The sequence below is a fragment of the Fistularia commersonii genome, chromosome 29 (assembly GCF_037954325.1).
Source record: "Fistularia commersonii isolate RoL2024-O1a breed Wild chromosome 29, RoL_Fcom_v1.0, whole genome shotgun sequence".
Taxonomy (NCBI): Eukaryota; Metazoa; Chordata; class Actinopteri; order Syngnathiformes; family Fistulariidae; genus Fistularia; species Fistularia commersonii.
Genome location: NC_141312.1, coordinates 8531124 through 8603212, shown reverse-complemented (window position 1 = coordinate 8603212; position 72089 = coordinate 8531124). Strand labels below are relative to the sequence as shown.

The following is a 72089-nucleotide window of genomic DNA, read 5'->3' as shown; positions in this document are numbered from 1 at the left end:
AGGTTCACTTTGTTCAGACAGACAAAGTAAGGATAGCAACAACTCATGCCTTTACTTATACACTTTTTTTATTGAACCATCTGCCATGGCCATCAGTCATAACCATTTTCTGTGCGGGGGATCAAAGTATTCCACTGAGATTTACAGAAAAATTGCCTTTGTATTGATTATATTTTGTCATACTCTCAAAAATGAACATTAATACAAGAAACGTTTACAGCTTTTGAAACACACCATTAGATTGGAAACTATTTAGCTTCAATTTAAAAAAATCACCCATGCTTTTGTTATGTTGTACACTGACTTAAGATGTGGCAAACCACACAATATATATCTCTTTCTGCAGAGATCGTAACAGGTATTTTCCCTTCTGGGCTATCAGTATAGTTTGGACTCAACACACTTCTCAAAACAATGAGACAAACATTTTCAGTTAGATTAACATTTTGCTCTGAATAACGGGGAATAACAATTTCTTGATTCACACAGACAAGATTCCTTAAAAATGAATTACCTTTTAACAATGATCCCAAGACAACTGACCCTAACTCATGTCAAATATCTGGACTCAATAATCAATAGTAATTAACTAGAAAAAAAAGCAAATGACAAAAATAGGCAACTCTGCATAAAGAATAGAAGCAAGGAAGAACAAAAAACTCATTATTTTTATCAGTAAATCACATCATCTGTGAACCAAATTTGAAATACAATGTAATAAATCTGACACAGTAGGGATTTTTTTTTGCATGGTAGAAATTTCAACAATCAAATTACCTTTGCAGCTACAACTTCCATAATTTTGAGGGAAAAAAACACAATGGCAAAACACAATGGCACAAGAAGAATAGTGCACCTATACAACATCGTCAGGAATTATATTTTATATTGCTTCACTTCATTCTACTACATCAATTTGTTTTGTTTTATTATTTTAAATACAAATACTTGAAATCACAAAGAATGCAATCATGTGATTCTCTCATTGAGAAAGAGAGAGGGAGTCCAAATGACTAGATAGACATATACCAATCCGATTTCATCAGCTCTAAGTCATTTTAAGTAAAACATTTGCAAAAATTCATATTTTTATGTTATATTTTTGTACATTTATTTGTCTATTTGTTTCTAATTTGCCTTTTTTCACAGTCACAGTTTCTAAAATAGGGTACTAGCTTTAGAAGACAGAGTTAAGAGACAATCTAAAAATATGGCTGAAATACAGAGTGCGCAGCTGAGGAAGAATGTGAAAATTAATGGATGACAATGTATGTATGGAAGAGAGCTTGGTAGAGCGCAGTTACATATATTTGTCTATTTGTTATGGATTTTGGCCTCTCATAGCTATCTATGGGCAAGGTAATGGTATGAAAAATACATGTTTCCACTGTAGAGTTGGTGGTAGAAACTTGTATTTTATTACCTTATTTGTATAATAACCGACTGATTCTTCATACATATATACATTCAGTTTCTGGTAGTGAAAATGTTATATATTGAGCCAGCTAAGACCAATTAGTATGGCTTTTAGTCTTGTGTATGCTAGACTATTTCAATAAAACACTTTTTGCAATGTCTTAATGAAATATTATGGCATGAAAACCATCGCTTTTGTCAGGAATTAAAAGTTGTTTTCATCCCACAGTCTCTAACAAAATACTGCATAAACCTTTTAGCAATATTTTGCCAAAGTGTCCGAACGGGAACAAATGTTTTGGGATTTCAGTGATTAATTTTGGGGGATTTCTGTGATGCACTTTCCAAATGTAATGGTTTACATGCTTATAAATGAAGCTGAATCAATAATTGTAATGTCTGAGTTGTTGGAGGCTTTAGAGTAACTCTTGTGTAAACACTATGTCACTGTGGGTGGATCAACATGATCAAGGTGAAAGTTACATAGAGATAATCACCGCTTTGCTTGAAATATCATTGTATGAGTGAGGCTTGTTTCTATTTACCGCATGACATTTTTCATTTGTGTGTTTAAGGTAATGTTAAGGTATAAAGGGTAAAGTGAAACACAAACAGGTCATAAAAATAACGTTAGGGGGTTTATTCAGAGGAGTACATTAAATCAAAAAAGGAAACAGGCAAGTGAAAAATTGCATTGTGAGTATAGTGAATGAATATTTACATGAATATCATATAAAAATAAACAGGCAGTGGGAAAAAATAATAATAATAATAATAACAACAAGCTTATCCACGATAAGGGATGGCCGGGCTGAAGGAAGATAAGGGATTGCTTGGAGCAACAGATAAATGTTCTTCCAAATGGATGGTTGATAATGGCTGGAAAGGTGGAAAGATGAATTGATAAAGTTTTTTTAAATAAAATATATAGAGTTGCCAGTGAAAATGAATGAAAAAAGTAATATTCGCACATTACTAATTTGCAAAAAAGATAAGTGGAAGTGAAGTGGACATTGAACATCCAATGGAAACAGCAGAAGTGATTACAGTGTTAAAAACATTTTAAGTCAAGATATACTACAAATACTACTCTGGTTCTACTACTACCACTAATAACAACAACAACAACAACAACAATTATAATAACAATAATAATAATAATAATAATAATAATAATAATAATAATAATAATAATAATAATAATAATAATAATATAATTATAGTAACAAAAATAATAATAAAAGCAATATCAGCTGACCATTCTTCACCAGCATGATTGTGGTTAATCCCCCTTCTCTACTGCCACAACCTTGATGGCTAAAATGACCAGAGATGCCTCCATTTTAGTTTTTCTCATTCATCTCCACATTTCACTTTTCTGCTATCAAAGGTTGTTTTCTTTACAGCTCTGTAACAACTGACGAGCCATCATAGGACTACATCAAAAGCCAGATTCCCCTTCCTGCAGTCCACCCTTGACCATCAGCAGGGCTATTTTATTGAATATAGCATCATCTATTCTATTATATTCTCCTTCTTCTTCTATTCTAATTGTGTTGGCTATCCAGGTTGTGCCCATGATGTGTGTGATCTTCGAAACAAAACAATGCTCGTAAGATTTTTGGCAGCTATGCTTAACAGAGCGAAATTATAAAATAAAGGATACCCCTGCCTACCTATTCTTGTACTTTTGATGCCTTTCCATTAGCCTGAATAGATTTCTCTTAAGGCCAAAAACTACAATGGGCACAATTAGCCATAACGCATCGTGGATATTGGACAAGATTAAAAACCTACTGGCGCTTTATCTTTTTAAAGGCCTTTTTAAGGGCCTTAGGGGTACCGAGTCCTGAGGGTCAACTGTGCTTTTACCATGTCGTAATCCCAAGACATCAACAGCTGGTTTTACTGTACAGTGACGTCAGTGAGCCTGTTGATGAAGTGATACATCTGCATTTTGTTATCAGAAACTCAGCTGCAATTTCAGCTTATTGTTCCTACATTGTATGATTTTAACTTACTGTAGATACTGTAAATCTTGTGAATAAAATGTTTTCCAAGTCATAAAGAGTTCCATTAAAGTAAAGTGGCGCACAGTTTATAATATATTTAAGGTACCCTATATTAACATGTGTATGTTGGAAGTGTGTGTGTATGTTCATATCCAAGTTAGAAATTAAAGGCCAAAATGCTGGCTTCAACACTTCTGAAACATAAGCAAAAAACAGAAAAATTGGGACATTTAAAATTCAGGTGGTTCTGCAGAACCCAACGCTCCTTCATGAATAAATAGAATGTATGTAGTAAATATAATGTACCGGTAAGTTAACAGTCTATCAGCATATATGAAAAATGCCAAATTATATTCTTTCAAGTATGGGAGCATTATTCATAATCTTGAGTTACTAACCATTCTAATAGCAGAGTTTCAAATATTACGCTATTAAAAAGTACCACAGAAAGAGCATATTTACCAAAGAGTGAAGTCTTTAGTTACGGGGGATTGCCTTATATACACATTTTCCAAATGTCGTGCACAAAAATGTCATTTTCATTGCCCCCCTTTCTCAAATTAGGAAATCCTTTCAAGATTTTTAATATATTCTGTGGTTTTAACCTCTATATAAGCTGTGTGTGGCTGTGGAGCTAAAACTCAAATCTGCCGTATCAGCAGCTGATACGTTTTCTCCGTCGCAGTGTCATTGAAAGACATTGCACAAATCCCTGATCATCTTGGAGAACTCTGGGTGAGAACATCAACTGCATGCCAGCCTATAAATAATCATGGGAAGCCATGATGCCCATTAATAGAGAGATGGAATGGGCCTTGTTAGTAATAAGGCAGAAAGCTATGAAGACTGAATGGCCTAATTTTAGGACGAAGCCTTTAGGTTGGGATCCACTGCCTCAACTTATTTGCTTAAAGTCCATCCAATATCCTAATATAAATCAAAATACACCTGGTCTAGAACAGTGCTCCATCAATATCAGCTAACACCCACATGTATGTGGTTTTGGTATTTTGTTTTTAAAGTTTCTTTTAATAGACAGTTGATTCCTTTCAATTGGCATAATGGCAGAACTTGTTTTGTGTACTCAAACCCATGTATTTTCATTGTTTTTCACAATTTGTATTTGTAATTGACGGGGGCTCTTTGTGAGAGGATAAGATAAATAAACATAATTTATCCTTTATTTATCGCAATGGGGAATTTCATTCCCTGCAATTAACCCATTATGGATGAACCATGAGCAGAAGGCTGCCACCGTCGACTAGTTAGGGGTTCAGTGTCTTGCTCAATAACACTCATACACAAGGAGGAGCCAGGAATTGAACCAGAAATGCTTGATACCAAAGACCATCGCGCGACCTCTTGCACCATGCCGCCCAAAGATAAATCAAAAGAACATTTTTGGCCACAAACAACAGTCACCTTAAGCCCTTGAATCATTTTTTCGGTCAGTTACTTTTTTAGTAACTGGACTTCTTCAGTCCCTCAAATGAAAAATTTATAGTTGCAGTATATAAACTACTTGACCAGACTAGTAACAGACTTGCTCTTTACAGGGCTTGGTTTGTCATTTTGTGTTACATCACAAAAAAATTGAAACAGTAAACGGGACATCCCTTGGTGAGAGGACACCATCCATAACAAGGAGGGTACAATATTTGTGTGGTTAAATATCAGTCAGATTATCATGTACAATAACCCCAATTTTTTTTTTTTTGTTTGTGTTTTTTTTTGAGCTTACATGCACTGCCATTTAAGGTTTATTTTAGAGTTGTTTTCTGTGTTTCCTCTTTTTTTTTTCTTTCTTACATTTTCAAGTCATTGCTGTCTTTACTGTGGTTTGAGCAAAATTTGTCAAACCAAGAACTTCCACAGAATTCCTTGTGGCATGTGAATTAAAAACCACCATCATTCACAATTGTGAACACCATTTAGAAAGCATCTTAAAATCCTGAAGATCCATGGAAGGTAAGTTTTGCCAGTGAAGGAACCTTTTTTTTTTCCAAAATAGGAGCAACATACTCTTCTGGGATGAAGGACAACAATTTAACAATGAAATTGCAATTAACTTTAATATACATATATATATACATATACAGAAATACACACACACACACATACACACACACACACACACACACGCACATATATTTACATTTATCTATATATTTTTTTTTCCTTTTTTCAGCCAGGAGTTCTTTCAATTACAATTAAATTAATGAAATATCAAATATCACTTTAATGCATTGCAGCCAGTATGTACGGTGCTTACCTACAATCTTACTGTTGTGAAAATTAACTTAATATGTCCTTAAGCTCCAGTGCCCTTCATCAATCATAGCAATCCATCTGTAGATCCTTGTAGGCGTTATGGGAGCAGTGTGAAAAATATATCTAGGACATACTATGTAACCTGAACATTCTCATGAATGAAATCTATTTTCTTGGGTATAATAGATCACATAATGCTGTTGTGCATCCGTTTGTCTCTCATTGTCATTTTCAGGGTCTTATTCATTCATGTATACACACACAAAGAAACACAAATTGTAAATGCTGCTGCCTAGACCAACATCACACCCCTATCAATTTTCATTAAGCTTTTGACCTTGGATGTGACAGTTAAACATGAACGATACCAGCTCCCGCAGAGCTTGTGAGCCACTTGAGACAAGCACAGTTGTTGTCTACATGCATGTGCTGGTGCATGTACCAGATAAGTATGTTTGCAGTTTTTAGGTTACTGCGACAGAATATACCGCGTGACCTTGTGTGCAGGATAATCCTTGTAGAAATGAGTGGATAGATACAAGCGAAAGAGAATATTATATATTTGTATGATGTTTTTAGATTTGGGTTCCCAAAGTCTCTTTGTGGATCTGCAGTAAATCCAATCTGACTCTCCTAAATTTAAATGTACACGTTAAAAGCAATGTTTATTTACACTAAGTATGTCAGAGAAGAAAATTAGTATTGCATCTTTTTTATAAAAGCAATGTTTCTGTTGCTGATGCTTGCAAAATTGGAAATATACATCATCAGTATGAGGGTAACATTATCCCAGTTTGTCAAATTCTGATACTTTGGTCTGCCTTCAGGATCTGATTCTAGCTGTATTCTTGACTGTGAGACACAGCAAATTCAATTTAAAACCCATTGGCTTCAACACAGGACACATGGCATCCATTTCTGCAACTCGTTTGAACATATTAATAACATGCATTTCTCTTACCCAAAGTACTATTACAGGATAAAATTGTCCCATTGGTCCCAAGGACTAGTATACAGTGCGAGCCCTTTTACCATCAAAACTGCAGTAATTCTTAGACCCCACAAGGTACTAGAAATCTTCAGAAAATTTGATGTGATAGTATCACACTGTAGCTGCATGTTCCATGGGTATAAGTCCAAGATGTTGATCTCGTAATGCCTCATATCACACAGGTGATCTAATGGAATGATATCTGGCCACATTGTTGTGCAAGAAACCGGATAGAGGTGAACTGGGCAAGATGGAGCGCTGTGGTTCTAGAGGGTTGGAGGAGGTATTGAGAGATGCTCAGGAGAACTGTGGTGTTTAAATGATGCTTATTTAGGACACTCTGACACGACCTTCACCGCACTGAAAAAACGTCACAAGGCAAGGCGGAGCAAGATTTTGTTGTGGTTTGAACCAAATACTGACCAAAATATTGAAATGGGGGTCGCAGAAATTGTGGATTCTATCCTCAGGCAATCTAAGAGGAGTGGCACTCACTGTGTTTTGTCCGCTGTGTCCAGACAGCGGACACAGCGGACAATGTCCACTATGAATAGAAATCATAGTAGTTTTGAAGTTCCTGAAATATTCAGGCTGCCTTGAAGGCTCCAAAACCATGGCAACTCAGACACTTTTTTTCTGAAACCACCACAAATACTTGGTCATTTTGATCATGTCTATATACCCATCAGTTTTTGCAGTGGCAATGTACATTAACAAGCAGCTGAACCACTGACAAAGTGGACAGTAAGTGCATTTTAGAGAAATAACAACTAATCGTAATATGTAAGTATCTAACTATATCTAATGACTGGGATGCAACTATAAAAACAAAACCACTGTATTTCTCTAATCCTAAACTTGCCTTAACTTACCACTTCAGGGGACACTACCTTGGACAAGCTCATGTATGTTTTCGGTGAGTCACAGAAAAATTATCCATCTTCCTCTTTATGCGTGGGAGGACTGTTTGTTGGTAACATTAATGCATAAAAAAATACTCTCAAATATACAATAAACATGTCTACGCTTCCCATTAGGCTTGAAATTGGATATGAAATTGCTCTGGTGGGTGGGCTTAATAATCCATTTTGTTTATTTCTTGCTATGTCCTAATCTATTTCAAAATCTCATGTCGATGTAGACTGTGTCTCAAAATATTGAATTAAAGTTGTTGTTGTTGTTGTTCTTGTTCTTCTTATTAATATTGTTAGTATTATTATTAGTATTAGTATTATTAGTCTTACTATCATTAGTATTATTAGTCCTGTCACTGTTATTGGGTAATGTCCATAGAGGAGCCTTATTTATCTTCAAAGATCAAGAGGCTCTTGCATGGATTGACACTAAAGTTAGCAGGGATATAATTCTGAGAGACAGTGATATTTTTTTTGAGAAATATTAATTGACAGACCTTTTTTTTTTTTTAAATATAGCCATTTAGCATCCCCTCTTGCGTCATATGTCACTCATACAGTAAGTTACCAGCTGCTTTTCATTATATAGAAATTATGTAACACAGTGTTTCCAGTCATTTCATTTGAAGTGAAGGTCTCTGAAATACTATTGTATCCTGTATCTCATCCTTATAACATGCATTTGTACATGATAATAACCGGAGGAGGGACTCCGTGATTGTTTCAAAGCCACTTAGCACAGCAACATGATCTTTTGAAAAAAAATACAAAAACATACCAAGATGGATATCTTTGTCCTGTGTGCCTTTGTGTTTTGATTGCCAGTATATCGTTTAGTATTGTTCAGCATATCTTGCCATTTGGCATGTTGAGATGTGGTAACAATAAATCAATGGGAATAAATCATATTGGTATCAGCCTAAAAGTGTTCCCAGTTTTAGTTGAATGATGGGAATTTAAGAACAACTTTTCATGACTGCAGCCCAGAATAGTACTTTCAGACAAATTCACAATTTTGTTGAATGACTGAGGGATGGACTCAAATGTAGTGGGAGATATGTGAAAATTCTCTCTCCCTTTAACTCTTGGCCATTTTTCGTTAATTTTTTCTCTCTCTATCTCTCGTTCACACACAGACACCCCCACACACACACATACACACACAAACACACACGCACACATAACAAATACTCCTACTCTTCCAGAAATAGGCAGCAACAGTCTCACTGAATCTCTCAGCCCACATGTTGATGTCACCTCTTCAATGTTTCAACATTCACAATCAAAGTACGCATCTCTTTCTTCTTCATTGTGCTCCCTCTGTCACACTCTGTCTTCATTTTGAAATTAGTGGGACATTTTTTGTGGAACCGTCATTCCATATAGGAGTCACAGTTAATGACGCTCCCCTGCAGTTGCAGAATTACATCTGAGCAGAAAGTTTATGATCCATAAATATAATTTCCAAAGTTTGTGAACTTCATCCAGAGGAGAACACTGGACAGAAAGACATCGGTATGACAGTGGGGTCAATGAAAATGTCAAAGCTTCCCATATTGTAACATTCACATGATCTTTATAATCCAAATTCAAAATAACTAAAGCATAGCTCAGTTCAGAAGGGAGTACTGGGGCAAATATGTAGGGTGACTCATCTTAAAAAGGAGGTAACAGTCTTTCAGCAAAGGTATCACAAATTAATATTTGTAGTTGAAAAATCATTAAAAAAATTTGTGTCAGCACCAAAATATGTTTTTCATTTAAAAATCTGTATTATTGTGATTCTGAATTATGAGATGTATTTGCAAACTTCAAAATGAAAACATTTACCAACACTACTACCGCTTAATGTCACACACTCTGTCAGACGGATTCAGTTAATCTGGAGAGAAAATTGGGCATATGCGCACACACACACACACACACACACATACACACACACACGCACACACACACACAAACAAACAAACACAAACACACACATACACATGAATACACGCATTCAATCCTTTAAAGTTTAGCCTTCTTATTACACGGGATATTCATGATCTTAGAGGCCGTTACAGCAACGGTACCATTTGCACAGCATTAAAACACAGTTGTATTTAAAAAAGAGACAATATAATCCAGGGAAACAGCAAATCTAAAAGATATTTGAAATTAATAGTTTTTCTCTCTTGGACATCAATAAAGCTAATGCAGTTTCATCAGGTAGAATCAGCGTTCATGAAAAATATTTGAAGGAAAGCAACTAAGCAGTTGAACAGATGGTCAGTGAGATTTTAATGCCCCAGCCAACCTAAACTGTTGCGCATTGGTTGGCTGAATCTCAGGGTTATAATCAGTGTTATGTAAACTGACAAGTGAGAGCGCTACTGCTGCTGCTGTGAGATCTGCCTCCGCTCCACAGCCCTGCTCGTTTGCTTCCGTGGAGCCTCTGTATGCTCACATACATTCGCTTGAGTGAAGCTTGAGACTGGTGAAAAGATAGATGAGGGTCAGCATGAGGAGATACTAGAAAAAGCAAAAATAATGCAACATAGTGCCATGGGATTTGTGTGAGCATCCACGCTGGAATCCAAAATCAAGAAGTGGATGAAATTCCCAGATGTGTCCACCACTGGCCACTAGAGGCTGCCTGAATGGAACTGCATTAAAAGTAGCAGTAAAACAAACAAAAATGATATTTGTTTCCTGGAAAGTATCATAATTTACTTGAGAGTTGATGCAGTCTACATACGGAGGAGATCTATTCATCTTATTGAGAATGCTTTTAGTATTCTCAATAAGATTGCCATTAAGATCATTTTTTGGCCACGAAATCATGTAATTTCATTTCAGTAGAAAAGAGTAACCCTTCTCAGTACTACGTATTATATTCAACATTGTTTGTAAATGTGAAGTAGTTACTGGAAATAGATTTCCTCATGATATGATCATTATGCTAACCTATTAATGTTATTTTTTTTGCTCTGACCGAGCCATTTGACCGCATATTCCATGAGAGAAGACCATCAGAGTTTTAGGGGCTAATTTTTTCTAGTCCAAACCAACATCCTACAAATTAGTAACATCATAGCTTGACATAACCGCTAATCTTCTTTCAAATTAACTTGTCATATCCAATGACACACATAATTAAACCAAAATTAAAATCCCTGTTTAAACATTTAAGAGGATGGTTGTTGTACTGACTTTAATTATCAGTACAATCAATTTCATCACCAGGATCTGCAGAAGAATAATCGCCTGTGTTTTGTATTGATTAGCATTGGTTTTCTGTGGGGTTGATTGCTGGCACACATGAGAGGGACAACAAGTCAAAGTAAATTCCCAATAAGCCTTAAATGTTGAGAAACTTGAAAATGTAATGTCTTCGTTAGATGATGTTTTAACAGTTCTCAGATCCCTTTATACTTGTTGCGTCAACCCCCCTTACACACACACACACACACACACACACACACACAATGATGATAGAAGCTGTCATGCAAAGTGCCAACCAGCTAATTGGAGGTAATGAGGGGTTTCATTAGTTACTTGCTCAAGGTCACATCAGAAAAGTCTCTGAGTATCAGGCTGATGTGCATATGTTTTGTTACCTGTGCCGTAGCAGTATGCAATAAATATGACGGTTCTGTTTTTTGTGTGTCTATTTTCAGTGGGAGGAGCCAAAAGATGTCACACATACAGAAAGCATTAGAGTACATCTCTCTAGTCATAAAATGTCATTTTTGATTTTGTTCAAACGGTTGAAAAAAAATGGATGTTCAGATTCTTCTTTAAATATAGCTACATTATTTTCTTTAATTGTTATTCACCATCTTTCATCACCACTTTCAAAGAGGCAACAACATTAATTTCACTGATTGGTCTTTGTGAGCTGAGCTTAAGCCATCATTGTGACAGGAGCAGTTTATAAGTACCTGTCAAATTACTGTGAGCACATTAGAAAAAGAGAATGCTTCTTCCTTCCTTGATGTCATTTTTTTATTTGCATTCATGTTGGAGTTTTACCAAAATCCATTGTGCAGTACAATCAAAAATGCACACATTAAAATTTGTATCTCAGTATGAATGCTAAAGTGGCCAAATTTGTATTGATATGCATAGAATTGATAACGTCTTTGCACAAAGATGTGACAGGGATGTCATTTTATCTTGTACATCACTTAACTACCTTTATGTATTAAAATTGCAGTATAAGTTCCTTGATATTAATTTACATAGAATGTGTGGGTCATTGTATTACAGTGGCAATTTATGTGTAAAAAGATGAACTGGTCACATAATATAGTTGCCCGCAGACATTTGCAGAGTGTATTTTGTGATGGATCTTTGCCCTAATTGTGTTCCTCCATCAGTATGAGCAAATGCTTTGCTTTTACAAAATATTTCTCACAGGATCACCCAAGAACTAAGATGAGATTTTCAAAACTTGGCAGACTGTAGCAGAGTGGAGGTCACAGTTCTTAAGATGACCACATTTGAAAATGTGTTCTTTTTAAGTACATTAATATAGTTTCATCATGCGGTACTCTGCAACACTCCTGCTTCTGGGGTTCATCTTATTATCATAGAAAGTGTCGACCTTGTGTATCAAGACACTGACGCTCATGTTTAACACTTAAAAACTGATGAATCGGTGAAACAGTTAGTCATGGTTTATGCATGTTCATTACAAATAAAAGTATAACATGGACATCAACACTTTTCTAAGGAGACATTCTATGAACTATGGCTATGGTAGGCACTATTCAACTATATGTTGTATACCTATGTCCCACATTATAATCATGGAGTTTTAGTGGGCCGCAGTTTGATTCTCACAGGGGGCTTATGGGGCCAGTGTGGAGCTTGCATGTTCTCCCTGCTTTCTGCATGGATTTCCTCAGGGTTCTCCGGCTTCCTCCCACAGCCCAAAAATATATGGTAAGCTGATCATACTATAAATTGGCCAGACGTAAACGAGAAACTGGTTGGTTGTTTGTCTCTATATGTGCCCCTCTGTGATCAACTTGCGACCAGTCATGACTGCACTCTGCAACCCTGAGTGCAGGATAAATGGTATAGGTGATGAATAAATTGTATACCAGGACAGACAAAATAAGTATGTTAATGTACCTTATTCAGTCTTTATAAAGCCTGTACTTACCCAAACACATGGAAGTTTCTATTACATGATAAAAATAAATAAATGAGGAAAAAAAACATCAAAATACAAAATTGGAGGCTATTGATATTCTCAGGAGTTATAATTATTTATTTATTGTCTGATTGATTCATTTGTTTTCTTTGTTTATTTTTAAACATCAAAAAAGTTAAAAGTTGTGAATGATATTTGCTGGCAGCAATGGCAGACAACAATAATGCATTTTTGCCAAATATTTACTGAACTCTCTGGAAATCCAATATCTAATAGAAGTAACAGTTGCAAACCATTTCCATCTTGACTAATATAAGACAAGAAACACATACATAAGTGATAAAGTCTGCCCCTGGTTTGATTAGTTCTTAAATATATTATGAATATTTAGCGTTCCATATGACTCCAGAAACTTTCAAAGTCATCCCGTCATATTTTTTCTGTGGGCATGTTTGTGATGTCACAGTTGTTGTTTTTTTTTTGGGGGGGGGATGTTTTCATCCAATTTTAAGCTGAGAAAAGTAAGATAATATAGCTGGGACTGCAAAAAATAAGTTGGCTTTGTGGGCAGGACACAACTTGTGTCAAGCAAGGACAGCTAATATCAATGTGAGGTCCCTGTGGCAACATTTCTCTGTTTTGAATTTTGCACAATATAATTTCTGTCATCCAGTTAGATGTCAAGGCAAGGGTCAATAGAACTCAACGTAAAACATTGTTGATGCAAAAAGTAATCAGAGGAGTTTTTATCTTGGTGCTTGGTGCTTCTCTGGACATCTGGTTGATTGATCGCAGTCATCCTGACTTCTTGGACCGCAACTGATATGAGAATTAATCTGGAAAAAAAAAGGCTAAGTCGTAATTTTTGCAAAAGTGTCCATATCTATGATGGTTGATTCCTTCATTCACAATATTTGGACGAGCCCATTGGGGTACCTTTGATTTATTTCGAAAGATTCTCATCTTTCTCATGTTACGAGTGGTTAACCTCAGACTGAAAATATTACCGCCGATCCATCCATGCCTCTTTAAAACCTCAATTAACCCGCCATATCCGGACGGAATTGATGAGAGATGCAACACGAAGAGATTGGCAGGAGGGGAATTGGACCCGGTGCCGCAGCTGAGTCAAGAGCATGAAAAGTAGCCCAATTTGAACCCCCCAGTGCTGTAAAACCGTCAAGCCCATTGGGGAAAAACGTGTGTTTGCAAATGAAGGTTCACCGTGGTGCTGAAGTGCAAGACTCAGGGTTAATCTAGGTCTCTTTGGCTACACCTTCAGGTGGAGACACCCAGAGGGAAATACCACTGTTAACTAGCAAAGACAAAGATTCTTTTTGAGCGATGTCTTCATCACAAAAAAGCCCTGACCTAACCTGAGCTGGAACATGCCGCTGGCTAGAAAAGCCCATGAGCAAAGAGCCTCCTGGAGACATCCCCGATCAAAATGACATAACATAACAAATTAGGACATCCGTCCCTGGTGAAGAGCACACCACACTCCCAAAAAAAAAAAGGAAAGAAAGAAAAGCTAAAAAGGCACTCTCTCTGTGGCCCAAGGTTGAGACTCTTTTTTTAAAACACATTGCAATGTGTTTTAGCAAATTGATCTGGAGACTCTATCTGAACTGCAAAAAAAAAAAAAAATGTGCGTTGAGGATGTATGTTCATCGTACTCAAGTGCTTAGATGTCCATGCTTCTTTTGAAAAAGTCCAAATATCGCTGCTGGAATTGTGCAGAGCAAAGGCACAATTCAGTGAATGGTTTCACAAAAACTGATATTCCAACGCTGTTTTCACAACTTATACATAGCGCCTTCACACTTTGCGGTTTCAAAGCCTTACACTAGAAAGCATCCACCCATTCACACTCACACACCGATGGCGGAGGAGCTGCCATGCGAGGCGCTAACTGGGCCATCGGGAGCAACCGTGGAGTTCAGTGTCTCGCCCAGCGACGCGTCAACAGCAGGATCCCGGGATCGAACCACAAACTTTCATATCGGAGAGACGCCCAAGCACGACAGGGTGAGAGTGCATGTACAACCTTGTATGAAACATCATGAGACACAGACACACACACAATTATACAAACAACTGCTACTTAAAGTGCCCTGGGGAGGCCTGGAGTTCACACAACCCTTTTGCCTGTCTATTTACCAGTTTTGTATCCCCCTGAAACGAAACAATCGTCTCCACAACACGGCACTTGTGATGGATGTACAAACAAGGAGGGTTGACGGGTGTAGCTCCACGGTCACCCTTTTTCTTTAAAATTCAAAATCACGCCTCACAACTGGTGATCATTCCCCGCCATAACCCGCATATATCTCGGTTAAATTACCCCATCCATCTCCCTGGGTTTAGACCCCGCATGTGCGTGTGCTACACTTCAACACCCCTGCAATTACCTGTGTGTGTGTATGCGGGGTGGGTTGGGGGGGATACTTGGTTCGCAATGTTATTTTGATAACCAACGTCACTGGAAAATTCGGTAAATAATCACTTGCAGACTTTTTTTCTGTTTTTTTCCCTGACAGCGGAAAAAAGAAAGTCCTCTTTTTCGGCTGCAGGGATTAAACCCCGTGACGGAGCACACACACACACACACACACACACATACACACACAGAGAGAGAGAGAGAGAGAGAGAGAGAGAGCGAGCATGAGTGAGAGAGAAAGAAAGACAGTCACACTTTTTCTTTTTGCCACTTTCCACAATCAGCGTCAAGCGTGCGCGGCAACGTAAGACGCACACGGGCACGTGTTGGACAGGAATGCCCGCACGTGCACGCGCTCACAGGCAAAATCGAGTCACATGCAGCGGCGGCGTCTGGCATGGAGATAAGGGTAACAGCTTGAAATGAATCAACACCGGCGATGCAGTGGTATAAAATTTACTATTCAGAAGCTGGTAGAGTAGGTTTTTATGATGATGATGATGATTATTATTGTTATTATTATTATTATTATTATTATTATTATTATTATTATTATTATTATTGTTATTATTGTTATTAGAGTACGCTCCAACACATTTACAGAAGCTGTCAGGAGAAAATGAGAATTTTAGGAAGGTTTGTGGACCCTGATAATGGTGGATCAAACTTGCCAGATAGATAGATAGATAGATAGATAGATAGATAGATAGATAGATAGATAGATAGATAGATAGATAGTTACCAAAATACATACATACATACATACATACATACATGCATACATTCAGAGACATACATTTATACATACATACATACATACATACATACACGCATGCATGAGTGCAAACAAATAAATATACAATTGTGCATTATCCAAGGACAAACTGACAGGTTGATTGATAAGCTGATTGACAAAGCTGAATAGTTGGGCGTACAAACCCATGATGCTCCTCATAACTAATCAAGCGCACGTACTACTTTAACGAGAAGTGCAAGCACACACACAAACACACACACTTGCAAGAAAGGAAAAAACACACACAAAAAAAAAACGTTGCACTGCAGCCTAGACTGACGTGACTACACTGCCCGCTCATGCTGCCCACCGTGATGGAATATAAGCCCCCCATTCAAAATTGAGGGCGACAAATCTGCCCCCCCATCCCCCTTCACCCCTAGTTATACGCAATGTAAATCCTCCACCCGAGATCAAAGATGGCTCACACGCCCATGAAGGGTATCTTAAACGAAATACAACGGAGATGCGCCCCTGCTCTCCTCCTATGCCTCCCACCATAGTCCCCGATGATGCCAACATCTCCCAGTGTATAGTTTTAACTTGAAATACGCAGACGACCGCGAATACACACGCTCGGCTCCCCCAGCCCGTTCTCTTTCTGTTTTTTTTTTTTTTTTTTTTTTTTCTTTCCCTCCCTTGCAGATGCACGCAGCTCTGCGCTCCGAGCCGCTCTCTGCTCAGTCTGGAGCTGCGCGGCTGTGAGCGGCAGGATATTCGGTTGTAAACGTTAACGGCGCTCTCGTCTTCAACGCGGAACCTTCCGGGTTTTTTTTTTTTTTGAGAGCGGACGTCGATTCGGGGTGGATTTTTTTTTTTATTTTATAAATTTTATTTATTATTTTTTGTTGTTGCTGAGGCTCGTCTCGCCGTTGCAAGCTGGTGAGAGAGGACGACCCCCCCCCCTTAAACATTTGGGAAGTGCCCTCCCCCCACTCTTTTGCTCTCTTACCCGAGCGTCCAAATCTTCTTTTTTTTTTTTTTTATTTATTTTTTTTAAATGGTTTCTTCCTATACCGTAAGTATATTTCATCGCTATCATTTAACCACAGGCACACAATCCACCCCCACCCCTGCTAGAGAAGCTTTCGGTTAATGTCAATGTGATCTCTCCGGTATATATCACACCGGTGTCCGGCACGGAAAACCCGGTTATGGCGGAGAAATCCCACGCAAAAATGTGAGCAGGAACTGAGAGGGAGAGATTAGGACGACGGCAGTGGAAGTTACATTTGTGCTGCATGTAAAATGGGCGGGCTAGTCTTTTAATCTATTCAGACTGTTGTCCCGGTTTTTTTGCGTGCACTTTATTTTACGTGGGGGGTGGGAGGGTGGGAACGCACAGTCGAATCATTGACCGTGAAATTATGAAATTGTAAATAATCTTTTTTTTTTTTTTTTTCCTGTGATGGATCTCGGTAAACCTACCAAATTTGTTAAGTTTAGCGCCCCCCCACCTCATTTTTTTTTTCGTCGTTGCTGACAGACGGAGTTCAACTCACTGTAGCATCGCCAATGTGCGTGGAGAGAGACCTGCGCACATCGTCAGCAGCAGCAGTCGCTCTTCCAGCCTCCAGCTAAAAAAAAAAAAAAAAAAAAAAATTTCGTCACATCTGAGATCACAGAGGATTTTTTTTTTCATTCAGTCTCGGCTGGGGGGAAAAAGATATTCACAAAAGTTTAAGGATATAGGCAGCCGACCTATCTGCTGTAAGTACCCCCCCCCTTACACACACACACACACACACACACACACACACACACACACACACTCACACACTCACACACACAGCACTGTCTTCCTCGCCTTTTTTTAGCAGGCAGAAGAAGGCAGAGAAGGGAGTCACACTCAGATTTAGAAAGGGACGCTTAACGCCGCTGGACGCCGCCGGAAACCGGAGACGACTTTCGCTGGTGACTAGAGAGAGAAAGAGAGAGAGAGAGAGAGAGAGAGAGAGAGAGAGAGAGTTCGCGTCGAAATTATACCATTTATATGTCATTTTTCAAATTATTTTTTGTTTTTTTTTTGTTTGTTTTTTTTCCCCCACTGCTATACGAGATCCGCTTGACGCGTTAAGCAACAGCCCGGTTTCAGCACCACGGACAGCGCTCCGCATTTTTTTTTTTTTTTTTTTTTTGTTTCATTACACCGCCAAGCGCGGAGTGGCACATCGTGGATGGATTTAGAGCGGTGATGCCAACCGCATTGCTAAAAAAAAAAAAAGAAAAAAAAAGAAAAAATCTCCGAATATGTGCTTTATGTGGCGGGGGTGGGGGCTGAGGTTGACATTCTCCTCTGGATAACTTGGAAAGTGAGCGTGTGTCGGATCACTCTCTCACTCTCTCCCTCCCTCTCCTCTCTATCTCTATCTCCTCTCCCTCTCTTTCCTTCTCTCTCCGTTTGTTAATCTGCATCATCCGCGATTCATCATATCCAACCAAAGGATTTTTTTTTTTCTTTTTGTTGTTGTTTTTCATTTCATTTTGGCAGACCCCTTCTGCGTGAGTCCTCTCCACCCGCATCCCCCGCATCCCAGTCGTCCGCGGTGCACGCCGTGGCATTGTCTGTGTGATTCGAATGTGAGTGACGGGATTTTGTAGCCGTTTTTTGGGGGGGGGGAGAGGGAGGAAACGACGGATTGGGGAACATTGCGTGAAGTAGTTGGTCTTCCGGCTCGAATTGGACCGCAACTCCGAGCTTGGCGTCTTCCACGCAGAATAGGCTATTGCTTACATACATTATGACCCGGCTGACATCATAGCTTAATGATTTGGTTGCGGGGGGGTGCGGGATGGAGGATGGAGAATAGAGGGGAGGCAATGCTCTTATTTTAGAGGGGGATTTGGTTTGATATTGCGGTACCGCAGCACTTCATATTGCAGGGTATTAGAGGAGGCTGTGTACAGGTGCTACAAGCACACACAGCGTGGTCTGTGGGTGATGATGATGATGATGATGATGATGATGATGATGGTGATGATGATGGTGATGATGATGATGTGTCACCTTGTTCGTGCCTCTCAATTGTCACGCGTTACAAACACGACCAATTTTTTGTCTGTTGGTCTAGGTTGTTCTCTTATCATTGAAAAGCCAAGCAGAAATGACAGATTACCTCATCCATGTGGGTTCTACCATATGTCTTAATTTGACGTGTGATTCCGAATGGCGTTGTGAAATCTTGAAAAGAGATTTGTGTGTCAGGTGTCACACCTGGCCCTCCTCGATGTCTGACCAGAGCTGGGTCATTTGGTTTGATAAACACTCTGTGTTATCAGCGAATCAGTAACTTATGCTGAGAAACAGAACCCGAAACTTAACATTAATCATGCTTGTAGGAGTATATATCAACCTCATCGCCTCCAGACCCATGCTGAATGACATTGTGTTGAGCATCTACATGATTGTTGACAAGTGACGTGATAAAAAAAAAGGGTGTGATGGTGAGAAACCGCCTAACCATGCAGCGATGTTCATACTTTGTCTTGCTCTCTGGCCCCCAGCAGTGAAAGGTCCTCATATTGCAACAATGTGTGGACGGAGCGGGACGGCCTATCTGTGTCTTTGGGCTTGCTTGCTTGCTGCCAACTGTGTACTTGGTGGGAAAAGGTAGGAACAATTATCCACTTATACTCTGATGTTTTCTTTTTTTGCAGTGAATGACAACATTTTGGTCAGAAACCCAAGGATAAGGTGTAAGACAGATCGTGTCAATTGCTGTAATATGTGCGCATGACTGAGAGATCTCCACACTAATACTGTGGAAAATAAAATAACCCTTATCATGACAACATCCTACTGGGACATAATAGCTGCACCCAATGAAGTCTGGAAGGCACCATGCAAAGTCGTGAATGTAGTTATGATTAAAAGGATGATTTCCTTTTATGCTGGTCTCAGCTGGTCTACCGGCCATTAAACATATGAGTAAACGAGTCAACCAGCTAAAGGGGCAACTAGTTGCTGGCCAAGCATATTGCTTGATTTAAATTGCACATTCTCAGAGCATATTAACTCTGGTTGTAACTGGAGGATTCCCACAGGACACCTCCAAGCTTATAATTGCATCAAGGTAATAAGATGTGCAAAATGGAGTTACTAAATAAAGAACTTGAATAACCATTTGCTACGTTTCTATATTGTAGCTTTTTTTAAATATAACCTTATCCATGTATTTAGGTATATATATATATATACCGTATATATATATATATATATATATATGGGCAATAAAGCATGTTACATGACGTACAAATGACATTTTTTGGTGTTGACCATGAGGCGTAACATGTCACCAGAGTGGAGAGAAAAAGAGCTGGAAAGCTGATTGAGAATAAACAGAAATATCATTCACCCATTCATTCAGTTTCCATATGGTTAAAATGACAGGTTAAATTTCCCATCAAACATCATAAAATTCCTGTAATTTGAGTCTACTCAAAATGCCTCTACCAAGAATTTCTGTTGCGGCTGCAAACAAAATGTACCAAAATAATTTGTCAGAAGTTGCCACTTCAGGTGCTCACATGAACACTCAACTCACTATGGTCTGCGTTAGAGTCCCACAAAAATTAAGTGATTCGCCATTTTGCTGAGCTAGTAATTCTTGGAATGATCCAGCTTGCTTTTCTCTGTAGCCACATCTAGACAGAAACAAAAAAAGAGAAACAAATGCATTGATGGAACCGCACAATCAAAATGCTAGGGTACATGGACAGAAAACACAGAAATCGATGCATTCAACGCTTCAATACACAGTCAAAATAACAAGGATACAGATTTAATGTAACCACGGCTGTAAATAAATTGCAAGATGTATTGATGAGTAATTGAGGCTTCTAATTTACTGGCTGGGATGTGTTATATGCTAAACACATAAAAAAAAATAAAAAAAAAAATAAAAAAACTTAAGTTACTGATTACTCTCCTTTGGGACAGCCAATGCTAAGTGCAAAGCACTTATCTCCCTTAGATTTACAGTGTTATCCAATTCCCATTTTGAAAGGAAAGGCAGAATCGTACACAGAAACTCACATGCACATCCACATAATATCGTCTCGGCAAATAATCAAGAGGTCCCTGCTTAAATGCGTTATTAACGGAAGAATTTTGCTTTTGTTCGCCATTTGGGCATAATGGGAGAGAAATATACAGTAAAAGAAGCGGAGATAGACAGACAGAGAAAGAAGATGGGAAAGAGAGTTAAAGAGAATGAGGGATATAGAGAGGGGGGACAGACAGTGAACAGCACTGTTGCTGTTCAGATGACCTGTAGATGGGGATGGTGTACAGTGTTTTATGAGGCAGTGGCCCCTGGCTGATAAACATGTGTATTCTCACATAGTGTTTTATTCTTTTTCATTCTGTCCTTTTCCCTGACATTAGAGCAACCCTCCAACTCACCACCACCTGTGTATATGTCACCCATGTACAACATAAATGGCTAGGGCATGGTTTTTTTGTGTGTGTGTGTAATGCGTACATGTTATTTTCCTGCTGAGGCTAAAATAACAACATTCCCTGGTCATTATCTTAACAGACGATAAAATAAGGGGCTGTTGAGCCCGCAACATTTAATAAAAGTCAAGGTCAAAAAGGGTAGTCATTGTTCCTTTCTATGAATATGGATTATAATTAACAGGACTAGTGGAGTAGCCTGACCGTATTCCTGTCTGTTTTTGTAAATCGTTGTCACTTGAAAAGACCAAGGCTTGTTCCCCAGCTTGGTTGGGAATATATTAAGACGTATTGCTGAGACATGGCAGAAAATGTTGTGTTCTGACTCAACACACTTAAATACCTTAACATTGTGAAAATCAGGGATATAAGATGGGCAAGTAAGAGGGGATTTAGTTTCACCTCAGACGACTTTTCCTTCCTTTATAAAACGGATGGAAGAAATCAGCGCAAATTGATTACATAATATCCAAATCATTATTTTTAAGATTGTTGCAAAATAACATTGTTAATCACAGTTTGTGCAATAATGAGCCCCACATTTATATATAGATATACATGAAGGAAAAAAATAGCTCCACGGAGATGCACATTAAGCCTTTAATACGTATCCATGTGTGACATGGATTGGGGATCTTTATTTAGAAAGCAAAATGTTCACCAGCTCACTCTCAATCTGCCTCAATCCCATAGCTTTGAATATAAGCTCTCTCTCGTTCTCTCTAATTCTCTCTCCCGCTCTCTCTCTTGCTCTCTCTTTCTTTTTCTCACTCAGAAATTCACCTTTGCATACTCAGTCCACTGTAAAAGCAACATTTATCCATCTTCCATCTTTCTATGTCTTCTAGATCATTCATACAAGGGTTTTCTCACATTTTCCATATGATAATTTCTTTCCCGTCATTCCTTGTACTTTCCCCTCCATCCTGTTGAAGATTCCTGCTAACCAGTCTTGACCTTCCCTTCTCTCCTTGGAAGTGCTCAGCTTGTTTTCAAACATGCCCTGTTTATTTAGAGCGTAATCAAACCAGTAAGGTTCATTATCGGCATAACAAGAGGCGTAGAATAATTGCTTGGCGTCATGCATATTGCTTGAGACTTTCATCTTGTTAGTTTCAACCCTAAACACTCATGCAAACATACAGATGGAATGTCTAAACCAGCTTGAATATATGCACAGACACCAAATTTGCAGTCCATATATGATTTGCCTCTGGTGTGCAAATAAACACATGTGCATGCATTCTAACCATCCTTGCCGCGTCCTGCTTTTATGATAGAGTGCAATTGGAGGCTATATTTCTGGTAATGTCTGTGTATGTTGAAATATTTATTTACAGTCGCTGATTGTGGGTGTTTGTTTTTTTCTTTTTTTTTTAATTTTTTGGGCATCTGCTCTGAACATTTTTTTTCTGTTGTTCAAAGACCATTTCAATAATACGTTTGTGGTCTAAAATGCCTCATTATGGAATAAATAGTGTACTGTTTCTCCACTATTCAACTCCCTCTAAGATATTGCTTATGTGCTGGTGTGTAAGCACCATTTAATATTCAGCCACAATTTTATACACCACCGACTGGAAATACATGCTGACGGTACAAATTTTTCTATTATTATGGACAGCCTCAGAATTGACAACACATGGTATACTAGTTTTGTTGCACAGCTTCCTTTTCAAGACCAGCTCTGAACGATCATTTCAATTTCATAACAACATGATCTATAACCTCACAGTGTGAGTTACTGGCAATAATACAGAAATGTGTCATGAGCGATTTGACAGCTGTGTTTTTTGTTTTGCCGTTTTTTTTTTCTTTTTTCTCCCAGTGTGAGTCTCATTGTAATGTGCACTGCCATTTAACTTCTAAAAGATATATCCTTCTACGTGGCCTTTTGATATATGATTATTTTTATATTTCTATTTATTGGCAGTTTTGACTGCAGTCTCGGACTCTCACCGTGACTTCAAATACTTTCTTTTCTCAGCTCTGGGCAGAATGGCATGACAGATGAGCAGAAAGATAACACTACAGTGTTCACCAAGATCTTAGACAGCCTTCTGGATGGCTATGACAATCGCCTCAGGCCAGGACTTGGAGGTCAGTGAACCCAACTCATCACTTGTATTTTCTTTCTCATGTTTGAAGCTTGAATCATCGGCTTGTTAGTAATATACCCAACTTATACCGCAAGTAACATAAACAATCCACCATGATTCCTCTTTGGAATTTTCATGTAACTAATTCTTCCAGGAGTGGATTTGCTTTCACTTCCCATTTGCATGTGAGTTTTTAAAAGAAAGAATAGCGGTCCCATTCTTTACTTGATGCTTTTGTAAATCTGTGAATTGTCATAAAACTAGCACTTGTAGTATTGCACAGTGGGCTCCTTTGAATTACGGGAATTCCTATTCCTTCCATTGTAAGCGGTCCATTATCAGTGAGAGAACCAAAATGGCAGGGAGGGTGAGTAATGACTCCAGCAAATGGAGAATGAAAGACAGATAAAGAACTTGAAAGCGAAGAGAGGGTATGATTTTGCCAGAATTGAAGGACACCAAGGATTGCATGTGGTGATTATCGTACCGGAGGGAGAGTAAAAATTTGTCTTGTGGTACATTCAGCTATAAATCCGATCCATGATGTGTATCGTACGTGCAGCATGCTGGTACATTTCATTTTTTGAGTTAATATGAAGAAATCATATACACACACCCACATACACAGCCACACACAGACACACACAACCTTTCCTAAATTAATCCGTAACTGTCCCTGTTGTCTCACTATTACGAGACCCGAGTGCCATATTTTCTGTAATAGAGCTATGTGCAAATTTATTAAGACACTGCGACACTGTCACGGTATTGGAGCTGATACTGAAACCAATAACACCAAAGATTGCAATCTTAAATGGGCTTTTTTTTTTTTTTCTTCACCGTGTGCGCACGTGTCATATATGTGGATGGGTCCGTCTATGTGTGTACATGTTTATCAAATAACATTGACCAGACTGAATGGATCATAGGCTCTAGCTAGATGGTCTTGTATTAACAGGTAGTTAGTGGAAAATGAATGCAACTGATAGTCACTCACTCAGGCAATTTCCTGCTTCAACAGAGCGTGTAACTGAAGTCAAGACTGACATTTTCGTGACTAGTATCGGGCCAGTTTCAGACCATGACATGGTAAGACTTTCCCACTCTATAAATGTCACTAGTTTTCCCACATCTCCACCTCCTACCTACCTCAGCAACATCACTGTTTCTCAAACTATGTGGATAAAGTCGTCTCTAAGCTGTAAGATATGTATTTATTTCGCGATTCAGTCCATTAACCCCTGATGTGGTAATAAAAGTGTCACGTGTGATATACAAGCTGATCTAGTGCTACCGATTCCACTAGATAGATCCCCTTGCTTATAAATGTGAACGCACGGGACTTCAATGCACTCCGGCCAGAGTCCCATTCATGGCTAATGTGTTTTTTGGAATATCGAAAGACTGCTGTAAATATTCAATTTTGTTGGCTTGCAGGTAGCCTATCATGTTTCAGTCAACTCTATATATTTATGTAATTTTCTTAAAGCTTATAGAAAGGGAGTTCGATTGCTTTAATAAACAAAAATGGTATTTGCTGGTTTTTCAGGAATTTAAGTGCAGATTTAATGGTCTTCCTAAGGTAGCCAGGAGGTACATGCATTCTCACAATTTCAGGTATTTAGAAGATCACAGTGTCTGCAAATCCAACTTTAAATTATTTATACAGTGGAACCATATCTTAAAAAAAATAATATTGAGCTACATTCACTCGAATCCTGTTTTTTTCATGGCAATTTAATTTCTTGAAGAACCACTGATCCATTTTTATATTTTGAACTATATTGTGAAGTAATACATTAAAGTATGATAAGTAAGAATAAAGCTTAGAAGATCATATACAGAATTTCATTGCAGCGAATAGTCGAATGGCTTAAATCAAACAGTTACGTCTACAATATTATATTGATTTGTAATTTATAGTCTTCTTTTTGATAAAAGATCAGATGAACACACACCTACACGCATTGGATCCCTATATGTTTACCCCAAATCTTAAGTATCAAAAGAATTCACTGTTTGGGGATCTCGCCGGGATTTAAATGGGGAATATATCTAGAACTATTGGAGGAAAACCCTAAAAAAAACTAACAGAGAGGGAAGAAAAGTGTTGGGGGCAACAGAATAAGAGTGAAGAGGGAGAATTTTTTTTTTTTTTTTCACCAAGCAATCAGCAGTTAAATGTCTAAATAAAACAACAACCGGATTGGCATCCTCTGGCCTTACTGAGACCCCGATGTCTCACAATCTTTCTGCAGGAGTACACCATTGATGTCTTCTTCAGACAGAGCTGGAAAGACGAAAGACTGAAGTTCAAGGGTCCAATGGCTGTGCTGCGTCTCAACAACCTAATGGCCAGTAAAATTTGGACCCCGGATACATTTTTTCACAATGGCAAGAAGTCAGTGGCTCATAACATGACCATGCCAAACAAGTTGCTGCGGATCACAGAGGAAGGAACGCTGCTATACACAATGAGGTAAGTTGGAAATTTAACATACACCATATCAGAAAAGCATAGTGTCCTCAGTAGGACATGGACCCGTATGTATACAATTGATTTGCTTTAGAATTTCAATCATATCACATGTAATTGAGGTAATGCTTTGGTTTCACTATTATTTCAGTTTAGATTGTACTTAATCCCTTTATAATATCCCTGTGACAACTGAAAGCTAACAATGGCTTCCTCCGTGATCCAAATTGTTTTTTTTTTTTTTTTTGACTAATTGAAAACATTAAATGCAACATACATAACCTACACATGATATAAAAGTTTTTAAATGGGAACTGATAATGATCTTTTTTAAATGATATTTTCTTTCTATTAATAAATTTATTTTTTGATGTTCTGATAGTTTTGTCTCCATTAAGTTGAAGATTTCATTCTGAATCCTCTAAATGTCCGAATTTAATTTACTACAGTACTAAAAATGTGTTTCATTCAAATGTTTATCTTTAATTTTTAGAGTATGGTCAGCAGTGGCAATGAATAGTACATAAATATATAAACATTTGCAATAAATCACTTGTATTTTCCATTTACAAAATAAAACATTCTTACCATGTTATGTTTTTGATTTATGGTGGGCGGTACCTGATAGCTCCGTCTCAAATAGCTGCGTTGTAGCTATCTGCAGCTTTATAAAACCCTTTAAGACAGGAGCAACCTCCATGAACTACCACAGCTCTTTTAATGCGAGATGTCTAATGCAAGGATTGTAAGACATTCATTTTAGTGTGTTTACAAATAGGGGGAGGGGTAAAGGCGGAGCTCATATTGCTGTCACAGATGAGCGAGATGAGGGATGGATCAGAGATTAGTGTGTCACGGGTGGCCTGACATGCTGTTTTTCACCAACTTGTCAGAAAATACAAACCAGCAGCTCAGGGAAGTGAAGCTTTTCTGATGGGTTTCGAGTAGTTGCTGCAGTTTGATGGTTTTTATTACTGGGAGAGTGAAAATAAACAGTGTTAGTGTTGTAATTGTTAGTGTTGATTCAGTATAAGAGTTCTTCTCTGTTATGCCTTGAATTATTCTGTCCCCTCAATCACTTCGCCATTTGTTCTATCAACTTTTTTTTTTCCATCTTACTGGGCAATATGCTCTCCTTACCTTGGGTCTTTCCTGTTGTTTATGTGAATTTGTTGTCCGTGTCTTTTTCAATCAAATCAAGGCTTACCGTGAGAGCAGAATGCCCCATGCACCTTGAAGACTTCCCTATGGATGCTCATGCATGTCCTCTCAAGTTTGGCAGCTGTAAGTAGCCTTTGTTGTCTCATGTCTCATTAGTTGTCAGCATTACATACATATAACATAAATGCAGATGGACACACTGCAGCGACACAAGCCCTAGCTTCCCTGACACACTGTCACTACCTCATCCAGCTGGAAGTGCAACACCCGCACCAGTACCAAGATAAAGGATGACAGTTTGGTAACAGCTGGTTTCCCAGAGGAAGTGTGTGCTAAGGCGCCTCTGGCCTCCAAATTCAATCCTGCCAGAAACTGCAAGACCCTGCAATACATTTGTAGGCATGATACATTGAGACCTGTGTTTATCCAAAGCAGCACTCTGTAACATTTCCAGAGCATCATACCAGCTGTTCACTGCTAAGAGCTACCCCTTCTCCAACCAGTGTCTTTGTAAATGCAAAACAGCGCTCAAGAATTTGGCCAAGAAAAACAAAAAACAAAAACAAATCAGTTAAAGAGAAAGGAGAGAAATCGAGAAAAATTCACCAAATATTTATCAAAAAAAGAGGTGAACTAAAATCAGACTGCTATTCTACCGACAGCTGCATAGAGTGAGTGAGAGGACATAGCTCCCTAAATATTTCAGTGATGAGCTCTCTCCCTCATGCTGCAGTGGAGCCATCCTTTCCTCAGCAGTGGTCAGAGCCACACTGCAGTTTTGACAGGTTGGGTGGCCAGAGGGAAGAAAGAATTGAATTAGCTGTTTTTAGGCCATGACGTCCTATTAGGATGTTGTTTGTTTGTTTCCTTATAGGTTTAGGAATGACATGACATGACATGACGTGATGTGACATGGCAAGGCAACATGGAATAAAGTGAGAGTCTTAAAAAAGAGGAAAGGCTGGAGGAGATGGGATCAGATGACATCAAAAATGTCAATAAAACTGGAGACGAAATAAGCAAAGGGCTAATAAGCTGGTGCTGAAAATTGCAATTGTTGGGTATACAACAAATTAGATAAGATGGATGAAACTGAAACAAATGCACATTAAACAAGATGACACATTCACATTCACCGCCACAAGGTGTTTTTACCTTCTCGAATGTATACACAAGAAGACATATGACTCAAACAAGCAGCAAAATTATTAATACTATTCTTTACCCTTTATGGTACCCTTGTCAGATGCCTACACTCAAGCAGAGGTGATATATGTTTGGACCAGAGGAGCCGCAAACTCTGTGGTGGTGGCAGACGATGGATCCAGGTTAAACCAGTATGATCTGATGGGGCAGAGTGTGGCCTCTGGTGTGGTTAAATCCAGCACAGGTCAGTTTCCAATCAAATCACAGAATAATAATTAATTTGTGAACTTATTTATTGTTTAAAATTCATTTCAGAATGTTTAAGCCAACCTTCTAATTATTTGCTGTTTCATTATATCCATTTTAGGGACCATTTGAGTTCACATCAGAAGCATTTTAACATCCATTTTGCACATTTATTTATTTTTTTAATGTCAAAATCAAACAGTTATTGGAATGACTGATCTAGAAATTAAATAGTTTGACAGCCGCATATCTTCATCTGCACTTTTGCAGGCATCAGTTTGTCACTCCTCAAATGACAGACTGTGCCCTAGATACAAAATTTCCCAACTGGCCATTGCATGTAGCCTTAGCCTTTTGGTTTATTGATACTGGGAGAAAACGAAAGGCCCTATACATCCTGTGACCTCAAATAATTTGTGGAAGGCTGCAGATTATTTGTCCCCATCTAAAAAGGTGCAGTTGGTTGAGTGTTTCCAATAGTTATAGTTAAGAAAGAACAAATTGTTGTATGTATCTATATGCGGGTCTGCGATTGGTCAGATGACAGGTCTAGATTAAATCCAGCCTGGTGTTAGCCTTAATTAGCTCAATCATCCTAGCGGTATAGACAGCAAATTAATGAAAATGTATGTATTTATTTATTTATTTGTTTGTTTGCTTGTTTTTATTTCAAAAATGCTGTATAACCAGACAAATCCCTCATTACATGCCACAGACAATGACTGTTTGTCATACAATTTGGGCCTGTTCCTTAATGAACTGAGGAAATTGAATATGCTCATATACTGATTGATTTTTTTTTTCCAATCATTGCTGCATTATGAAAACGAATATTCCACCTTAAAACTGAAAGCATACACTGAGATATATGATGAAGAAAACTTATATGCAACTTATTCATATGAAATGTATCTTAACTTTTTTATTTCCTTCTTGTGCTCAGGAGAGTACGTTGTGATGACAACCCATTTCCACCTCAAGAGGAAAATTGGTTACTTTGTGATCCAGACATATCTACCCTGCATCATGACCGTCATCCTCTCCCAGGTGTCTTTCTGGCTCAACAGAGAGTCTGTCCCTGCCAGAACTGTCTTTGGTGAGTTATCTGCTTAATTCTCTTTAAAATGCTTAAAAACACATGGTGATAAAGCTAGTGAGCAGGAGGTCTCCAATCTGTTCTGGGAAATTAATGTGGAGGAGGTTGATCACACCACCGGCATTCAGGCTTTATGACATTACACTTTCTGACTGCATGCATTGCAATTTCCCAAGTCTTATTTTTCATGTAACTGATTCTGACATTTGTTATAATATAAAGCATTGAGATTAGCTTTATTGCCTTGTTCAATATGGCATGATTAAAATCTGACACACAGCAGTATCTGCTATCTTCTTTACTCAATACAGTTTCCAATACAGAAGAAAACTGAAAATGTTATGAGAAACTATGGCCAAGGGGGGAGTTAAATGAGGCTTCATGGGGGTTGTAAGTTGGTGATAGAAGCACTTATATATGTAGTTGATGTGTGATGTGTTGAACTGCGGCATGATGACCCACACTGGGGTTGGGGTGGGCAAACTTTTAAATCGCGGGCCACAAATTTGAGGGTCCAGGCCAGGATCAGATGCATGGAGTGTTTGTGAAATGATACTAATGATATAGATAGAACTGAAGTACATGTAAAAGCCATTACATGAAAGGATTTGGCCATTGAGAAAAGCATGAATATGCATGGCTCATTGTAATTTTTTTTTTCTAAATGCACTGATTACACAACACAGTAGAGCAAGACACATTCAGTGGGAACAGAGTTGTTAATCTCCATTTTTTGTCAGTGCATCAAAGTCTGGAGTTAGTTTTGTTGTGGCAATTGTCAGAATGGATTCAAAGAGTTGACCAGTCAACTTAAATTTTGTTTGCTTTGTTGGTGTTCATGATACTTAATGTCTGTTCATATATTTAGGTCAAGCCAAACAACGTCAGCATCTTATGTGGTGTCCTCCGAGGTTTAGAAACATATCTAATCGCGAATTATAATGCCAGTATACAACTTGCCTTGGTTGTCATGGTTCTCAGTACTTTTTCTGGTGGTTCCACCAGCTGATTCGGTCCGCCAGGACAACTGCCGCCCATGGCAGCCAGTCAGTGCAGACTTAAAAGCTTCGACAGGTTGTCTTGTTTCCCTTACCAGTGGACAGGTTGCCTTGTGTTGAATGGGAGACCTTCCAGAACTTACCCTGTCTTTCTCTGCTCTCCCTCTCCGGGCTTCGGGAGCCTCCGCGCTCTCTTGCCTATCTTCCTGGTACCGAACCTTGCCTGTCTCCCATTCCCCTGCTTGACCTGCGTTCTGCTATTACAAGCTGTTTACCCACTTGCCATGGCTTCAGTACAGTCTATGAACTCCTTCTCTGTTGGTGCGGAGTTGTGGTGTTGCAATTGGGTCAGTACCCCACCTATTACACTGGTACTTGTGTCTTGAATCCCATTTTGTTGGTGAAAAAAATGCTGCTGTCTGTCAACATCACCCTCCCAGCCGTGGCCTCCTGTTCTTGCGTTTACTGCTCACTAGCATAGTTATCATGCTCTGTCACATAGTGATGGCAAATACTGTATCCTTTGAAAAACGCAACCGTTTCTTGGTATATCAGAAATAAAGCCAATGATCGGACTTCAGTGGAAAAATATTTTGTTAAACACTTGGTGCTCACTGTCCACGTTTCTTTTCTGTGATCCGCGTTATAAGGGCTAAGTTAAAAGGGCAAAGCGGTTGAGGTTTAATTATAATAGTATTTCAAGTTGGGCAGGCCTGAATAAAAAGGCCAACAGGCCATATATGGCCGTGGGCCGCTGTTTAACCATGCCTAAACTACAGCATGCTTAGTTTCCAAGTACCATTGCTCCGAGTGCACATTGAAATGGCTTTACAAAACATTTTTCGTCATAAAGGCTACTGTTGCATCACACACTGCCAACAATGGAATTTGAAAAAGGCTGTCATTATATCAATCATTCAAGCTTCGCTAGCAAGTGGCTGCAGCGCTCCATATTTCATAAGCCCCTGGTTGACCTCAGAATTATTTAAGAACCTTACCATGCTTAGGTGACTGAGATAAGACATTGTACCACAAATGAAACGACAGGGGTTCTTATTATATATCATCGGACTCTTGTAAAAGTGGTAGTTATGGGTGAATTACTGGATGAACTCACAGCTCGGTGTAAGTATAAACCTTCAACCCATTCCATTACTCAGGGAGATAACGGGTAATCTGGCAGGAGTGCACCCAGAATTTTTACTCTACCAAATTATGTTAACTAAATCAGAATTTCAATGGCCATTATTGCAGCAATTACTGTTCAATACAAAGGAGTAAAACAGAATGATGTTTTGATATTAGTTTAGTATGAATTAGTATGAATGTTGCATTTTCAAATGTAGTATTCACTTTCATTGCAGCGTAATGCAATTGTGACGCTAGTGTGTTCATTGATTACTTATTTGTTGGTTGGTTACTTTGGATTAACCAGTAAAAGCAACATGGAGGCCGTACGGAGGCAATACATGGGAAATTTCTGCGTTTATATGTACCTGAAGAGAGGTAAGATTGTCACACAAAAAAACAAGGGTAAAAAGGTTTGAAGTTTTCAAAAGACATTTCATCTATCATATATATTCTAAAAACAAATGATAATAAGAAAACAGGTGAGTCGTAGATATTTTAAGGTCTTTTGAGAATTCCACAACCAAACTGTGGCAAAATAGTTACTTCAGATCCAGATGACAGATTTGCATGGATATGGGAAAGAGCGCATAATTGCAGTCTTTGTGTTTTTTTGCACATTACCCCACACCATTCCATGTAAGATATTTCATGTTGAGAACTGCATATAGCATATAGTACAGTACAGTGTAAAATATTGCTATTGTGTTTTATTTCACTTCATTCGCCTTTGTCTCTGCTCCAGTGAGAAGAACAAGAGCTTTAATCAGCTGCAGCTGGTTGCAGTACAATTTCAAGCAAAAGCCTCAGTGTGGATTTTCATTTACGTGCTCTGAATTTGTGTGTGACCCGCCTATTTGTCTCTCTGGGTTGCATGCTTACGCAGTCTGCGCCGTGTGTGTTACGTTCTTTCGTCTGGGCACATGTACGTGTGTGTTTGTATGTGTCTATTTGACTGTCTGTCACACCATGGTCTTACATAATATTGCCCAAAAGGAAAGCGCTTGCTAGTCTGCAGCATACTCTGTAGCAGCAAAGCACAGCAGCAGGCAGAATGTCCTTGAGTTACCTCGCCCTATACTCTTTAGTCTTTATTTTCTCTCTCTTTCTCCCTTGTTCCCCCATACTCTCTCTCTTTTCCCGTGGATGTCAGTGTCTCCCCTGGCCCACTTTTAACAGTGGCATTATACAAGCACAAGGTTTTGCTCCTCTGCAGTCACTGCCATGTTTATCTTATGGCCCACGATGCTTGGTTTCAGTTAGGCGTGTGTGTCCGTGCACCTGTGTATGTGTATTATAGTTAGCTACACTTCTGTCATGTGTTGAGAAACAATGAACATGGCCTAGATTATGTTCGAACAACTATCTAGGGCACGTGTGCTTTCCTCACGCTGTGGTCTTGCCTAATGAAATCCTAGGCAACCAGCATCTGGGTACCTGTGTGCAAATGTGCACACATGCAGACACACACACACACACATACACATACTTCTATACATATACAAGTAATAAAAAACATATGCATTCTCTCAGGAGGGCAGAGACACCAATGCAGCATCCTTAGTATACTAGGTAGGTCATTTTACCAATTAGTATGTATCATCTGAGACAGCGGATGAATGGAGCTCTTCTTCAAAGAGGTTGAAATGTCAATATAATTGTAAATGAATCATTAAAAAGACATTCCAGATGTCCCTGTACTTTTATGGCCATCTTTATCCTTTTGCTGTCGTCCAGTGAAAGATTTATGAGACATATCAAACCATCGTACATGTGTCTCGAGCAATTTGGAATGAAAGACTACATGCCATTGCCCTCATAGATTTTTTTTTCAATTACTCTAAACTGTATTATTGTTATTGGCAATTTGCTTTTGGAACAAAACCCTAACAGCCATCTTCCTTGCATTTTTCAGTGTACACTTTTTGCCATCCGAATTGGTATTGCTTGGTTGTGCGCAGGAGACATGTGTTCAGTGTGCTGCACAAGTAATTAAATATCAATATCTTTCTAATTTGACTTCTGTCATTTAAATCCTTACTTTTACAGCTTATTCTAAACGGGGGTTACAGGAAGCAGCGACCGAGCAGCTTTGTTAGGCGAGACATACACACCCACAAGCAATGTAATATTTTCAATTACCCAAACAATGTTGTTTCCAATACTTAAAATCATGATCAACCGTGAAACTGAAATTTTAAAAATGTGCTGCAGAATATTAAAGTGCATATGAAAATAACCATCCAAAATAGCCAGCCACGAGAAACCAATCAAAGTGGTTTGGCTTTATATTGGATTCGGATCCTGACCTTCCCCATTGCACACACTGCAAAGGTGTGAAGATAGTATAGCTCCTCTAAATGAGTCGTTTTCATTGTTTGGAAGTATATCAAAGTTTGCTAATCAAATGAAGTAAAAAGAGCGCATGATAATTGCAAGCACAATTTTAAAAAACACAATAAATGTAGTCAATCACATGAAAAAAAAATTATACTGCTAAATTATAAAAGCAAGATTACGTTTCCTCATAGACATTTCATTTGTGTCATCCATAAGTAACAAGTAAAGTTATTTTAGGTCAGTTTTAATTTGTAAATTAACATTAAAGCTGACAGATGAAAGTGAAAGCAATGCTCTGTGAATTCTATTACTGTATGTGATTAAAACTCTAAATATACATTATTACATGTCATCTCACTGATTTAATATCCCCTTTTTAACTTTGAGATGCAGAAAATGCAGTTATACATAAATAATTCTTGATGCAATGAAGATCCAAGTCCTTGTTGATATGTTGTTGTTGATATGCACATCATTTTATAATTGTGATTGTACCACATTTCCATCCTGTTTAAGTTTAAGCAATCAAGTGAAAAATCATAATAGTCATCTTGCCATGCATATCTAATAATAGCATTCATGTGAGCTCATCATGTAACACACAATATTCTGCATTCATTTAATCTATATCAAGGAGAAATAACAGTCGATTTAAACACGATAATTATGATTTCCTTTTATTCTTTACATGAGTTTTAGTTAATTTTCCAGATAGAACAGGACTTTTTAAAATAAACATAGCTGTCGAGTATATCAACGAATTGTTTTTCAGCGCTATGCTATGCTTACAAGGTACCATTAAGGCTTGTCATCATGACTTCAGTTTATATTAATAACCATGTAACCCTTCTACACGCCTGGATTCACGGGGTCACAAAATCACCTGGGGATCTTTTTTTTTTTTTTTTTTTCCATCAGGCTTCAAGCCATCTCTTTTTGCTGCTCCAAAAAGCAGTTGAGCTAATTAGTGTTAGTTTTAGAAAGGATCAAGAGAAAAGTGTCTATGGCAGCAGATGCAACAATGGCAGTGGTCCCTGATGAAGGAGATGTCACGACTGCTATAACATCAGTTGTTTAAAAAACATACTTTTTAATGATTAAGAAGATAATGAATGGTTAACAAAACCACTTTTAGGAAAACATAAAGTGAAAACTTGTCAAACAAAACTTATTTTCAAACAGGTATTTACTATGGCAATTCCTATTCACAGCTTGCTTGCTTACTTTTGATTCAATATCAGTGGAGTAAAGCAAACGCTGCACCATTTCTTAGAATAATAAATCAAATGGTATATGTTCCGAGATCAGGTTGTGGTTTCCAACAAATTCATCCAAGGGAGTTACATAAACAATACTTACTGAAACAAATGCAGAAAACATTTAAGATGTTATTTTCATTATACTGTGTGGCAATGAACCACAGCATCAGCACTAAATCTCTCTTCTTAACTCTGTCTTGCTGATGAATAGGCAATTTAAAAACACAGAGGTGGGTTGTATTATCTTATTTATCTCTGTGCCGATTAGAAGACTGATTTGTTTAGTCTGTGTAGTGTATTGGAAAACTGTTTACAACTTATTTATTTTGAGCCATGATGAAAACCAAAAGGAAACAGTCACAAATGGCACATGGTCTCTCTCTCTCTCTCTCTTTCTAAGCTGTCAGGAACAGCAGTTCTCAGAAGATTAGCTCACTTTGTTCCTTGCTCTTTAAGAGCAATTTGACTGCCTATTTATTGGTTTCCCCAAGATGCTGTTTAATGTATCTGCTCATTAAAGGATAACACCGAGTCTGTATGGGGGAGTGAGTTGAGGTCTAGATGTGTACTGTGGAGAAATGTGTATGTGTCTGTGCATGTCTCTATTTGCGATATTCACATTTTGCCAGTAGTTGCTCGCAAAATCACCATTACTACCTGAGAAAATGGTAGGCAGGACGGTTGTATACTAAATGTGTTATAAACTCCCCTACTTCTAACAATTCTGGCGGTGGCACAATGTTTAAATTCCCTTGCCAGTTAGAATATTGATTTCCCCAATTTTTCAAAATCTGTTACCCAATTTTGATACAATTATCTTCCCGCCTGAAATTTCAGTAATTGATAAGACAGAAATAAATGAGCAGCCGCTGCACCACGGAGAAACATGATAAATGACCAGCAAGGCCACCTTCACTCTTGAGACTCACGAGGGAAGTTTTATATGTTCTCCGATAATTTGTGTCGTGGCTTCAATGGATAGTTTGTGGTTTGGCTTGAATGGATATCAGCACCCTTGAAAAAACAGAAAGCACTATGTGTTGGTACTGGGTATGTTCAGCCTCTGCTGACATCCGAAGCCCGATGAACATAGATTTTGTTGCATATTTATGGCCCTTTGCTTTTTTTGGGTGATTAGTCTGGTGCAAATGTACCCTAACATACACATGTTTCTGACTATAGCAGTTTTTCAGTAACCAAAAATCCAGCTGTGTTGGAAACAACCGTGAAATCACTGATATCTGCATGTATATGAAAAGATCCTTACACAGTTGCATTTTTTTGTAATGACCGTTATTTTGATGTGTATATATATATATATCTTTTGATTTATAAATCAATAAATACATAGATAAATAAATAATGTAGTGGATGGTCAACAGGGGTTCCACTTCTAAAGACATGTTTGACCTTGTTTCATGACAAATCTTGGTGCTATACTGTACTTAACTTACCACTATTAGCAGTCAAGTGTTAATATTTGAAATGCACCAGTGAGTGTGAGAGTAGACAGAGTTCAATCATCCCATTAAAAGTAGCATTGCGTATAATGTTGAGAATTTCTTTCACCTTCAGCACCAAACAAAGCATAAGTGCCAGACATTAATCTGGCAGTACTTAATTATCAGATTAGCTTTTATGATGTACATTCTCACATTACCCAAAAATCCACAATTTGAATTAGTTTCTGTACAGAGCCAAACTTAGCCCCATAGCTGAGGCAGCAATAATAACTCCATCAACCAGAAATAGTCAAAGTCACTGTACCACTCATTATCTTAATTTTTCTAAATTGATTTTTCAAATTTGCTTCTCTGTCAGTACCTTTCTATGTAATATCCCAGAAATATTTATAGTCAGTTTGGTGAAGCATACTGACTTGCTGTCAGTTTATCAGTTTGCAGGCATTTCTGTGCAAGGATTTTGTACTTATTATTAGTATTTGTAACCAGTGGTAAACCCTTGTAAATATGTAGTTATCATATAAATCACATCCCCGTGCTTAAGCTAAATTGAGTGGAGGGGACTATGTAGAACCGAGTTACGACGCTATTAATCCAGTTAGAACTTTCCAGTTCAGTGACTCTGTTCATTAGCAGCCTTCAAATACTTAAGTCTATTAGTTACAATATGTCAAATAGAGTCATTTACAATCCTGCTCTGCAGTCATGTTCCAATAAATCAACTTGCTAGTTTTCTAAATGATTCCCAACAATAGCTAAAAAAAACAAAACAAAGGAGGAGTCGTAAAACAATAACACATTTATGCAGATGTGTTCAGATGGCTTTTAACAAAGACACTAAGAGATCTTAAACACATTAAGAGACACAAGTAATACGGTAAACCAACACTTTTTGACAGCAGAATGCAGTCATTGTCTCAAATGCTTCTCTTTTTGCCTCTTTTCTCTTGTGCTAATAAGACACCAGAGGAGTTGGAAGACTTGTTTCTATGACAACAGAGCTTGTCAAACAGTAAAATATATATGATTCCAAGCACCGGGCCATTTTCAGAGGACTTGTGTAATACCCAGTGGAGCTGCCTTCATCCACCCCCTCAAAATTAACTGATTTACCAGCAAACAGAGCAGAGATTGATAACACTGCTGCAACCTCTGCTCCCTTCACCATCCCATACCTGCCTCCATCACTTCCTACATACATACCAAAATGTGCACACGACCTTATGTCTGCATCTCATGTTTTCTAGTTATTTTGTCGTTTCCACTGCTGTCAAAGGGATTGGATTCTCATCTTCCTTCGCTCTTCCTTATTTTTGCAACTGTGAGCGTGGAAGCACTGAATGTGAGAGCCCTTCCTTTGTATTTTAGCAGCTGGGGCCATAAGTACAGATGATTGGAGGCTAAATAACATTGCACTGGCAGTGCTCCAATGGGGAAGTGTTCTGGCATCAACATCATCTGACACCTTGATGTTATATTTACACACTGTGAATCTGGAAAAAGAAGATTTTGGAGGATTAAGTAATGTTAATGGGGACATAAACCTGGTTCATGTCACACTACAAGAGCACATGTGCCGACGTTGACTGCTTTTAATTTTGTTTGCATTTGCATGCTAATAATTAAGACAAGTTAAAGCACACATTCATGTTAGTGCTGTGTGTCGCAGTAGTGAAGCTTTTCAATTCTAAACATAAATTCTTGTTGAATAAATAATAATAATGCTAATAATGCTAATGCAAATAATAATCATAATAATTACGCCCTTCAGCTGTTTTGACCCAATTCTCAAGTTTTTTTTTTTCATCAGTTGCATGTTTTTGGATAATTCACCATCTTGAAAAAAAAAAAAAAAACTTGAATGAACATGGAAAATATATTGATGACACATCCATGTACCTACAATTAAAATTCTGTGATTCCATTAGAGGGGTCTTGTTAAAGCTACGGACGATTACAAATCATTCATTTAGCGCTGGGTAATTACAACATAATAATCTTTCTTTATGCATCACGTCACAGAATCAAGTCAGAGATGCCAAAAGCATGAGAAAAAAGAGTGGGAGGATGAGGAGAGTGGGATTCATTCCTCTAACACTTTATCAGAACTAAGAAAGTGGAGGAGAAAGAATGAATAATTCCAGGGAAACAATGACCTCACAAGAATGATAACTGCCTTTTTCAATGTGGATGTCCTATGGATTATGACAAGAAGGCTATAATATTCGATGTTGCGGGGTGTGGATATTTTCCGGAGAGGTCGATGGGTTTAGTCAACACAACCTGGTAAAACTTGGGCTAAGAAAAAAGCTTGGCTAGGGCTAAGCTAATCATAGGCTCATAGTTTTAAATTTAATAAAATTAACTTCTGTTAGGAGGAAATTGCTCTTGTCATGAAGTCAGCCAATCATAGAAGTCTATAAAAATGTAATGAGTGTTTTTCAAATGCAACTAGGCAATCCTCAACATAGTTTTATAAACATTAATATATATATTCCCTGCCATTGTGATGAATGTATCCCTTCCCCATGAATCCTTTCATTCCCCATGTATACATTCACCATAAAGAAATTATTGATACAATGTTATCTATTCATAATATACATAAAACCTAATAGAAAATTATACACATTATATAATAATATACAATATACAATATAATAAACACTTATTAAGAGAAGATTTATGGACATAGTGAAAGAGGACATCAAGGTAGTTGGTGTGAGAGAGGATACAGAGAATAAGGTTAGATGGAGAAGGTTGATTCGCTGTGGCCACCCTTGAAAGGAGAAGAAGAAGATAATATATACTTATTGATAAATTAATTTTGAGATTTTTTTTCTGGTCACCATTCAGATCCTAGCCACAGAACATTTTGAAAAAGCGTCTTGATTTCTTCGTAAATATGCAAGATGACTATCTCGTATTGCACATGCATGCATTTGCAATATGTAAAATACATAAACATCTCCATCTCTGTATAACATGTGTCAGAAGGTTGTCTATATATATTTTATAATTCCTGTACAAGCCAGCTGTTTTTCAGCTGCCTCAACGATGCTCACCCTGATGTTATATGGTGTGTAAACATACAGTAACATTTTCTGTGAAGAACATCATTAGCTATGCCATGACCCAGTTCTTCGCATGTTAGTATCTCATGTTAGCAGCTGCTGATGCTGCAGCGTGCTGTACATACGTGTTTTGAAAGACACTTGTGTTTATCGGCAGTAGAATGCCTGATGTCAACTGTAACAGTACGATTCTACTGAAAGAACACAGAGCGAGACTATATAGCTGCTGAGATCAATTTTTGTGAAAGAATGGTTTGCTCACTAGATTTCCCCTGTTGGTATTTTCTACATATCTGCCTGCAGGAGTGACTACAGTCCTGACCATGACCACACTCAGTATCAGTGCCAGGAACTCCCTCCCTAAAGTGGCCTATGCTACGGCCATGGACTGGTTCATTGCTGTCTGCTACGCCTTTGTCTTCTCGGCCCTCATTGAATTTGCCACAGTCAACTACTTCACCAAGAGGGGTTATGCCTGGGATGGAAAAAGTGTGGTCCCAGAGAAGGTACAGGAAAGCATTTAATCATTTCTATGTATGCTCTGGTCTGATAATCCAAAGTATAGAAGTGACCAAAATTGACAGAATATACTGTAAGAGCATTGATAAGATTGGCAGCACCATGAAATATCCTTAGTTTGCTTTTCATTGAAAAATAAAAACTCAATTCAGCTCAAAAACGGTGATCAACTTTCTTTCATATAAACTGACTTAAATAACAAGAAATTAATTTCAAAGACTTTTTTAAATGGATTTTTTCAATTGGTGCATTTTAGGACCTTTCAGTAAGCAGAAGAAAGGTCTTTTAAAAATGTATTCTGTGAATTCCATGTGATAACAGTGATCAGTACATATTCACTGCATTAAATCCCAGTAATGTATATATCATTATTAAGCCTTTATATCCCCTGACCTTTACCCCAACTCTTTATCCAATTTAAAAAAAAATCAGCAAAAGAAGAAGAAGGAGTCCCTCCTGAAGAAGAACAACACAACAGCGTACCCGGCCGCCACTGCTACAGCCTTCGCTCCCAATATTGCCAGGGACCCTGGATTGGCAACTATTGCCAAAAGCGCTCCACCACCCCCGACTGAGCCTAAGGAAGAGCCAAAGCCCAAACCTCCGGAGGCCAAGAAGACCTTTAACAGCGTGAGCAAGATAGACAGGATTGCCAGAATAGCCTTCCCTCTGCTCTTTGGAACCTTTAACTTGGTGTACTGGGCCACTTATTTGAATAAGAAGCCCAAATTGCAGGGGGGGAAGCCACACTAATTCCTGTTCCATTCCTTTCGAATTACCTGTAATTATTTCATTGTATTTCTTATCCCTTCAAAAGAAAAGAGAAACTATTTTTTCTTTTTCTTTTTTTTCTTGACAAATATGGTGTCCATGCTGGTGTGAACTGCCAGTTCTTGCTTTGCTTCTACATTTCCCAAAATTTTGAGGATTAAACAAAAAAAGAAAAAAAAGATTAAAGACAGAGGAGTGAAGGAAAGAAAGAAAGAAAGAAAGAAAGAAAGAAAGAAAGAAAGAAAGAAAGAAAGATGATATAGGGATTCAGGTTCAGGTCTGGAGCGATGCTAAAAAAAGTATTACTTAAGATATATAGCCAAGAGAATGTTCTTCTACAAATGCTCAACTGCCCAAACTTGTTAGGGGCTTCTGTTTGTATATTGTACATTTTCTTATGTCCGGGGCTTGAGTTATTATTTGAGCTTTGTGGGAGTTTCTTAAGGAAGGCTGGGCTTCATTCTAAGGACAGAGATTTTTTGTTTTTCAATAATGAATCCATTTATTTAATCTGAAAAATGTCAACCTGGGGCCCCCTTTGAACACATAATCATCTCAGTTCACTGTTCTTGATAACATACCAATTGTCAGATGTATCTATAGATGAACATACACATTAAAAATTATTTGTCTTCTGCTATCCAGAAACCCATTATGAGGTACACAATTTCACCTAAGCAGACAAATTTTAATTAATTGGTTATACTTGAAATAATAACAATAATAATAATTATAATACAAATAAAATTAGCAATTACTACAAATGTAGGCTTTCAAAAAAGTTCTGCTTTGTCATCCTCCACTGGCTCCTACATAACTCCATCCCCGTTTATAATTTCAGCACAGACATGGACAAAGGCTGGTGTGTATGTGCATGGCCAGGGTATTTTCTGATTTGTATTTCTTTGTTCTGACAAAAAAAAAGAAAAAAAAAAGAAAAAACAGATCGACATTGACTGATGGCTTTATTTGTTTGATACAAGCAGTCAAAATATCTTCCATTCTCTAGATGTTTTATGAGCAATTGTCATTCTTCAAAATATGTTAGGGTTTCTGCAATAGCAATAAAACATGTCTCAGTGGACACACCATTTATTTAGGGATCAAGAAAAAAAGTACTTTATGTGCTCAGTATTGAAAATATTTATTTACTTTATTTCCCACTATTGTAAATATTATCAAATGTTAGAGATGTCAGTATTATGTTTAAGCTTTGCAAAGTGTATTAAAAGGGTATGTTTATTGAATACATTAAAAAAATAGTTTTTTAATTTTGTTTCTGGTCATTAACTCTTCTGCATAAAAAGAAACAAAACAAACAAAAAAGGAAAAAAAAAACAACAGTAAAAGAAGATACATCAGTGTAATCCATGCTTAAGTGACTGTTTATTGCCAAGTTAGCTTTCCATTCGAAGCTGCTGTCACACTGAATTAAACTCATACTCATCTGTGTTTATTTTGGTTCACACTGACAACAACAGCAACAACAACATTAATGGTTTCAAATTATATTGAAAAGTTATCAGTAAGAATGTAAAAAGAATCTAAAAAAAACACCATTACGGTTTACATTTAGCTTTGTGCATCTACTTTGTGTTGATTCAGGGGCGTTCGATTGTTTATTGTGTAAAATGCCATTAATATCAGAGTAAAGTAAGTGTAGAGGGAAGGGGCACATGGATAAGGAGAAGTGCCTTTTATATTTTCAGAGTTGGAACGGTGCTTCTGCTTTGCGAATTGATGGCACATCTGTATTTTACATTCGACAGTGTCCCCTGACCCCCTACCCGGCCACCTTTGTTTTTCCTTGCCATCCCCCCCCACCCCTCCTGTTTCTTTTCATTTTCAAATTGAGACATAACACTCAGAAAATTACCAGCTACACTGCCTTCAGTATCACATGCCCGTTTGGACTCATTTGTTGCTGCTTGTTGGTGAGCAACAGCGAGAGACAGGGACAGAGACAGAACAAGTGAAAGGAGACACTGAGTTGTAGTGGCACTGAATTCTTACTTTAGACGGCGCCGTGTTTCGCACAGAGGACTTGTCCTGTAGACCTACGATAGCGATGAAAATGAATCTATTTTTGTAGCATGATGTCAATCCCTTCTCCATGAAAAAAAGAAATTAATAGACTCTATTGCAAAGATGAAAAGAGAGCTTTTGCTTTTGTCATTTGTTTGCTCTTTTTTGTTTAAAGCTTATAGGACACACATATATTAGTGAAACGCTTCATTTCTGCCGTGGCAAGTCAAGTTTTCTGAACAGTCTATTTTAAATTATTTTAAAGTAGCAATATTTATTAGCAAGGGCTTTCCTTAGGACCTGAACTTGATACTCAGTCTGAAGGTGATAACCACTGTAGCTTTATCTTGACTCATCCTACTCATTGTCCCATGATGTAGAAATCCAGGGATTACTTTGATTTGGATTAAGATCACATTGAATTACGTTTTTATAGTTGGTGTGGAAGAGTTGGCCTTCCACAAACTCCTTGCTTATTCTAATCATTATTTTCATCCTAAAAATCATTTATGTGTTTGCATTATAATACATTCTGGAATTAGGGTGAACTTCTTTACTCTATGGATCCCAGATGGGCACTGAAGAGGCCAAAGGGCATTTAGAAGCCATTATGTTTGTGCCCTGGGTTGAAGAGTGCACATTACCCTAGGGGAAGGAAAGACTGATTTGTTGGTTGTTGCTATTGTTATTATTTGCATTACTGTTATTTCCACCACTTTACCTGTTCCCTAATGGCAGATGTCTTTGCAGGAGTTTCCAAGCTATTTACTGTTCATAGCAACTTAACCTTCAACTTAAGGGTCAAGGAATTGCAAGTTCAGGTTGAAGAGATGTATAAAGATATTGACTTCAAAAATATTGTATGTATGTTTATTATCATGAAGGAATATATATAGATATATATACATATACATATGTAAAATACATAAAGCATACAGTGTTTGACTCTATCAATGAAGATATTAGCTGAGATGATGATGAATATTGTTTGTATTATCAACCTCTTGTTATGCATTTTGCACATTTAGAGAAACAATTACATTACATTTATGTAGTCAGCGTCATGCTATGCAAGGACAGCTTTGAACCACACCACTGACCTTCACTACCCAACCATTGTGTTTCAGATTTACACGATATCATTAAAAAAGAGAAAAGAAAAAAAAAACTGTAGATGATGACGAAATAAAAATTGCTTCGCTTTTATATCAGCTGCACACCCATTAGCTTTTTTTTTTTTTTTTTTTATCAAATCATGGCTATACAGGGTGACATCAAATAAAAGCAACGGATTATCTCTTTGTTTGTGCTTTGGATTTGTCACTGGTTGAAGGGAAAATGGCTTTCATTGTTGATTGCAATTTTTCTCCAGGGTCATGCAATAAAGTGATTGAACTGAGAAACCAGGAGTGAAACTGTAACAAGATCAGCTTTTTACATTGGATACTTCTGGGCATTCCTTAAACTTGTTTGTGATTAAAGATATGGAGGTGTAGGTAAAAATGTTTTTTTTTTTTGCCAGCCCATCCCCAAACCCATAGACAACACCCAACTACATTATAACTACAGCTACATTATAAGCAGCATCATCAGAAAGGGTAGAATTTGTATGATTAGAAGCAAACTTTATACACTTTCCTCTTTGGAGTATTTTTCTAAACTGTTATATACTCCACACAGGATTTCAAAAAAGTGCAGAATAAGGACCATTTACAAATATTTCTGAGCCAGGTCTGGTTTTGCTAAATTTTTAGGAGAATGTCAAAAATGAGGCACAGTGCAGTCATGAGCTTCCAAGTTTTACCCTCACGCTCATTTGCAGAGCATACATGTATATATTTCACATTTGTAAACATACCAGTCATTTGTTTAATTTGATTGCAGCAAGTTCTTCTTGCAGTTCCTCAGCACTACTTTGCTTTCAACATTGGTTCTTTAGTTCTTGCTAGATACCTACTGAGGCTTTTCTTGTATTTTTATCAAGCAACTGTGTTCCGATTTTCATCGAAATGTTGAAAAAAAAGATTTTTCTAAAGCACAAAAAAATTGATGACACAAAGCGAGACTACAGATATTACAAGAAAAAAATCCACACAGAAAACACACACACTACATGGGAATGTGTTGTCAGGTCATTGATCCTGACAGGGGTTTGATGGATGTAGATGAAATGATCAACCACTTGTAAATGTTTTCTTATTTTCTTTTTGTTTTGATTATGATATGGCCCTGTAGAAACTGATTCTCTGCATTAGTCTTTAAATAAAAAGAAAACAAATGAATGTCATGGCTTTACTTTCTTTAAAATACCTGAAACCTAATAGAGTCGCTTCGCACAAACATCCGCATCAAGAATACAGGTAATATCATATGCAATGAAACTCGATAACATTATATAGTAATTTAATTTCTTTTTGAGGTGCAGTCGTCCAATTAAGATGTACATGTACATGTCATACAATCCGTAAATACAAGGTATTTATCATAACAGTTGATGCCTGTTCAAATTTCTGAAATTGGGTATATGCAATACATTTATATATTCTTTTTTTTATTTTTATTTTTAAACGCCTAACAGCACATTGCATTCAGGGGATTCTGTATCCAAGTTTTTAAGTTTAAGTGTTGTTCATCTAATAAAGAAGAGAAATGCACACATCTTGTGCTGCTCTCTCTGTGCTATCCAAGTTGATTTTTGCACTGTGCTGTTCAACATACTTTAAATACTGTACGTCCTCCAGCATTAATTATTGAAAACTACCGGGTTCTCTATGTTCACACTCACTTTAGTTCCTCAGCTACATTTCCAAATTTGCTTCTCAAGCTCCCTGCTACTCTAATGCCGCAGGTTAATCTTGAACTTTTAGTTGAGCCGGATTCACAAATTTTATATTATTTTATTTTATTTTATTTTATTGTATTATTTTGTCCATTATTCAGCAAAAACGTTCCCACAGGCTATCTTAGCTAGCAGTGTTGTCTTTACACAGCCAACATCATTATAAAAATAGCAAATGCAATTGCAACTGAAGTAATTCATACATTCTAAAGTGACTGTTCATGTCCTCCTGTCAGAGCCCAAGAAACACCTTTCTTAAAGTCAGACGTTGAACTTCTCACCTTCAGCTACTCCTGAATCTCTTGATGGTACAACCTATAGGAGGGTTGGTACACCTTGAGATCCAGATGAGTTCACCAACACCTACCAATTTCTTCCTGAGGTGCTAATTCAACTGTTTCTCCCTGGGGCTGATGTTACTTTCCATCTAAAATACTCCTCTAAAAATTTGTATTTCCAGTCCTTTTGCTTTTTGCAGTCACATACCGCTTTACTCGTTGTTAAGCTTCCATTAATGAAGTGATAATTTGTCTTAATATATTAGACCTCCATTGTCACACCTTCACTTCTGCAGACACACCAAGCAGAAGTAGTGTCCTGGGTTAGGCGTGAAACATTTCAAGGGATCTACAAGTGAGACCTTTTAGATTCCGTTAAACCTGTCTGTTTTTATCTGGAGAACTGAAATTGTTGGGTCGCGACAAGATTGCTTTAAGTTTTAGAGAAACGGTCAACAATATAGCATTTCTTTACACATATGTTTTTCTCACACCAGATTCAGGTTCATCGCTTTCAACTGAAGTGAAATATTGCAACAGCTGCCCAGCATTTATTTCTAATATGATAATATAATAATACCTTACAACCAGCTTAACTGAGTCCAAGGTAAACCAAGAGATATGTGTCAAATATATGATATGTGTCAAATTATTTCTCAGTTGTTCTTGAGCTTGCCAAGGTCACAGTATAATATATAAAAGCATCCAAATTATTGTTTCTCATCTCCTGTCTTTTGAGTCTGTCACTTCTCTGCTACCTCTGATCTCCAGCCTCATCCCCATCTACTCCCCGCTCTGCAATGATATTTCAGGTGCAGAGGAACGTGCACCTCTTCCTTAAAAGCATGTGAGCTGCCAAGCTCTGAGACTGTTATGTAATGAAGCTGCTTCTCACTGGCAGGAGAACAGAGAGAAGACGCTTCTGCTATTTCTCCATGAGGCACAGATTCGGTCACTCCTAATAACACAATGAAAATTACGCCAGCCCTCTCTGCCTGAAAAGCATAAAGAGTCTCAGACTACTGATCAGTGTCATTTGAGTGCCCCTTTTCTCTTCAAAGAAAGCAACCCTCCTCTCATTCCCCTTAAAAACATATTTTTTCCAAGATGTTCAGTAATCGCATACAATTGTTACATACAATGCTATTTCCCTACAACCACGACAGGTTTTCAAAAAAAGGATGGATGAATTGGTCTTTTACGTCCTATCCTAACAACCTATTGCTTTGCGCTACAGTAAACCCACATATGATGGGCAGGGTACCTGGAAAGAATTACATTACGAGCATTACAATATGACTCTGCTGAGGATGTTTGAGGCTGGATGATTCATATATACGCATATACCGTACACACACACATATATGTATAAATAAACTTTATATATATATATAAAGACAAACAGAGGGAGATAGAGAGAGAAAAGGACGAACAGAAAGAAAGGGATGGGCAGCATGATGGTGTAATGGTTAGTGCCTAACTGTAAGAAGCTCCCTTATTTGATTCTGACAGGGGGTCCACCTGTGTAGAATTTGCATGTTCTCCCCCTTGTCTGCATGGGTTATATCAGCGGAAATCTGAGATAAAATATGCGGAACATATCTTTTAATGTGGCCTTGTGATCAACTTTCAACCGGTCCAGTGCAAAACCCATCTTTCACCCAAAGAAAGAAATAGGATAAACTAGCACCCCTGCGACCCTGACTGAAGGTTAAGCATTATAAAGAATGAATGAATGAATGAATGGACAGTTTTTTTTTAAATAACTGTGAAAATTGAAATTCTCAATGGATTCAGAATACTGTACAAGTGCTGCCAAATTATTTTAAAAGATGCTACAGATTAACCAGCTGCAAGCCCTATGTTTGGGACCTTGATTCTTGTTTGCTGTACGACAACCTGTGAAAGATTTCTCGCTTTCTCTACCTTCCTGAATTCTAGAGGCTCCAATTTAAAAAAAAATAAAATAAAATCTACCATTGAGGTCTTCAGATTTAATATTGGTTGTTCCTTCCCTGTTTGATAATTTTACTGGCCTGTTGCTTCTTGCAGTGTCTGTCGTTTGCTCCACAATTACGCTCTTAGATGGCTCCCCAGATTACTTTGCTATCTATCAGGGTCTCTGATTTGTTTTTATCTCCTTCAGTAGAAATGAATAAATGAATACATAAACAGCCAGGGAAAAACCATGGAAGCCAAAGATTATTACTGATCATTGTTTGCTGTGTACCCTCTTAAAGGAATAGTCTTTTGTAAAATCTTGCATGGCAAAGCACAGGTTTTTGTGCTTCCTTTGGTATTGATAATATTGTTTCCTTCTGCGCACATGCTTTCAATTGTACAACATAAACTAAAATGTCCTCATAATCTTTGTTTTGTTATGTTGGTTTTTTTTTTATTCATTCACTACAAAAGCAAGGCACACAAGCAGAAACAGAAACATAAAAAGCAAGACCGATAAATCAAAATAAAACACAAAACAATGGAAACTTCAGCAAGTCAATGAGCAGCATCAAAGAAAACAACACAATCTAGGAAAGAGTGAGCCCCAGGATGTAAATATATGTGCAACTGCAATCTTGACTGCACCCATATCAAATTTTTCCCAGAGCCAATGGGTCAGCAAAAAGCATGTCCAGTCAGATCTGTAGACTGCACCTGGAACAACCCCAGAAGACATGAGAGGACACAGGTTATGGAGGTCTGCGCTCAACACATCACCCAGAGCCAAATGTTTATCATGCTAAAAGACGGCTGACTGCAATGCCATATTCAGGGAACAGGAAACAAATCATTTCTAAGGGGAGCCGGTATAATGAAAGTTCAGACATCCAACAATTTTCCCAGTTTGCAAGGCATGACACGCTGAAATCAAATTTGAGCTGGCCTGAACTTTTTTTTTTTTTTCAAGGCAATTTGCTAAAACAGTGACATGTCAACTGGCAATGAAAGTCTGTATGCACTTGCCCACTAAGCTGTTTGGTTATTTCGCAGCAAGTATTCGGACCACATAATAACACTCAACAGAGGAGTTCAGTAATCAAAAAATAAAAGAATATAGAGAGCAGCGTATTCTGGAAATAACTACTGCAGAATAAAGATACACAGGACTGAGACAATGCCTTGTTAAACATAGAATGGTAAAGTATCTTCAGGCAATTGTGCCAATATGAGGCAAAATACTGGGTGATACCAAAGATAAAAAAAACAGCACATCCCCCCTGATCATTCCATCATCTTTTGTTTTGACTGTATACTTTGTATATTCACATTGTCATTGTATTTTTTTTCAGATTGCTTGCTGCTTTGTGCCATTTGGCAAGTTGACATTTCCATCTTCTGCCAGCCCACAGACTAAAGCACTGATCTCCCATTCAACTTCACACTTTTGACCACAGCTGTTTATCTGCTATGGATGACGGAGTGGAAGACAGAATAGCTCTGCGAAGACTGTAGGAGAAGAAGGTACGGGACTTATGGACTAGATGGTAGAAAAGAAGAAATGTTGTGATTATTTGATTATGATAGTTACATTTCTGTTTAGATTTCTGTGAACTTTATCGGCAGTGACGTGCGGTGAGGTTCATGGCTGGCGAGGCACTGACGTCATCACAGTCAGATTTACAAACATATGAACCCTACAGAGAAACTTATTCACCATTTTATTGGCAACAGTCGACGCGTTTTGTTGAAAATATCATATCGGCATTCCTTACATTTACAAACTGTAGCATATAAAAAACGCATGTAAAAAAACGTTACTATCTCTTACCTGTACTTGTAAATGAAGTCCATGCGCCGCTCCTTCTGAAGCATCAATAACTTGGTGTAGAAGTCGTCCGTTTCTTTCTTCAATGGAAATCGCTACCAGTGCAGACAGTGGTCCTTGATCGGTCCTGTTACGACTGTATGTTTTGAGTCTTTTCGGTGCCGCGAATGACCGCTGTTGTCGTAGCCGGAACGGTGACCACTTGCTGTAGCAACTTTGTCGCCTTAGAAAAAAGTTTGAATGAGATCCTTCTGGGCCAAAAAGTGGAGAAGCTGCCCAGGAGATTTGCATTCATCCCTCACCGTTAGTGAGCTATACAGCCCGATGAGATCGTCAAAAATAGCCGGATGGCTGCACTTGACTTGCTACCTGTTTACTGTAGCGTGGTATTGCTAATTCTCTTATTCTGTAGCCGAGTAGTAAGAAGGATCCCTGGGATCAGCGGTGCCCCCTTCCATGAGGCCCCGTCACTGCGTGCCTCACTTAATGTCTCTTCGCAGTCGTTTTATGATTACAAGACACACATCATAGTTGTTGACGAAAAACATTACACACATCAGCTAAACTATGGAAATTTAGTTCATATATTAAAAGTGTTTTTTTTAATAGTGACATCCACAGAGACAGCAATACGGTCTCAGTGCATAGCATGCTAGGACAGCTAGCATAATCATTGCGCAATCCATAGTGGGTTCAGCTGGTTGCCGCGTCACCGCAAGTCTCTTCTTCATATTTGAATGGTAAATGTGATTTTTTTTTTTAGCGATTTTGGAAAAAAAACAACTAAAAAAGGTGAAGCTACGTGAAAAATAACTTTATAGTACAAATCACTGAATAAATATAACCATTCAATTTATTTTTTCATCTTGGATTTTTTTTTTTCCATGATGACAGGTGAGGCCCGGCCTCCCCTGCCTCTACTGACTGCACGCCGCTGGTCATCAGTAACTTAGACATTTAAACAATAAATGTGTTTCTCAGTTCCATAGAACAGAAGGTACTCGGTCCTCCAAAACAAGTGGTTTCTCTCGGTATAGCCCATATACATTCATTTTGTTTGTAGGGTTGCCTTGTACATTGACAGTTATGTAACATGATTAAAAATGTTGCTGCTTCACCATAGTGGGATTATAGTAGGGTGTTTTGCACTTGCCAGCAAAGCGTGCTGAGTCAAGAGATATCTTGAGCTAATTTCAATCCATTAATCCTTTTAACAGAGGTAATTTATTTGGTTTACATCACAAAATGTATCCTGTTCTATTAGATTAAGAAACTGATCACCTGATTTTTTTTTTTTTTGATTTTATTCATTGAATTAATTCAATGTCTTGACTGTGTCCAAAGACAATATTTCATGCGCAACAGTTAAATTATGCATAAAATACAATCTGTAATCTTTCACCCCTTCACAATACATTTTTTTATTGTTCCCTTTTTTTTTTTTTTTTCACTTGAATGAAGTGTGAACTTAATTACATTTAATAGAATCTGCACACATAATACTCCAAGCCTCACCAGTTAGATAGCGGTATATTAATGGTGAATGTTGCATTTGATCTGGTTTTGCAGTGTACTCTCTCCTTTTGTAAAGCAGAAGGGTGGTGTTGTGGATTCAGTGACCATATCTGCAGCATTCAATCCACTCTTTATAGAAACACAACTGGATTTATGTGGAACAAATTCGACCCATTTGTGGCTTTGGATTCCTTTGTTGAAAACAATGGCCCTGGCCTCAGTTTTGCAGCAGTAAGCTACTTGGCTACACAGTCAGTAAACACTGACAAATTCTTAAAGGTCAAAGCTTAAATATTCTTGTGTTCAGTTTGGACAGTATGTTTGCATGGTTCAATACAAGGATATTTTGTTTGGATATTACTTTCGTTGAGGGTGTTATTGGAATACCTGTCAGCTGCCTTGTATTACAGCTCCACTAGTTTTGACCACATGCAGCAGCAGAAATATGACTTTCAGAGCCAAATGTATATAGAAATTAAAAAAATCTCTAGCATCTTGCACAAGTAGAGTCACTTATTACCAACAGGTAAAAGAAAACCAATTTAAGTCTCATCTTTACACAATGGAAGTCGATTCTGACTGTTTTTTGGTTTTACTGCCTGTGTGCACAAAACATACTTTGCTCATGAGTGTTTCATGCACGTTTGTGAATATCTGCAGTTTTCTTTTTGCCTCCCTGAGAGCAGCATTTCTCTCTTTTTTTCTACTCTATAAATCACAGAGCAAACCTGAATTTACCACGGTCAGCTAGAGCATCACCTAGTTATTGTTCCACTTTGTCTTGTGCACTTTTCAACTTGAGCACTATATCACCCTTCAGGGAATGAAAAAAAGTAAATAAAAAAATCACGTGTTCATTCTTCTCTTGAAAAATTATTTTACCCTCCCTCCTGTTCTCTCTGTCTGCTCCCATCTCTCCAAATTTCCCCTCTTTTTTTTTCCAAAGCCTCCCGGATGTTCTTTGTCAAAACCAATAGTGTCCATGCATATTTCTAACAAGCTCTCTGGTTCAAAAGGCTATGAATCCCACTTCTGCTCAGTCACACATTGCCATTTAATCATATCCTGTTACCGTGACATGCCCCTTCGAAACCATCTATTCTGAGAGGAAAAATAGCCACAGAAATGGGTCAAATTGTATCAATTCAGTTGCAAGAGCACAACATTTCGTGTGTGCTTGTGTGTGTGTTTGTTGGGGGTGGGCATTTTTTCTTTTTTCATTCATATCTATATATATATTCTATGGATATTTGAGGAAAAAAAGTATATTAATCCCATTCGAGTATGACTCAACAACATTTACTTGGCTATCCAATTTGTAATTCAAGACAGAAAATAAAAAAACAGCCTGTTTCCAGATCTTTTGTGTTTGCCGGTAAAGAACTTGGAGACTGAGGATGCACAGTGTGAAACAGTGGGATACGCAGAAAAAAATACATCATACTTTTGTAGTTAAATTTAAAAAAAGGAAAGGGAAAAAAAAAAAAATATATATATATATATATATTTTTTTTTTTTTTTCCTTTTCCTTTTTTTAAATTTAACTACAAAAGTATGATGTATATATATGTATGATGTATATATATTTTTTTTTTTAAATTTTTTTTTAAATATATATATATATATATATTCATTACATACATACATACATCTTCTGCTGCTTAGCCTGCACTCGGGGTTGCGAGGGATGCTGGAGCCTATCCCTGATGTCATCGAACAAGAGGTGGGGTCACCTGGACCGGTCACCAGTCAAATGCAGGATATTTATACATCCATCCATCTTCTACCGCTTATCTGGAGTCGGGTCACGGGGGCAGCAGCCGGAGCAGTGAGGCCCAGACCTCCCTCTCCCCGGCCACATGGTCCAACTCTTCTGGGCATGCCCTGATTACCTTCAACGACGCGGTGGACCCTCTTTTCCAGCATCACTGAATAGACCTTACCAGGGAGTCTGAGGAGTGTGATACCTTTGTAGTTGGAGCACACCCTCCTCTGATCCCCGTTTTTAAAAAAGAGGGATCACTACCCGGGTCTGCCAATCCAGTGGCACTTTCCCCGACATCCACGCAATGTGGCAGAGGCATGTCAGCCATGACAGCCCTACAGCATCCAGAGCCTTGAGGAACCCAGGGCAGACCTCATCCACAGCAGGGGCCTGCTACTGAAGAGCTTTTTGACTGCTTCAGGAACTTCAGCCCCAGAAATAAGGGCGTCCACTCCAGAGTTGAGGTCAGCCGCTCCCCGCTCCCACTGTACACAGTGAACACTGTTTCCCCCTCCTGAGCCACCAGATGGTGGACCAGAATCTCCTCGATGCCCACTGGAGGTCGTTCTCCATGGTCTCCCCCAACTCCTCCCATGCCTGAGTTTTTCCCTTCAGCAACCACTGAAGCCGCAAGCCTTTTTGCCTGCCGGTACCTGTCAGCTGCCTCTGGAGCCCCACAGGCCAGAAAGGCCCAGTAGGATTCCTTCTTCAGTTTGATGGCATCCCTCACTGCTGGAGTCCACCAACAGGTTCGAGGGTTGCTGCCCCGACAGGCGCCAATCGCCTTACGGCCGCAGCTCCTGTCTGCTGCCTTGTCAATGGAAACACAGAACATGGCCCATTCGGACTCAATTTCCCCCCGTCTCACTCAGGACATGGCTGTAGTTCTTCTGGAGGTGGGATTTGAAACTAGTTCTGACAGGGGACTCTTCTAGAGGTTCCCAGGAGACCCTCACATTATGTTTGGGTCTGACCAGCATCCTCTTCCACCATCAGAGCCAGCTCACCACCATGTGGTGCATGTCCAGAACATGTGCAGCAAGTCTGACGATACAACCACAAGGCCTACGGTATGTTGGTGCTAAGTGAACTTATGGACACCTTTTTTCCTGAACATGGTGTTTGTTATGGTTAATCCCTGACGAGCGCAGAATTCCAATAACAAAACAGATCTGGGGGGCCGCTCCTCCTAATTATGCCCTTCCAAGCTGCACTGTCCTTGCCCATGTGAGCGTTGAAGTCTCCCAGTGTTATGAGGGAGTCCCCACTTGGAGCGCTCTCTCTGAGCCCCTCTAGGAGCCCAAGAAGGGTGGGTAAACTGAACTGTTGTTGGGTGCATAGCCACAAATAACATTCAGAACCTGTCCCCCCACCTGGAAGCAGAGGGAGGCTACCCTCTCTACCCCACTGGGTTGAACTCAAAGGTGCAGGCGCCAAGATGGGGGGAAATCAATATGCCCACACCTGCCCGGCGCCTCTCAGCCACTCTCGAGAGGCCTGGTTCCAGAACCAATGCTATGCGTCAAGGTGAGCCCGACTATTATCTAGTCAGAATCTCTCAGCATCAAGCACCAGCTCGGGCTCCTTCAGACCGCCAAGGTACCCCACTCCAGCTATCACCCAGCTCACACTGCACATATGTATATACATATATATAATTATTTATTTATTTGTTTGTTTTGTTGGGGGGGGGGTATCCCTGATTAGATTGTGATGCAAGATTAGGACCTGAATGCAGTGCACAACTCCAACCACACCGCCAAAGGCTTTAGCTTGGGTTGCTGCACTGTCGTTAGCCAATATCCTCCCTGAAGTCCTGGTTGATATCAGTAGTATCGTATCTTGAGAAAATGAAAAAGTCCCTCAAAAAATCCACAACCCTGGGAAAGCTAATATCCATCCTTGGGGATAAAGTGTAAAGCCTTGGCTGTAACTAAGAAAGAGAAAGAGCCAATGACTGTAATGTCTAACGGGCACCATTCTCAAGGTATGTTTCTATTCTTGAAGTAATTTGACACCATATGAAAATGTTTAATTCATTCACTTGAATGAGCATGAAGACTTTCGTGAGTGTTCATATTTTCCTTTGAGGCAGGATAAGGACACAAATAAAGCATGCACACCTGACACTGTAACATAACAGAAAGATAACACAAAAAAAATGTGTATACTGCTAATCGCTCTCTGAGACTAGTGGTAGAGCCAAAGTCAGTCACAGATGTTTTTGGGCAAATCAAGGTTCACCCACAACTGGTCGCCAGTTGATCTTTCATTCATTTATTATGTCTGGGCAAATTAATCTTAATTGAACCTGATGTGTTCTGGGGAAACCGGAAAACCAACAAAAACTTAGGTGGACACTGGGAGAACATGCAAACTTCAAGCAGAAAAACCTCAAGTTGCAAAATGGGATTCTTCTTCTTTTTGTTAGTCAAAAAACACTGTGCCACAGTGAAAAAAATTGGTTCTGATTCATTGCAGCATGTAACATTCAACATCCATATTGTCAAACACTGCAAAACCTAGGCACATCTTAAATACATCTGCTTGCTTCTTGTGTAATAAAGAAGAGTAAGAGGAAGTTAGTTAAAGTCAACATAAAGTAACATTTGGAAACTATGTTAGGAAACAAACAAAATGTGGATACAGCCCCCAGTAACTTCCACATGAGCCTCAGTTCATGTGACCCAACAGATTTCAGAAGTTTGTTTCGCTTTATCCTTTCACATTCCAATCCAGGTAATTACACAATACTTGTTCTTTTGTCCAAAAGGACGACCCCATTAGCGCAATAACCCCCATAGACCTAGTTTCTGCCGATCAACTCTTACATTTACATAATGAGCGGCCATAACCTAGACTCACTGAAAATCCCGTTATATATGGAAACTCCCCACAGGTCATTAGAACTCTCGGATGAGGGGTGAAACATCTTCAAGTGAAGAGATTCAAGTCCAGTTGCCACGACAAGAAGATTTCGACGAGAACCCTTTTTCCATTTGAGCAGCCTGTGTGGGAATCTTCTCATACATCCCAATCCTGTTGGGTAGATTTGGGCTATATACATTACTATGCAATTTCTATACCTACAGCTTCTATTGCACGGATCATATTTTAATCAAAATGCAGATTTTTTTAACAGACCTAATAATCTCATTGCACTTCTTCACTGATCTCTTTACTCACAGGAAATATTGAATTACAGGTGGTCATAACTTAACGATAGACTCGGTTAACGACAACACAGAGTTATGATGGGCTTTGCAAAAATATTAAAATACGCGCGGAATGTGCTGGTAGCAGAGTTGGGAGTGAGAATGTACTGTATGCGCTTACCCGCGCTTATAATTGGCCTATATTCATGCAAATATAAACATTAAAGGAAAAAATGTAAAATACCACGGTGCAAATGGCTTATATGTATGCAAATACTGTAAGGTCGTGAGGTAGAAACGGTGTTTCGCTTAACGACAAACTAGCTTTACGACAGACCCCTTGAAATCTAATCCCATTGTTAAGTGAGGGCCACCTGTAGATATCTATTGCTTGATCAGGGAAATAATCACCTACTACTTTGGAGGCAGTTATGATTCAAATCAGACCAGTTTATAACAAAGTTGCAAAACATGGAGAAGGGAATTATAACTGGATGCATGATATTGCCCATTCTCTTTGTCATGGGATCATAGCAACTCCTTATGAGGACCAAAAATGAAGTCAGACATTCAGCAACTCCCAACAATAGGTTACATGGAAGACCTTAACCACGACCCGTGTGGAAGCAAACTAGGACCTTGCTTACACAAGGTAGGACACATCTGGACTGGTTAGCAACGTGGGCCACAATGGGGGTTCAAGCCAAAGAAGTCCAGCAGCATGTATATCAGTAGAGGTAATTTAACATACAGGTTAAAGCTAAAAGTTCAAGAAAAAATGATTAAATCGATCGACCAGAATCCAATCAAGAGGCTAGATTAGTGGTTTGATGACTCATGTTCTGACAAGAAAAACGTCACCAATATGGAAAGACAAACCAAGGAATGGCTGAGGCAATCGAAAAATCAGGGCTCCATGGAAAGTTCAAGGCTTAGCTTTGACAACATGGATTGCTTCCGAGACTCATGTGGCTGCTAATGATGTATGAGGTTTCTAGGACATGTGTCAAAGGAGTATCGAGAAAGAGCAATATGTACCTCCGGAAATGCTTGGGAATTCACCAAGCTTCACATCAGTAGGCCAACTTCCCCTATCATCTGTGATAGAAGAGTTCAAGGTAGCAATGTATAGGCTCCTATCAACATACAGGGAATCCAAAGACAAAAAAAATCAGACATTTAGGCATCACTACCAGATTAGCACGCAGGTCGGCAGCCAGTACACATGTTGCTCAGGCTGAGAGCATGTTGACATTATGTGGCATCATTGGGATGCCATGCACGGGGAGACAGGGCCTTGGAACCTCACATCACTATTTGTGGGACAAGGCAGCACCCAAGAAAAAAAGAGCGATGATCCAGAAGGAGTCACGTAACTTTGGGGAGGAAGCCCAAAGATCAGGGGCAGTTGAGTATGGCAGCCAGGAAGCCTGGACACTAATGGGACCTCCACAAGAGGAAGATCACCTAGACAGACCTATGGAGACTGCAACCCTTCCGCTTCTCTTTCTTGCGATCAGTGTACAACACGCTCCCAACCCCAGCAAATTTGCACAAGCGGGGAATGAGAGAGGACCCGCTGTGCAAACTGCATACAGATGGCGCCATGATAAGGTGCTTAGGACATCAGCTGACACACTGAAGCAGAAGAGAACCAAGAAACGAAAACCACATCGAGAACAATAGCCATCCAATTTGCAAGGAAAGGGGAAGAGCCTAGAACCACCACAACAACAAAAAGCACCAGATGCGGTGCTGTAGAGGAGGCAAAGAAGATAATTTCCGTCAAATTCACTGTCCCATGGGAGGAAGGATGCCATCAAACCTCCGAAAGAAAGAGGCCAAAATACCAGGACATGGAGGACTGCAGGGGAAAAGGCTGGCAATCATGGCTGTTCCCTGTAGAGGTAGGTTGCAGAAGATTCCCTGCACAGTCAGTATAGAAACTGCTCACAGACATTGGAATGATAGGAAGGGAGAGATAAATAACAGCTCGCAAGATGGGGGAGGCAGCAGAGAGCCTCTTACTGGTTATGGAACAGGAGGGAGGAACTAAGCTGGAAGCTGGTAGGATAACGGTGACTTGGCTTCCACTGCTGACCCACTGTTGGGAGAGTGTTATGGTTCAGGGTTGAAACACCCGATGGTCAAAGGCCACCATCTGATGACATCAACTCCTCCTGACCATGAGTCCATTCACTAACGGTGAACAGAGAAAAGGATGCGGCTTTTGATGTAGTTATATTCTTTGCATTCTGCACTTTGTATTGAGAGGACTGTATAATGTTCTCTGGACCATCTTTGTTTATCTTCATGCCAGTACAAGGTGTAACCTTATATGTAGAAACAAACTGATTCTGGTTCTTGTTCTTGTTCTGGTTCTGATTTTTTTAGTTACCTATTAGTTTTGTCTACTTACTCAACCAAAATGAACACTGCAATTGAAATCCAAATGTTGATCTTGAGGAGGTTGCACTGAAAGCTACGCAAATATCGCAGGTTTACTCCACATCAGGAGTTAAATGAGTGAGACTATGCATGGAGTCAGTAAACAAATGGTCTGCCATTTTGCTTGGAAGTTCACATTTTTAAGTGTGTGACATTTATAGATTTTCAAAATGTCAGAAATTTATTTAATTGAGATGAATTTATGAAATATGAAATATCTATATATAGAGCAATATTGACAGACTGAGATAGGTAGCTTCAATGCAGAGCTTTTTATATCAGCAGAAGAATCTGTGATTCGGCCTGTCTACTGCTGGGTGCAGACGGCAGTGTACTGTATTAAACTATAAATCAAGTCTTTGGCTTATTGCATTGACACATTCTGTATGTCACATCATTTCCCAAGAGTGTGTGTGATTCCTGAGCATCTATCATCTTTCCACAGATAAACATACATTATTACACTGTAAGCCATTTAGAAAAGCAGTTGTTTTAAGGATTTGTCACATATATTTCCAACTTCTTAAATAGTAAGCAGGAAACTGGTTATTTCCATTCAACTTAAAGCAAGTTAAAGTTATGCATCGATCATTTTAACTATAATATTTACCAGGGACTCAGTAGCATTATGATGCACTCTATGAATAACTGTGATGATAGCAACGTTGATTAAATTTCAGTGATGTGCAGTGAATAGAAGCAGGGGAGGCTGGGCCTAACCCTGTCATCATGGAAAGAAAAAATGTAAAATGAAAAACTGTATTCAATGGTTATATTTATTAAGTGATAAAGTTATTCTCTACTTAACTACAACATTTTTAGTTGTTTTTTTTTCAAAATTGCTCAAAAAAAAATCACGTAAACCATTCAAATATGGAGAGATGTGTGCTGACACAGCAACCATCTGAGCCCACTATGGATTGCACAATTATTATGCCAACTGTGCTGGCATGCTATGCACTGAGATCATATTGCTGTCTCTATGTGTGTCACTATTAAAATTTCCAAAGCTGTAAATATATGAACTACATTTCCATATTTTAGCTGATGTGTGTAATGTTTTTCGTCAACATCTGTGATGTGTTTCTTGTAATCATAAAACGACTGCAGAGACATTAAGTGAAGCACGCAGTAATGGTGCCTCATGGTAGGGGGCACTGCTGAGGGATAAATGTAAATCTCCTGGGCAGCTTCTCCACTTTTTGGCCCAAAAGGATCTCATCCAAACTGTTCCTGAGGCGACAAAGTTGCTCCAGCTGGTGGTCAGTGTTCCAGCTACGACAGCATAAGTGGAACGGTTAGTCTCAGCACTAAAAAGACTCATAATATACAGTCGGAACAGGACTGATCAAGGACGACTATCTTCACTGGCAGTGATTTCCATTGAGACAGAGTCTTTTAAAACAGAAGAAAGATACAGAAGACTTCTACAAGCAGGTTATCAATGCTTTTCTTCAGAAGGAGCGGCACATGGACTTCATTTCTAAGTAAAGGTAAGCGATAATAACGTTGTTTTTTTAAATGTGCTTTTTGTCTTTGCTAGTTTGCATATGTAAAGAATGCTGATCTGATATTTTAAACAAAGCACGTCAGATGCAAATCAGCCCATGGCTACAGTCCGGAGAGGTGTGTTTACATGCATGTCTCATGTGTGTTCATTACCATGCACTGTCCCAACCAAATAAACAAATAAATAAAAAATAAATCAGGACTTGATCTGGGGGAGACAACGTCCAGTGTAGATTATTGCAATTAAAAAGCATGTAAGGGAGAAGTATTGGACATTTAAAGGACAGAATGCCTTTTAAATGTCAATTAATCTCATTTTGTTATCATCAGGGACGGTACGGTGGCACAGTGGAAAATGCTTTCGCCTCACAGCACGAAAGTTCACTTCCCACAGGTGGCTTCTCTGTGTGGAGTTTGCATGTTCTTCCCATATCTGTGATGGTTCCTCCAGGTTTCTTGGTTCCCTTAAACAGTTTTATAAACATCCAGGAGGTTAATTGGAATGTTGGAAATGGAATTGGAAACATTGCCTGGATGTGTGAATGAGAGAGTGAATGGTTGTCTGTCTATAAAACATGGCCCTGCGGTTGATTGGCGGTCCGAGTGTGACTTGCCTTCCGCCCAATAAGCTGGTATAGGCTCCAGCATCCCCATGACCCTAAGTGCAGGAATAAGAGGCAGATAATGGATGGATGGATGTTTCCATCTGTGATAAAGTGTCCTTACTGATGGACACCAGTTAAGTCCCCTGTTAAATTCAGTTTCTGAATGATATTTGGTAACATTCCTTTTCTGTCAGTGAAGGTTTAACACCTTTGGAAATGCTCAATTTTTAAGTTAACTTTACACTGAATCTGATAGTCTTGATATGAAAGGAAAGATAAGCCTCTGTATTGCCTTTTACAGAAAAGACAATGATATTCATAGGTATGTATTTACCTGTAATTGACCCTTTCCACTTGACTGGAATCAATAAAATTGTCTGTTTCTCTGATAATATTAACAAAATCTTTCACTAATATAATTGTTACCCCTGAAGACACAATAAATTGGTCCTGTGCTAAAAGGGTCATTTAAACATAGATGTGGAACACAGATTAAAATGGACCACAACCTCACTTCCTCCCCCATTCACATCATGCTCTAACTCTACTGTCTATTTTATCCTTGTTGGTCCCGGCCCACACGCATCCTGCCTATTTTTGTTTATTTATTTTTTTCTTGTCATTGCCATTGTCACTCTATTTATATTGTCATCTAGTTTTGTTCGTCTATTTTTCACCCTTACTGTTCCATTCTGTTGTCCATTCTCATCCCTCATGTTGTTGCTGTTGTTGTTCTCCCTGCTGCCTATTTATTTTCAGATGTCTTTGCTATTTTCTGTTTTCTAACTGTGTCTCTATTTATATCTATATTCACTTTTATTTTTGACACTATAACAGTTATGCTGCTGTGACAAAAGAATTTCGCCTGTGGGGATACTGATTAACCAAACCAAAGGTCAGCTGTCGCAACTTGCTGTACTAGCAGCCTAAAAAGATATCAGTATTACATCTAGTCAACTGTATTTTTTTTTGTTTGTTTTTTTTAAATTCATGTTTTATTATATTATTTTATTTTAATTTGCTTGGCTGTTTTTAAACCATAATATATAATTAAAATCTCCCGGTGTGTGTGTGTGTGAGTGTGTGTGCATGCGCATGTGTATGTGAGTGTGTGTGAACCACACGTACAGTAACCAATTATCTTAGCATTGGTATGACACAGTGGAGAAATCACATTTAAATATCTTACTTTTTAATAACACAGAGGTTATATTTCTACCAATTATACAGGGAGGGTGGGGGGTCAACTTACCCATCTCACAACGAGGTGGTAGCCAGTCAGAAAATTATACCATTCCAGCAATCAAATGAGGCTTTTCCTTATGGATGCATGATTTCTGCATGGTTTCTCTCCTTATTCTCCAGAATCCTCCCACAACCCAGAGACATGCAGTAGACTAAGAGGGCGAATGGTTGGATGTTTGGCTATTAGCTACCCTACTGTGGTTGTGCACAATAAGTGGTGATTAATTGAGTTATCTGTCAAAGATATATAATGTAAAGATATATATTAATATAAACAACATGACTCATTAACTGTTTTTCTTTACTTCGTCATTACAAACTCGATCTACAATCGCCATTTTATGTTATAAATCCTGACTGCTCATCCCATCAGGCAGTTTATGTAATATTTGCACTAATCTGCCTTAAAAAATGTGGTAAAAGAGGTAAATAATAGAAAATAAAAATGTGCCAATATCGGAGGGGTCAAAAATAACATAAATAAAGATGTTTTATGTAAGTAGAGAGATGCATCTGTGTGTGCAGAAAGGCATGGGCTTTACTTTGTTGAAATTAAAATGTCTACTTGCCTTTGAATGAATGGTTGAGTGTCACACACACTTTCTGTTTCACTGCTTTCGTAACGTCTGACAATGAGAGAGAGAAAATCTCCCCTGAACTGATAAATTTTCATTGTCTATTTGTCTAGTTAAAAGTCGAGATGCGATCCTTTTTAACTGCCTAGTTGGCCTAGCAAAGCGCAAACATTTTGGAATTTGGTGTGACTGGCGATTCACCATCCCCAGCTTTTTAAACCATAATAGGTGCACCTTATACTACACACCTTCATAAATACTAAAGGTTACTGATTGATTTGAATTTGTCATACAGTTCTGTTTCACTGTCATGTGAAATTCTTTGTGTCCTTAATGATCATGATTGCCTTCCCCTCGATCTATGCAGCGGCGTGTGTTTTTTAAATGCGCTTTATGAATGCAATCTCGATGATATAAACCGAACACAATATGCAGCGGCACGTACAGAAAAAGATTAGGGAAAAATGTATTTTATTTAATAAGTGTAGGTGAACTATGACTGGCAACAACTTCATTTTTCCAAATATCTCCCGCCCCCCCACCCCACCACCTCTCCCTTTGTCCTTTTGAGTGAGAGTGAGGGAAAGACGGACAGAGAGAAAGAGAGCGAGAGAGAGAGCAAATCCCTCCTCTCTCATGCAGACACTGCTAATGCTGATTTAATTTGTTATTGTTGACATTTGTTCCACCCTAAGGCTATGCATTTTCCAACTTCACGCACCTATTACAATTTAACATTGTGTCATTCAAGACTGCCTAGTGAAGATAGAAAGGCAGAAAGACAGACAGTCTCACAGACAGAAAAAAGGATAGATAGATAGATAGATAGATAGATAGATAGATAGATAGATAGATAGATAGATAGATAGATAGATAGATAGATAGATAGATAGATAGATAGATAGATAGATAGATAGATAGATAGATAGATAGATAGATGAAAATGTTTATCAATAGGAGGAAGGCTTGGAAGATACAGGGAGTCAGAGAGACTGAAAGGATAGGAGGGGCAGAAAAAAGGCGAGTTCCTGCATTATTCATCAGCTCATCTCACTGCAGTAAATCCAGCAGGGGGAGGTGTTGCAATATTTGGTTGATTACTGGTTATGTATGCAAAAACCCAGCTAAACTCACAATTTTGACTTGATTATATCTATGCGATACATTATAAGGTCTCCTTTTAGATATATACTACCATGCAAAGGCTTTGCCAGATACCTGAGAATAGCCAGGCTGAATGGCATGCAGCTACAAAGGTTCCCTCTGACTTACAAAAAAACTGTTAACCGTTACCGATGCAAATGTCAGGCAAGCAAAATAAAACTTGCTGCAATGAAATGTGATTTGGATGCTAAATTACGTACACTGAATGTATCCAGCTAAACGGTTGAACTTGGATGGTGTTCTCTTTACAATAACCATTTTCTTTTAAACCACCTGAGAACTAAGAACAAAATTTAGATTTTTACTTCAATTTCTCACTGTTCCAGCAAGCATTATTGATGATTATGACCTTTTTCATTCGATAATGGTCTCTAAAAAATTGTTATACCTTTGACACCAGTCCTTAGCATTAGCTTGCCACAGCATCAACTACTTAATAACACCTAAATCCTTCTTCAATCTACTACTAGTCATCACATATTATCTCTTCATATGTACATCAATTTCAGAAAAGACTTAAAGAATTTGTTCGTTTTCTTTCAGGAACACTTTTGCTGGAGGGGTTTTATGTTACACATTAATAAATGTTCCTGAAAGTTCCCTAAAATACTGAATTCTGTATTAAATCATCAAGAACCTATTCAGACACAAAGGTCAGCGTAGAAACAACAACATTTCTAAGTTTATTTCAGAAAAAAGGAAACCAACAGAATCCAACTAAGAGAAGTGTGTGTGTGTGTGTGTGTGTGTGGGGGGGGGGGGGGGGGGGGGGGGGGGGAAGCTGTGGTACTTCAGTTTGAGAGCAGAGCTCTTCATGCACTGCATCTAAAGTAAGCGTCCATGGTAGGTTAGCATGTGATTGACAGATCATCAGATATGCTACCAGCAGGGCGTATTGAAACCACCGTTATCTTGTGTACCCTTCTCACTCCACCTCTCCAGTGGCACTTCCATGCTGCCTTGCAGCTGTCCACGCTGGGTCTCAAGCACAACTCAACTGGCACCTTGAGATCAGACAGTAGAGACAGAGGGGGAAAGTAAAGCAAGGGTGGAACGATGGACAGAGATAAGGAGAGAGAGCGAGAGATGCAGGGAAGGGAATAATAAAGGGATTGTAATGAAATTAGTGTGTGTGTGTTGGGGGGGTAATCTTTAAAAAATGCAGTAGAGCTTTGTATGCTCTCCAGGAAGCGCATCACTTTGCTAAATGCATTGGCTCACTGTCTGCGGTTAATTTAACAATGTGTCCAGGTATTTATTCTCACGTTAGAGAATTACACATTGACTCCAGCACTTAAACAATATATGGATTGAGTATTATGATACAATGTAGATGATAAACCAGAGATGTTACCAAGTTTGTGTCCACCACATAAAGACTTGAGTAAAGTATCACTACACCGAGTTTAAATTTTTCCAGAATTTCAGTTTTAATTTTGTATTGGCAAGAGGAGCAATTCATACCTGACAGCAGAGTAACTTTGGATGCATTTGGATAGACCTGCAATAACAATGACTTGATAAACCATCTTGAATTTTAAAATTATCCTTAAAACATCTAATTAGCTGTGGATGTGATGCAGGGAGGCTTCGTAAATAGACAAATATTAATAAAGTTTAATCTTACTTAAAGGAATCCATTGCCTCTCTGTCTGAAGTTTTGGCTTGTTAGAGGATAAGATGTTTTCACTCCTTAACAAATGGCTCAGGATGAATACAGCGATTGATTGGGCTGTAATAAAAGCATAATCCCCCTTATCCAAAAACAGAAAATAAACAAATGCAAAAAATAAAACAAAAAAAACAACACAAAAGTGATATCTATTATGTTGTTTTGCTGTTTTGAAAAACGCTTTCTCAAACATTTCTCATAAACATGCAGTTTAAAATAAAAAGTAAAATAATATACCATTCGGAAAGGGGATATCCGGGGTAAGTCAATTCGATGCCAGTGTATTGTGAATTAAAATAAGAACGATTTCTATATTCTCGGTGTGAAGAAGCATCATTCAAGGTATGTGGCAAGGTGAGGGACAGGAACTACCTATAGCAGCAGTGACATTTTATAGATGGTTACTTATTAATCTTTTTCTTTTTCTTTTAGACTCTGAATTAATGAATAAACAACAATATTTTAGAATGGTTTAACATTTCAAGATGTTTGTGTCAGCCAAGTATTGAAACCTCTCTAACCTGATTACCAAGACTGACAGGGTATAAGGGTATAATAGTAGTTTAATAGCCCTCAAGACAGGGTCGCCAGAGTATATTACGCATTCTTTATTCGTACGTAGTACAAGACTGTATCAGACTGTTTTTTTTAGTTTTCCTTAAGATAAATGAGTCATCCCAAGTATCACCTGCTACCAGATATATGTGTAATGATAAATTCCCCTTGAGATCATGAGATGTCTGCCTGAATCCTTTTGCTATTAGCCATCTTAAACACTGTAAACTGTTCAAAACTATACTTTATCATGAGTTGTTTGCTTAACAAACAGGATATGGAGTTTAAAAAAGTTTACAAATTGGATATTACCGCCGTTACTCCAAAACTGTTCATTACTATACAGGACAAAACCTGCTAAAACCTAATTGGCCAAAACTACTTGGACTACAAATAAACATCCAATGAAATGCACCAGACTTGTCATAGGTCAGCATTGTGGTGTGAACCTATGATTCTATTTCCATATCAAGAATCTGTTTATGAAGATTGAGTCATTCTTGACTTGACATCAGAAAGAATGAGGATCTCAGGCACACGGAATAGCCTTTCATTCCCACTTCCTGTTTACAATCTATGCTGAGTAGTAAACTCACAGAGGATTAAACTCCCTACAGCAGAAGTGGTTTCTGCATTAGTCTATAGACTTAGTTCATAGACAATTCAGCTGCACCACCCTCTCCCCCAAAGCCTTTTATCATTTAATTACTCAATTGTTCAGTATGTGAGGCCTAAACTACACCTCTATTTGTCACTGTCTGACTGTCAGACTGTCCGTCTGATTGTCTATCTATCAATATATCAATTGACATTCTTTGAAACTTAAGCTATCCTTCCATCGTCTGCCGCTTATCCATCACCGCCACCATGCCGACCTCAAATTTAAGCTATCGCCATTTGAATGCTGAACTTTTTGACTGCGAACAATGACGACATATTTTACAAATGGAGAGTATTGCAATGGCAAATAAAACCACACAGAAAAGGAACCATGAATAATAAAGTCATCAGACACTCAGTCATGACCTTTCAAAATATGCTGAAGCCCTGGTGAGACGAAACACTAGAGCATATGCAAGTAACTGGCATTCATTGACTTTATTTATCATCAATGGATACTGCTTTAAATGTTTTGAACATCAAATTTAATTGAAATGAAAGTATTTTATTTTATTTTATTTTATTTTATTTTATTCCTAGCTTTCAATCTAAGTTGAATTTTTCTCAAAATCACCTTTTCAAAAAGATTGGTTGTTGTCTGGAACTGTCAATGCCTACATTTGTAACAGGTCCAGATCCAAAAGCTCAAATTTATGTTTTTTTTTTTCTTTTTTTGTGTGTTTTTTGTGTTTTCCATTAAATAAAAGCTCTATAGTGTATTACAGTAATTTAACTTAAGTGCATTCATTTGTTTGTAATTATGTAGAAATGCCACTGTTAAAACCACTGTTGAAACAGTGGTTGCAACTTCTCTGCCATTTAATCACTCTCGATGTAAATTGTTGTTTTTTCCTTTTTTGTACATCCAGCCTTTTTTGTACTGGAGATCTGATAGAAAGAAATTCTTATATAATTTAACAGCACAGCAGTAAATGAATGCGTAATTAAAAGTATTGAATAAATTGGATAGGCATTAAATACATGAGTTTCCCCACTTGTATTTTGGCACGTTTATTTCATTAAATTATCAAAGCAATTTTTTTGCAGATGTACTTTATTCTGCAGACTGACGATGACATGTGATGTAGAAGTAGAGTGAGTTTCTTATTTTTTAATGATCATGATATTCAAGATTGTTCTTTTTTTTACCTTTTGAGTCCCAAAAATTAATAACAGTAATAATTGACTATGATTACCAAGACCAAGGAGGATAATGAGATACGAAAGCAATATTTCATTATAGGAAATTCATATAAAATATCCAAGTAAAAATGTACATCGGAGAACTTTAGGGACACACACGCACACACACACACACACTCACAAACTCTCTCTCTCTCTCTCAGTGGTCCATCGTGTCCGATGATGACAATCTTGCTACTTCTTGCTGTGGCTGAGGAGTCCAATCCTTGATCCACACTGTCTGCCGTAGTCAGGGCAAGTGAATCCACAGGCTGGGATTATAGATATAGTGCTGGCTTCATGTCTCCTTGTGCATTTCTTCATCCGTCTATCAGTTCAATCCTCTTCAAGTCTGTGCACACCTTGTTGGCAGAGCCTCTGGGGTGGCGGCCTCCTCCTGCTGGGTTGGCTTCAGGCCGCACTTCTTCATCAGGATTCACATTTGGTTCTTATATTGCCTTTTCTAGCCACCAGCAAACCGGTGACCAAGATGAAATTGGCCGTCGAGAACTTTCCGTGGCAGGTGAGCTTTGGGCATCCTGATGACATGGCCAATCCAGCAAAGCTGATGCTGGCTGACTGTGGCCTCGATACTGACGCAGTTGGTCTTGCGCAGTATCTCTGTGAGGGGGACACGGCCCCTCCAGGATATAACCAGGATGCATTTTAGGGGTCTGATGTGGAAGGCCTCGAGCATCCTTGTGTGTCGTGCGTAGAGTGTAGAGTGTAGAGTGTAGAGAAGTGTTCTCAGGACTACTGCCCGATAAATAGATACTTTAGTGTGGAGGTCCAGGTATTTGTTCTGAAAGAAGAGATGCAGTTTTGAATCTCCCTTTCTCTCTGCGGTCGCTGGAGTGGAAGCTGCTGAGGTATTTAAAAGATTCTGTAGTTGCAAGGGGCTGGTCTGAGATGGTGAAGGTTGGTGGGTGAGGTGGGAGAGTAGCTGCCCACTGGCACGGTACCTCAGTCTTCGCTACATTTACAGAGACTCAGTCTGCCATAGGCATTTGCAGCAGCTGTGAGTACAGCTTGAAATGCTCCTGGTGAGAGGGCCACAACTGCACAGTTGTCTGCATACTGTAGCTTGATGATGTGTTCAGAGGTCACTTTTGTGACAGCCTGAAGCCTTCTGATAATAAAAAGGTTTCTCTTGAGCCTGAAGTCCCCCGTAATCCCGCTGTCCATGATTTTTTTTAGCATAGCAGCAGTGACACAGATAGCAGGAAGATATTAAGAAGTACTGGAAGAAGGACACATTCCTGACACGCACCAGTACAGACCCTGAAAGGGGCAGATTCCTGGCCTCCAGTGGTGACACGTGCCATCATCCCAGTGTGGAACTGTTGAAGTGTAACAAATTTTCTTATACAGCTGAATTTCAGGAGGATACTCCATAGGAGCTCCCTCTTGATGGTGTCAAAGCCTTTGATAGGTCAATGAACACCATGAAGAGGTTCTGGTTTTCTTCTCTGCACTTCTCCTGAAGTTGCTTTGCTGTAAAGACTACATCCACAGTGCTTCTGTTCTTTCTGAATCCACTCTCTGGCAGTTACAGGGGGCTGCTGGAGCTTTAGTTTTCAGGAGTACCGTCTATCATGAGCCACCAGCACGATGCTTGTCTGTCAGGGTGTGCTCCCTTAGCCTTGGCAGAGGTTGATAAGTGCCAGGGCATATCCACTAAGGTGGGCCTGCCCACTACATCTATGTGGCCTACTGCTACTCCAAGATCCCCTGCTAAGTCAGCCTGGGGCCGCAAGGCTCCAGTTATCATGTGTGCCACGAGGAGGCCTGGCAGGAGTCTTGGCGATGGAGAGGCTTTGTACTGGCAGAAGAAGAGTGATGCATGAGTTGCTTCTTCATTCGCCACAAGGGCTAGCCAGCGGTAGCTCTGAAAGCGAGAGGTAGCAAGCAGACAGGACGTAGGCTTGCACCTTACTTCATTAACAACAGGTTTTGACAATAATGGCTACTGTTTTGCATTGCACTTCCTTCATATCCACAGCTCTCTGTCATATTTAAGCATTCTCTCTCTCCTTCTTTCTTTCTGCACAATGCAGTACACTTTTCCACGGGTATTTTGCTAAATATTTCAAGGTTCTGATTTCTGATCTATTATCGCGTTACATTGTTGCTGTCCAAGCTCATATACCAAGCTGCGATGCAATTTTGCACTGTCAGAGAATGATAACCAACAGTGAAAAAAGCCATAATTTCTGCATCGCAGCAGGTCATATGCCTTGAATTCTTTCACCATCACCACATCATTGGTTTAATTCATATAGGAAATTACCCTGAACCATGCAGATATGTCAGCACTGGCTTCTGTTGTCCTTTGAGTCAGAAATGAAACGGGAGCTTCCCTTATGTTCTCCACACAATGTGGAGTTCCTCTGGATAGCAACCTATTAACGTCCAACGCAAAATCTGCTGCCTTGGGTTGGACAAGATCTTATGTAAGTGTTTTGATAGAAAATATAGAGGGCACAAAATTTCCTCTCTTCTTATGCATCCTTCTCTAAAGAGCTAATCTCTTATAATCTAAAGAATCTCAGAAAACACTGATGTGTGTTGTGACACACTACTTGTATGAGAGAGGATTTTATACTTCCTTTTCCCTCATTCTTTTCACACTTTGAATGTCCTCCAGTGCTGAAGTTAGAGGCTCTTCCCACTTTTGCAGAGCTAAGGCACGCTATATCTAATCATTGTTTGTCAACTTGTAACCTTTTAGCAGTTGATAGTGTTTGTGTTTGCATTTTTTGTCTGTTTGTTAGTTTATTTTTAGTTCTTGTTCCCCTTTGTCTTGAACTTTGTGTGAAAAAAATGTGTGGTTTTATGTACTCTGTTTACAGCTACTTCATACTTTCAAAGGATAAGAATGTTTTTACATAATTTACTATCCATTGTCATATTTTCTGCCCAGTCGGTTTGCAAATTATATAACTGTTCCACGTTGCAATAGCTATATACACAGCACTCTTCTGCTCCCCATCTGCAATGATGAGTCATAGCCTTTAGCTACAGCTAATTAATCTGTAAAAACTTCTAAATTGCAATATGAGTTTAAGTCCTGAAGCTACCAGATTACTATTTTTTTCTCTGAGTTGGTGCTTTATATGCATCAAAATGAGCTGATGGTCAACGTAATGGTGAGGCATTCTGATTAGCATGTAGCATTAGCCATCTAAACCATCCACTGGATTTTGGACCTTACCATTGGGCTAAATGTTTTTGAAAAACCAGTGGTGAGACAACTTCTCTCCACTACACAGTCCAGATCCCAAAAATATAAAATGATGTGTGTAATCGAGTGTTTTTTTATTTATATGGTGTGATGAATAACTAAATCTGAAATGGACATCAATGTGAAGTCTTGCAGTGTTAAAAGCATTGCACAATGTTCAGCCATTGACACTCTGCCAACCAGGGGCAAAGCTACTCTTGATGGCAACTGTTGTGTAATTACATGGAGATTTACTTTTGACAGAAATATGCATCAAACTGTAAGTACTTCCCAAAGCAGATAAGTATTTTGGCATCTGCTCCCATTCTATTTGTCAGTCTGTGCTTATAAAAGTAGTCCTGGTCATTTCATCACCCTAAACTTATTTAGGATGCTTTTCTAATCCCAAAAGCACTTTCATTTCATTGGCATGATTAGTCAGTCCCACACCCACCAAAAAAAAGAGAGGATATACGATAGTAACCAAATAAGGCCAGAAAATACACCGATATTTGTTTAAAGTTTGCAAGTGAACAAGTAAGTTGTGAATATCGCCGAATGACAATAAAGTGAATATTCTATTCTATGCTATTCTATGGCATATGTAAACAATTACATTGTAAGAAAAGGATACAGGTGGAAAGAAAAAAACACAGCTTTCTGCTCTTTTTCTTGAGCATTTACA

At 38.6% G+C, this 72089-nt stretch overlaps 1 protein-coding gene across 12 annotated transcripts; it reads left to right on the top strand.

Annotated features, from left to right (window-relative positions):
* The first annotated feature begins 16583 nt into the window (after positions 1–16583).
* gabra1 (gamma-aminobutyric acid type A receptor subunit alpha1) lies at positions 16584–43347 on the top strand. 12 transcript variants are annotated; one of them, XM_086177397.1, is made up of 12 exons: positions 17473–17696; positions 17804–17900; positions 18478–18566; positions 19491–19596; positions 23432–23544; positions 24565–24632; positions 25802–26022; positions 27221–27303; positions 28427–28570; positions 29516–29668; positions 40234–40436; positions 40882–43347. In XM_086177397.1, the coding sequence occupies exons 4-12, from the start codon at positions 19517–19519 to the stop codon at positions 41200–41202; spliced, it is 1386 nt and encodes a 461-aa protein (XP_086033523.1). In that variant the 5' UTR covers positions 17473–17696; positions 17804–17900; positions 18478–18566; positions 19491–19516; the 3' UTR covers positions 41203–43347. The 12 variants fall into 12 exon arrangements, with proteins under 12 accessions (XP_086033518.1, XP_086033524.1, XP_086033519.1 ...); XM_086177393.1 differs by lacking the exons at positions 17473–17696; positions 18478–18566 and adding an exon at positions 16755–17004 and having other exon boundaries at positions 17807–17900; XM_086177390.1 differs by lacking the exon at positions 18478–18566 and having other exon boundaries at positions 17179–17696.
* Positions 43348–72089: the final 28742 nt, after the last annotated feature.

Bases quoted from the DNA above. Each gene is read 5' to 3' on its own strand.
- gabra1 (XM_086177392.1), top strand. From the start codon at position 19,517: ATGTGTGGACGGAGCGGGACGGCCTATCTGTGTCTTTGGGCTTGCTTG. The intron at 23,545-24,564 runs GTCAGTGAACCC...CTGCTTCAACAG, and splicing joins CCTCAGGCCAGGACTTGGAG to AGCGTGTAACTGAAGTCAAG. The intron at 40,437-40,881 runs GTACAGGAAAGC...AAAAAAAATCAG, and splicing joins AAAGTGTGGTCCCAGAGAAG to CAAAAGAAGAAGAAGGAGTC.